The 72,089-nt window shown below is 38.6% G+C and overlaps 2 protein-coding genes and 2 pseudogenes across 2 annotated transcripts; 2 read left to right on the top strand and 2 right to left on the bottom strand.

The window, feature by feature from the left end:
• Positions 1-28,858: 28,858 nt before the first annotated feature.
• On the bottom strand, positions 28,859-29,800 carry LOC119509973 (olfactory receptor 49-like). Its single transcript, XM_037803924.1, has one exon. It carries the CDS (start codon positions 29,798-29,800, stop codon positions 28,859-28,861), a length of 942 nt encoding a protein of 313 aa, XP_037659852.1.
• A 5,549-nt stretch (positions 29,801-35,349) lies between these two features.
• Positions 35,350-36,620, top strand: LOC119510885 (annotated as a pseudogene).
• A 17,516-nt stretch (positions 36,621-54,136) lies between these two features.
• On the bottom strand, positions 54,137-55,078 carry LOC119509972 (olfactory receptor 49-like). The gene has a single exon (XM_037803923.1). It carries the CDS (start codon positions 55,076-55,078, stop codon positions 54,137-54,139), a length of 942 nt encoding a protein of 313 aa, XP_037659851.1.
• Positions 55,079-60,624: 5,546 nt separating this feature from the next.
• On the top strand, positions 60,625-61,579 carry LOC119510900 (annotated as a pseudogene).
• The last annotated feature ends 10,510 nt before the right edge of the window (positions 61,580-72,089 follow it).

Below are 72,089 nucleotides of genomic sequence, written 5' to 3'. Positions count from 1 at the left end.
TTATATGAGATACAGTAGTTGAAACAACTGATTAAAGATATTCAAACAAATATGCTAAATCAATTCAAAAATCAAATCAACAAGTTGAGAGAAGATATGGCAAAAGAGATGAAGGATATTAAGAAGACATTGGGCAAACATAAGGATAAACTTGAAAGTTTGAAAAAACAATTGGCAGAAGTTAAGAGAATGAAAGGCTCAATAGAATAGATAAGAAACACAATGGAGGCATACAACAGCAGATTTGAAGAGGCAGGAACTAGAGGACAGAATATCTGAAATCCTACACAAACAAGAACAGATAAGGAGGGGGAGCCAAGATGGTGGATTAGGAGAGACAGAACAAAATTCTCCATGAATAACACTGGATAAAAGACAGAGAGTGCTCCAGAATAGTGGTTCCACGATTCCACTGGCTGGGCAGGGACTTCTACACCCACAGTGACTGTGTACTTGGAGAATCTGAGAGATTGTATTCGGAGATGTGTGAGTGTTCAGTCTGGAAAGCCTCCATGGTAACAGCAGCTGGAATCACAGTTGAGCATGGTGGGTAGAAACTGAAAGACTGTGTTTAGAGGCAGGTTAGTGAAAGACCGAGAAAGCTGCCAGGGGACCAGCAGCTGAAGCTGCAGTCAGGCATGGTGGAGAGAAACTGAGAGACTGTGTTTGGAGGTGGGTTAGTGTAAGACCTGGAAAGCTGCCAGTTCCCTGGTCCTGCTGTCGAGTGCAGTGGAGAGTACCTTCCATACCCTGGGCACCCACCTCAGTATCTGGTGTGGGTGATAACCTTTCACACACCCACAGCTAAGAGCCCCCATGCCAGAGATGGTCCACTGCAGCAGGTGGATGATTGCTGAAGTGGGTAGTTTCCATGCCTTGAACAGCCATCTTTGCAGCTGACTGGGAGAAACCCCTTCACAGTGCTGCAGCCAAGAGCTTCCCTGAGGGAATTCAGGACTTGGCTGGCTTGTGATGGTGTACATTCCTCCTCATGGAAACCCACAGTGTACACAGAAGTGCCAAGAGCCCTACACCAATCTCAGGGACTTGTGGGCCCATGGCAGAGAGGGATTATAGGGAATCTGAGCTAAAGTATTAGACAGGTTCTGCAGCCCCAGGGTATTCCACCTACAACCCTGGGAATGGCTTGAACTACTGTATCTTAGAGCCCTCTTCCTGCCAAACTGCACAGGGCATTACCCCCCACCCCCCCCCCCAACGGGCTGTCATTCCCCACTGCACAATGGAAAATTGGTGCACTGATTGGATCTCCACATGTTTTGGGACCCACTTGGTGCATAGATGAAGTTGGGGGGAACTGGCTTGACGGTAAGAGATGGCTTGGGAGTGCCATCTGCTGGGAGGACAAGGAAAGTGCACTCCACCAAGCTGTAGCTCTGTCAAATTATAGATAATTTTTTAGATAAGCCTGCATACCCTAAAAGAACCCTATCAAGATAAGCAAATGCCAAGAGGCCAAAAACAACAGAAAGTTATAAAGCATAGGAAGAAACCAGAAGATATGGATAACCCAAATGTCCAAATTAAGAAACCAGAGGAGACACAGAATTTGGAGCAATTAATCAAATAAAGAATCACAAACACCAATATCATGGCTCACTATATAAAGGACATCAAGAAGACCCTAGAAGAGCATAAAGAAGAATTTGCAAGAGTAAATAAAAAAAATAGCAGATCTGATGGAAATAAAAGAAACTGTTGAACAAATTAAAAAGATTCTTGAGACACATAACACCAGATTTGAAGAAGTAGAGGAACAGATAAGTGAACTCAAAGAAACTGTGTTAGAAAGTGAAAGCACAAAAGAATGAATGGTGAAAAAAATAAAAAAAAATTGAAATGGATGCCAGGTAAACGATGCACAACATGAAGCACACAAACATAAGACTGGAGTTCCAGAAGGGGAAGGGAAGTATAAAGGACTACGAAGAGTATTCAAAGACATTATTGGGGAATACTTCCCAACCCTTCTAAATGATGTAAATATGCATATCATAGATGCCCAATGAACTACAAACAGAATAAATTCAATTAAACCCACTCAGAGATATATTCTGATCATATTTTCAAATGCTGAAGAGAAGGAGCAAGTTCTGAAGGCAGCAAGAGAGAAGCAATTCACCACATACATAGCAAATAACAAAAGACAAAGTAATGACTATTCAGCAGCCACCACGGAGGCAAGAAGGCAGTGGTAAGACATTTAAAATTCTGAAAGAGAAAAATTGCCACCCAAGATTTCTTTATCCAGCAAAGCTCTCCTTCAGATTTGAGGGAGAGCTTAAAATTTTCACACACAAACAAATGTTGAGAGAATTTGCTAACAAGAGAACTGCCCTATAAGAAATACTAAAGAGAACCCCACTGGCTGAGAAAAAAAAAGAAAGATGAGAGAGGTCTGGAGAAGGGCACAGAACTAAAGAGTTTTAGTAAGGGTATGTTAAAGGAAATAGAGAGAGGGAAAAATATATCTGACAAATAAAAACCAAAGAATATGATGGCTGATTCAAGAACTGCCTAAACAGTAAAAACATTGAATGTGAATGGATTTAACTCCCCAATTAAAAGATATAGATTGGCAGAATGGTTTAAAAAATTATGAACCATCAAAATCTTGCTTACAAGAGATTCATCTTAGACCCAGAGACATAAAGAAATTGAAAATGAAAGGATGGAAAAAATATTCCATACAAGCTACAGCCAAAATAAAGCAGGGATAGCAATATTAATTTCCGATAAAATAGACTTTAAATACAAGAATGTCATAAGAGACAAAGAAGGACATTATATACTAATAAAAGGGACAATTCAACAAGAAGAAATAACAATCATAAATGTCTATGCAACCAATCAAGATGCCCCAAAGTACATGAGACAAACATTGGCAAAACTGAAGGAATCAATAGATGTTTCCAAAAATTGTGGGAGACTTCAATACTTCATTCTCTCCTATAGATAGATCAAATAGACAGAGGACCAATAAGGAAATTGAAAATCTAAACAATGTGATAAATGAATTTGACTTAGCAGACATATATGGAGCATTACATCCCAAATCACTGGGATATACATTCTTCCATAGTGCTCATGAAACTTTATCCAGGATAGACCATATGCTGGGGCATAAAACAAGCCTCAATAAATTTAAAAATATTTAAATTATTCAAAGCACATTCTCTGATCACAATGGAATACAGCAAGATGTCAATAACCATCATAGATCTAGAACATTCACAAATATCTGGAGGTTAACAACACACTCATGAACAATCAGTGGGTTAAAGAAGAGATTGCAAAAGTAATTGCTAAATATCTAGAGATGAATGAAAGTGAGAGCACAACAAATCAAAACATATGGGATGCTGCAAAAGCGGTATTGAGGGGGAAATTTATAGCTCTAAATGCATACATTAAAAAGGAAGAAAGCTAAAATCAAAGAATTAATGGAACAACTGAAGAAGCTAGAAAATGAACAGCAAACTAATCCTAAACCAAATAGAAGAAAAGAAATAACAAGGATTAATGCAGAAATAAATGATATAGTGAACAAAGAAATAGAATAAATAAAACCAAAAGTTGGTTCTTTGAGAAGATCAACAAGATTGACAATCCCTTAGCTAGACTGACAAAATCACAAAGAGAGAAGACCCTGATAAACAAAATAATAAATGAGAGTGGGGACATTACTGCAGATCCCAAAGAAATTAAAAAAAATAATAAGAGGATACTATGAACAACTGTACACCAACAAACTATATAATGTAGAGGAAATGGACAAGTTCCTGGAAACACGTGAACAACCTAGACTGACCAGAGAAGAAATAGAAGACCTCAACAAACCAATTGCAGGCAAAGAGATCCCATCAGTCATCAAAAACTTCCCCAAAATAAAAGCCCAGGGCCAGATGGCTTCACAGGGGAATTCTACCAAACTTTCCAAAAAGAACTGACACCAATTTTACTTACACTCTTTCAAAAAATTGAAGAAAATGGAACACTACCTAACTCACTTTATGAAGCTAGCATCACTTTAATACCAAAACCAGTTAAAGATGCTACAAGAAAGGAAAACTACAGGCCAATCTCCCTCATAAATATAGACACAAAAATTCTCAATAAAATACTTGCAAATCAAATCCAAAGTTGCATTAGTGCACATGGACCTTGAAGACAGTATATTGAGTAAAAGAAGTCAGAATTGAAAAGACAAACATTATAATACCTCACTAATATGGACTAACCATAATTTGCAACCTCTGAGAATTGAATCTGAGAGAATAGGTTATCAGGGGAAGGCTTACGGTAAAGGTTCCTAGATTGTAAGTTCTTACAGCTGTCACATATATTCATGAGTTGTAACAGTTATTTCTAAATTCTGAGATGAGCTGTTTGTGTAAAACCTGGTTGGTCCCTGGGGCTTCAGGTATCTGTGACACCTGAGACTCAAAGCCAGAGTTTGGCAGCTATGAGTATCAGTATTACCCTATACAGCAAATGTTAAAGAAGCTGAAAAAGAGTTCAGACTTTAATTAGAGATACTAACTAAATGGATTGTTTAGGACTAAGGTAAACTAGACCAAAGTGAAAATGATGATATTGACTGTGTTTTAAAACTTCAACTTCTGTGTAATACCAAAGGAAGAGATGTTTATTTGGTGGAAAATCTTTATTTTCTGTAGCATGCTATGTAATGTAACTTGTACGGTCACGTCACTCAAACACCATAATTACATGGAACCTTGAATAGCAGGTGAGATCTGGTGGTTTGTACAGGTTTGAATGATACCCTGATACATCCCAGAGTAATTTGGGCAGAGAATAAAAAGTATTTGCAAAGCCCCCTTGAGGGACTTGGGAAAAAATTAGAAATATTAAACTTCCCCACCTGGGGAATTCCTGATATTCTCACAACATTGGGGAATACCATTATAGTGGGTCAATCCCTCAATCTTGGGGCTTGCCCTTATGAGTCTTGTTACTGCAAAGGGGAGGATAAGCCTACTTATAATTGTGCCTAAGCATCACCCCTAGAGGTCCTTTTTCATTTCTCAGAAGTGACATCTCCCTGGCAATGTGGAACATGACTCCCAGGGATGGGCTAGGACCTGGCATTGTGGGATTGAGAAAGCCTTCTTGACCAAAAGGGAGAAGAGAAATGAAATAAAGTTTCAGGGGCTGAGAGATCTCAAATGGAGTCAAGAGGTCATTCTGGAGGTTATTCTTATGCATTATATAGGTATCCCTTTTTAGTTTTTAGTGTATCAGCATAGCTAGAAGGAAATACCTGAAACTACTTAACTGCAATCCAGTGTCCTTGATCTTGAAGATGATCATATAACTATATAGCTTATATGGGATGACTGTGTGATTATGAAAACCTTGTGGCCACACTCCTTTTATCCAGTGTATGGACAGATTAGTATTAAAAGGGGGACAAAAAGTAAATGAATAATGGAGGGGGGCAGTATGAGACAGTTTGGTTCTTTTTCATTTTTATTTTTATTTTTATTTCTTGGAGTAATGAAAATGTTCAAAGAATTGTAGTGTTGAGTGCACAACTATATGATGATACTGTGAACAATGGATTTAACACTTTGGGTGATTTTACTGTGTCAATAAAATTGCATAAAACAAAAAAAAGTATAGGGACAAAATAAATAGCATATCAACATTCCCCAAGGAGGAAGAGAGAAGAGAAAGTTTTTCCTGAGGGTAAAACAACTGCAAAAAACAGGGCAATCTCAAAAATCATTCCATATATGCTTTGAAAGGATCAGAAAAATAAGACCTGAAAAATTCTGACCAGCTAAACTGAAGCTATGCTAGAGGTCTAGAATAGGTTGAATCAAATGTCAAAGAACAGTTATAGCACAAAGCCAATCAAGAAGAAAACCATAGGCAAGAGAGAGAAAATGACCTACAGAATAAACTAATCAAGAAAATCAGATGCCTAGACACCAGCAAAAAATCACAAATCACAAGTCACACTAGGAATCACAAAGATATGGCCCAGTCAAAAGAATAAACTAAAACTTCAGACAAGACACAGGAGTTGAAACAATGAATTAAGATTGTTCAGACAAACCTGTATCAGTTCCATAAGTTGAAGGAAAGTGTGGCAAAGGAAATGAAGGATATAAGGAAGATATAGGTGATTGTGCTAGTTTGGATGTATTATGTCCCCCAAAATGCCATTATCTTTGATGCAATCTTGTGTGGGCAGGAAATGTATTGGTGTTGATTGGTATATTAGTTAGGGTTCTCTAGGGAAACAGGATCAATGAGAGATATCTATAAATGTAAGATTTATAAAATTGTCTCATGCAACTGTGGATATACATGAGTCCAAATTCCATAAGGCAGGCAGCAAACTAGCAACTCCAAAGATGTTCAATGAACTCCTCAGGAAACAAACTGGCAACTTCGATGAATGTATTTGATGAACTCCTCAGGAAATGAACTGATAACTTCAATGAACTCCTCAGGAAGTGCTTCACTGGGCAGCTGAAGAAGAAGTGAAGGTCCTCTATCTGTCTTGCTTAAAAGTCTTCAACTGACTGATTGGATTAAATCCAGTCAACTACATTCTCTCATTGTGGAAGACATGCCCTTTGTTGACATCATCAGTCACAGCTGCAGCCAATTGACTGATGATTTAATAAACCAGCCTGTTGGTTAATTAACCAGCCACAAATGTCCTCACAGCAATGGTTAGGGCAGTGCTTGACCAGACAGCTGGGTACCATCTCCTGGCCAGGTTGACACATGAACCTGACCATCACAATAGGGTTGGAGACTTTTGATTGGATGTTTCCATGGAGATATGATCACTAAACCGTGGGTGAGATCTTTCATTGGATAATTTCCATTGAGGTGTGGCCACACCCATTCAGCATGGTCATTGATGAGTTTACTGGAGCACTATCTAAGCTCAGACAGAAGGAGCAAGCTTGCTACAGCCAAGAAGGACACTTTGAAGAATGCACAGAAACTGAGAGTGTAGCTGCAGATGAGAGACAGTTTGAAGATGGCCATTGAAAGCAGGCTCTTTCTATGAAGTAGCTAAGAGAGGATAAACACCCCAAGAGCAACTAAGTGACATTTTTGAGGAACTGCAGCCTAGAGAGGAACATCCTGGGAGAAATCCATTTTGAAACCAGAACTTGGAACAGATGCCAGCTACATGCCTTCCCAGCTAACAGAGGTTTTCCGGACACCATTGGCCATCCTCAGTGAAGGTAGCCAATTGTTGATGACTTATGTTGGACACTTTATGGCATTAAGACTGTAACTGTGTAACCAAATAAACCCCCTTTATAAAAGCCGATCCATTTCTGGTATTTTGCATCCCAGCAGCATTAGCAAACTAGAACTGTGACCATAAAGAAGACCTCAGAAACATGCAAAAATACTGACAGAATTTATGGGAGTGAAAAGCACAATAGAAGAGATGAAAAATACAATGAAGACATACAACAGCAGATTTGAGGAGGCAGAAGAAATCATGAGTGAACTAGAGGATGACACACCTGAAATCTTACACACAAAAGAAAAGATAGGGAAAAGAATGGAAAAATTTGAGGCTGGTTTCAGACAATTGAATGACAATATCATACACATGAATGTACATGTTATGGGTGGTCTAGAAGAAGAAGAAAAGGGAAATGGGGCAGAAAGAATAATTGAAGAAATAATCACTAAAAATTTCCCAACTCTTATGAAACACATCAAATTACAGGTCCAAGAAATGCAAAATACTCCAAACAGAATAGATCCAAATAGACCTACTCCATGAAACTTATTAATCAGATTGTCAAATGCCAAAGAAAAAGAGAGTTCTGAAAGCAGCAAGAGAAAAGTGATGCATCACATAAAAGGGAAGCTGGATAAGACTAAGTGTGGATTTCTCAGCAGAAACCATCTAAGTGAGAAGGCAGTAGCATGATATATTTAAGATATAGAAAAATAAAAGCTGCCAGCCAAGAATTCTATATCTGGCAAAAGTGTCCTTTAAAAATGAGGGAGAGTTTAAAGTATACACAGATAAACAGAAACTGAGAGAGTTCATGAAGAAGAAACCTGCTCTACAAGAAATACTAAAGGGAGCACTACAGGCAGATAGGAAAAGACAGTAGAAAGGCATCTGGAGGAGAGTGTAGAAATGAAGATTATTGTAAGGGGAACTAAAATAGTAAAAAGAGAGGCAAAAATAATATGCAACATATAAAATCCGAAGGACAAAATTGCTGAAGAAAGTGTTGCCTTTACAGTAATGACATTGAATGTTAATGGATTAAACTCTCCAATCTAAAGACAGACTGGCAGAATGGATTAAAAAAACATGATTCATCTATATGCTGTCAACAAGAGATTCATTGTAGACTGAAAGACAAAAATAGGTTGATAATGAAAGGTTAGAAAAAGATATTCCATGCAAACAACAACCAGAAAAGAGCAGAGGTAGCTATACTAATGTTAGACAAATCAGACTTTAAATGTAAAACAGTTAAAAGAAACAAAGAAGGACACTATGTATTAATAAAATGAACAACTCATCAAGAAGAAATAACAATCAAAAATATTTATGAACCTAGCCACAGTGCCCCAAAAATACATGAGGCAAACACTGGTAACACTGAAGGGAGTAATAGACACCTCACAGTAAGAGTTGGAGACTTCAATACACCGCTCTCATCTGGATAGAACATCCAGACAGAGGATGAATAACAAAACAGAGATCTTAAATAACATGATAAATGAACTAGGCTTAATGGACATTTTCAGAACATTTCACCCTGAAACAGCAGGATTTGCATTCTTCTCAAGTGATCATGGATATTTCTCCAGGATAGACTGCAAGTTGGGGCACAAAGCAGGACTCAATGAATTTAAAAAGATTGAAATTACATAAAATGCTTTCTCAGATCACAACGGGATGAAATTGGAAATCAATAACAGGTGGAGGACTGGAAAACTCACAAATATATGTAGGCTAAACAACACATTGTTTAAAAACCAGTAGGTCAAGGAAGAAATTACAAGGCAAATCAGTAAATACCTAGAGGCAAATGAAAATGAGAACAAAACATATCAAAACTTATGGGATGCAGCAAAGGTGGTGCTGAGAGGGAAATTTATTGCCCTAAATGCCTATATTAAAAAAGAAGAGAGAGCAAAAATCAAGGAATTAAATGCACACCTGGGAGACTAGGAAAAGAACAGTAAACTAACTCCATAGCAATCAGAAGGAAAGAAATAACAAATATTAGAGCAGAAATAAGTGAAATTGAGAACATAAAAAACAATAGAGAAAATCAAAACTAGAAGTTGGTTCTTTGAGAAAGTCAATAAAATTGATGGTCCCTTAGAAAAACTGACAAAGAAGTAAAAAGGCAGGATGAAAATCAATAAAATCAGAAATGGGAGGGGGACCTTACTACTGAACCTACAGAAAGAAAAGAGATGAGAGAATACTAGAACAACTGCACACCAACAAACTAGACATCTTAGATGCAATGAACAACTTCCTATAAACACATGAGCAACTTACACTGTCTCAAGAAGAAATAGAAGACCTCAACAAACCAATCAGAAACAAGGAGATTGAATCAGCTATCAGAAACCTCCCAAGAAAGAATATTCCAGGACTTTATTGCTTCACATGTGAATTCTACAAAGCATTCCAAGTTGAATTAGTATCAATCTTGCTCAAACTCTTCAAAAAACTGAAGAGGAGGAAACTCTACCTAACCCCTTCTATGAAGCAAACATCACCCTCCTACCAAAGTCAAACAAAGATACTACAAGAAAATGAAATGACAGACCAATCCCTTAAATGAATATAGATGCAAAAATCCTCAACAAAATACTTGCAAATTGAATCCAACAGTACATTGAAAGAATTATACACCATGACCAAGTGGATTTTATTCCAGGTATGCAAGGGTGGTTTAACACAAGAAAATCAATTAATGTAAAACACCATATTAACAAATCAAAGGGGAAAACTGCATGATCTCAATTGATGCAGAAAAGTCACTTGACAAAATTCAGCATCCTTTCTTTATGAAAACACTTCAAAAGGTAGGAATGGAAGGAAACTTCAACATGATAAAGGACATATATGAAAACCCACAGCTAACATCATACCTAATGGTGAAAGATTGGAGGCATTCCCTCTAAGATCTGGAACAAAAAAAGGATGCCCGCCATCACTGTTGTTATTTAACATTTTTATCTGAATTTCTAGGTAGAGCAACTATGCAAGAAAAAAGATATAAAAGTATTCAAATTGGAAAGGAAGGAGTAAAACTTTCACTGTTTGCAGATGACATGCTTCTGTATGTAGAAGTCCCCAAAAATCTACAGCATAGATACTAGACCTAGTAAACAAGTTCAGCAAAGTGCCAGGTACAAGTGCAACAATAAAAAAGTAGTGTTTCTATACACTAGTAATGAGCAACCTGAGGATGAGATAAAGAAAAAAATTCCATTTACAATAGCAACCAAAAGAATCTAATATCTAGGAATAAATTTAACCAAGGACATAAATAACCTATACAAAAGAAACCTATAAAACATTCCTAAAATAAATCAAAGAAGACCCAATTAAATGGAGGGACATACCATATTCATGGATGGGAAGACTAAATATAGTTAAGATGGCAATTCTACCCCAAATGATTTATAGATTCAATGCAATACCAGTTTATTTTGCAGAAATAGAAGGTACAATAATCAAACTTATTTGTAAGGGCAGGGTATCCCAAATAGCTGAAAACATCTTGAGAAAGAAAAATGAAGTTGAAGGATGGACTCACACTACCTGACTTTAAAGCACATTACAAAGCTACGTTGGTCAAAACATTATGGTACTGGCATAATGATAGATATACTGACAAATGGAAACAAATTGAGAGTTCAGAAACAGACACTCTCATCTATGGCCAATTTATTTTTGACAAGGCAGCCAAGTCCACTCAACTGAGACAGAACAGCCTCTTCAACAAATGGTGCTTGGAGACCTGGATATCCATATCCAAAAGAATGAAAGAGGACCCCATGTCACACCTTATACAAAAATTTACTCAAAATGGATCAAAGACATAAACATTAGAGCTAAGATCATAAAACTCTTAGAAGATGATGCAGGGAAGTATCTTAAAGATCTTGTGACAGGATGTGTTTTCCTAAACCTTACACCCAAACAGCAAGCAATGAAAGAAGAAACAGATAAATGTGACTGCCTCAAAATTGAATACTTTTGCACCTAAAAGGACTTTTTCTGGAAAATAAAAAGGCAGCTTATTCAGAAACTACATATCTGATAAGGATTTAATATCCATAATATATAAAGAGATCCTACAATTCAAAAACAAAGACAACCCAATTTTAAAATGGTCAAAGGCATTGATAGACACTTTTCTAAAGAGGAAATACAAATGACTTAGAAGGGTATGAAAAGATGTTTAAGTTCATTAGTTATCAGGGAAATGCAAATCAAAAAAAAACCATGAGATATCATCTCACACCTACTAGAATGGCTATTATAAAAAAAACCAGAAAACCACAAGTGTTGGAGAGGATGTGGAGAAATAGGTACACTTAAACACTGTCAGTGGGAATGTATAATGGTGCAGCCACTCTGGAAGGCAATTTGATGATTCCTAAGGGAGCTGAGTATAGAACTGCCATATGATCCACCAATCCCATTACTAGGTATATGCTTGGAAGAACTGAAAGCAGGGACATGAACAGACATTTTCACACTGATATTTATAGCAGCATTATTCATGATTGCTGTGCCAGTTTGGATGTTTTATGTCTCCCAAAACCCCATGTTCTTTGATGCAATCTTGTGGGGGCAGATGTATTAGTTGATTAGGTAGGAACTTTTTGATTGTTTCCATGGAGATGTGACTAGTAACACCTTTGATTAGGGTGTGACCTGTTGATGGGATTGTTTTCATGGAGGTGTGGCCCCACCCATTCAAGTTGGATCTTGATTAGTTCACTGGAGTCCTATAAAAAGAGCTCACAAACAGAGGGACTTCAGAGCAACTGAGAATGACATTTTGGAGAAGAGCTGCAGCAGAGGCAGATATTTTGAAGACAGCCGTTGGTAAAGCTGATATTTTGGAGAATGCTATTTTGAAATGCAACCTGGGAGCAAGCAAACACCAGCCCTGTGCCTTCCCAGCTAATAGAGGTTTTCCGGATGCCAATGGCCTTTCTCCAGTGAAGGTACCCTATTGTTGTTGCCTTGCCTTGGACACTTTATGGCCTTAAGACTATAACTTTGTAACCAAATAATCCCCCTGTATAAAAGCCAATCCATTTCTGGTAATTTGCATTCTGGCAGCTTTAGCAAACTGGAACAATTGCCAATAGACTGAAACAACCCAGATGTCCACTATCTGATGAGTGGATAAGCAAATTGTGGTATATACATATGTTCCAGTTTGCTAAAGTTGCCAGAATGCAAAATACTGGGAATGGATTGGATTTTTTTTTTATTAAATTCAGTTTTATTGAAATACATTCACACACCATACAATCATCCATGGTATACAATCCACTGTCCGCAGTATGATAACATAGTTTTACGTTCATCACCACAATCTATCTCTGAACATTGTCCTTACATCCGAAAGAACCAGAACAAGAATAAAAAATAAAAGTGAAAAAAGAACACCCAAATCATCCCCCCATCCCACCCCATTTGTCCTTTAGTTTTTATCCCCATTTTTCTACTCATCCATACACTAGATAAAGGGGGTGTGATCCACAAGGTCTTCACAATCACACCGTCACCCCTTGTAATCTACATTATTATATAATTGTCTTCAGGAGTCCAGACTGCTGGGTTGGAGTTTGGTAGTTTCAGATATTTACTTCTAGCTATACCAATACATTAAAACCTAAGAGGTGTTATGTATATAGTGCATAAGAATGTCCACCAGAGTGACCTCTCGACTCCATTTGAAATCTCTCAGGCACTGAAACTATTTTGTCTCATTTTGCATCCCCCTTTTGGTCAAGAAGATACTCTCAGTCCCACGATGCCAGGTCCACATTCATCCCTGGGAGTCATATTCTGCATTGCCAGGGAGATTTACAACCCTGGGATTCGGGTCCCACATAGGGGGGAGGGCAGCGAGTTCACCTGTCGAGATGGCTCAGTTAGAGAGAGAGAGGGCCACATCCGAGCAACAAAGAGGTACTCAGGGGGAGACTCTTAGGCACAATTATGTGCAAGTTTAGACTCTCCTTTGTGGTAATGAGCTTCATAAGGGCAAGTCCCATGCTCGAGGGCTCAGCACCTCAAACCGCCAGTCCCAATGTTTGTGACAACATCAACACCAGTCCAGGTGAGGATGTCCAACACATCCGCACCTTCCCCCAGATCCTCGGGGCTGGGGAGGGGGAGGCTGTAAATACATTTTTTATTATCTGCCCAAATTACTCTGGGATGTGTCACTATTTCACTCCAGCCTATACTAACCTACCGTATCTCACTTCCTATTCAAAGTTAATGGATTGGATTTTAAAACAGGCATTTATTAGTTTGCAAATTTACAGTTCTAAAGCCATGAAAATGTCATAAAGCATCAAAAGGATGATACCTTTCTGAAGAAAGGCTGATGGCATCTGGGGTTCCTCTGTCATATGAAGGCACATGGCTGGAGTCTTTTGGGCCTCTCTGAGGGTTAGCTCCTAATTTCCATTGCTTTCTCAAACATGTCTCTGAGCTTCTGTCTTGCTTCTCTCTCTCAGCTCCTGTGTGTCCTTGCTTGTTTCTCACAGGGTGTTTCTCTCTGAGCATCTGGGGGTCCTTAGCTGCTCCAGGGCAAACTCTGGATTTCATCTCTTATCTTCTTTCCTGGTTCTGGTTTCAATGGCTGTCTCCAAAATGTCTCTGGGCATTTTCCCTCTAAAATTCTCTGAGCTGTCTTCAAAATGTCTGTGCCTTTTATCCTCTTATGGAAGATGCCATCAAAGATGATTAAGACCCAGCTTGGATGGGTGTGGCCACATCTCCATGAAAACAATCTAATCAACATGTCCCACCCACAATAAACCTGCCCTCACAAGGTTGGATTAAAAGAACATGGCTTTTGTGGGGTACAGAATAGATTCAAACCAGCACAACATATGATGGAATATTATGTAGCTTTAAGACAGTCATGATGCCTGCAACAATGTGAGTGAAACTTGAGGACATTATGTTGAGTGAAATAAGCCAGACACAAAAGGAAAAATACTGTATGTTTTCACTAATATGAACTAACTATAATGAGCAAAATCTGAGAGTTAAATTAGAGAGCACAGGTTATCAGGAAATAGAAAGAGTGCAGAGATTGGGCAATTGATGCTTAAGGAGTACAGAATATTCTATAAGGTTAATTGTAAAGGTTTAGAAATGGGTAGCCCTATACTGTGTGAGGGTAGCACAATACTGTAGGTGTAAATAACAAAGATGAGTGTGAGTTTGATTGGAAAAGGAAGGTTAGAGTCATGTATGTCACCAGCATGAAAGCTAGGGGATAAGAACTGGGACTATACAACTTAGCAAAACCTAGAGTGGACAATGATGGTGTTAACTGTACAAATATGAGTTTTTACATGAAGGAGAACAAATGTAGTCACTATTACAAGGTGTTAAAAATGGGATGGTATATGGAAAAAATACAATTGAAGCAAAATAAGTTCTATGGTTAAAAAAAGAAACTGCTGAAAAAATCAGAGATGTGTTATGATTAACTCCATTATATAGTGCATGGCTATGGAAGTTGTATGAAGAGCAAGAGATTGTAAACATCATGCTTAGAGAAGAAAACAGGCTTTGAGCCTGCTACAACAATTTGGGAGAGAGGTAATGATGGTGTAGGGAAGTGGCAGTCAGAAGGAAACTAATAGTCTCTGAGCCATTTTGCATAGGACAAGCCCTGGGTTCTAAGCCTGGTGCTTGTTTGAGCTAATTATTCAACTTCCCATGATACTTAATCATGCTACCCATAAAATGTGGAGATTGAGTCATATAATATCCAGAGTGACTTTTTAAAAATGCTTCATGGGGGTAACATCAGGATTATTTGGTAATATGGTAACAGTGTTTCACTCTGAGAGTTGAACTACTGAAAACTGCATTGAAGTGGTTGAGGTTCAGCAATTGCAGAAATAAATCAAGGCATCTGGCCCTTAACTAAAGAGTATGAGACTTTGCAAGACTTTTGTGAAGATTTGTTAATAATTTATTATGCTTAAACTAGTCAGATACATTTTATTGTACCTGGAGAAGGACTATAATTGAAAAGGAATGGTGAGCTGACAAATTTTTAAAACGGAGGACCAGAAATACGAAAGTGAAAGCTGTGTCCAGATTGGTCATTACCGGGCAGTGATGGTACCCAGTGGAGGCCAAAAATCTAATATGTAGACAGATTGTCTAGGTTCTGTTGCTCTGATACATTTAATGGGATAATCCCCTTTATTAATTCCATGTCAAAGTAACTAACCATTACTATTTGATCTTACTTATAATTTCATACAGAGGGGGAAATGTGCTTGTGCTGTTGAGAATCCCTTTTCTTATCACAGATTTAAGGAAGTTGGCACACTGGTTTATACTTCATATGAACATCCAATTGTTCCAGTGCCTTTTGTTGCAAATACTCTCCTTTCTCTTTTGGGAATTGCCTTTTCTCCTTTGTCAAAGATCAGACTATATTACATTATATTATAAAAGGAATTTTTCTTGATTTCCTCCTCAGGTTGCTCCTTACTAGTATATAGAAACACCACTGATTTTTGGGTGTTGAAATAGTATCCTGCCACTTCTCTGAGTTCGTTTATTAGCTCAACAGCTTTGTTTTAGATTTTCTGGGCTTGATTTTTTCCTATGATTGTTCATTACTAGTGTGTAGAAACACTACTGATTTTGGGATGTTGATCTTGTACAACTGGCCACTCTGCTGAATTTATTTATTTGTCTTAAGAGTTTTGCTGTGGATTTATCAGCAGCATTGTTACATCAGACTTTCTGTATATAGGATCATGTCATATGCAAATAGTGAAAGTTTTACTTCTTCCTTTCCAATTGGGATAACTTTTCTCTTTCTCTTGCCTAACTGCTATAGCTAGAACTTCTAGCACAATGTTGAATAACAGTGGTGCCACTGGGCATTCTTGTCTTGTTCCAGATATTGGAGGGAAATCTTTCAGTCTTTCAACTTTGGGTACAATGATAGTTGTGGGTTTTTATATATGCCCTTTATTATGCCTCAACATAATATGTTGAACTTTTCTATGTTTTCCTATCTTTTGAAGTGTTTTTATTAAGAGGGGATGCTGGATTTTATCAACTGCCTTTTCTGCATCAATCAAGATGATCATGTGATCTTTCCCCTTCAATTTGTTAATGTGATGTTCGGATGATGTTGGTTTCATGGAATGAGTTACCTTGTTTCTATCCTCTCCACTTTTTTAATAGTTTGTGCAAGAATAGTATTAATTCTTCTTGGAATTGTTGTCATAATTCACCTGGGAGGCCATGTGACCCTGGACTGTTCTTTGTTGGGAGGTTTTTGATGACTGGTCAATCTCTTTACTTGTAATTTGTCTCTTGATGTCTTCCATTTCTTGTGTTAGTATATTTCTAGGAATTTGTCCAGATAAAGAATTTCTGGCTGGCAGTTTTTCTCTTTCAGGACCTTAAATATGTCATACAACTCCCTTTTCACTTCCATGGTTTCTGATTGGGAATTGGAACTTTGTCTTTTTGTGGTTCTCTTTGTATGTGACAAATCACCTTTTTCTTGCTGCTTTCAGGATGCTCTCTTTGTCTTTGGCATTTGACTTTCTGATTAGAATGTGTCTTGGTGTAGTCTCTTAGGATTTTTTTTTTTTAATTTGGAGTATGTTGTACATCTTGGACATGTATATTTACATCTTTCATATGAGTTGGGGATTTTTCAGCCATTATTTTCTCAAATATTCTTTCTGCCCCTTTTCCCTTCTCTTGTCCTTCTGCGATACCCATGGTGTGTTTGTTTTTGCTCTTTGTGCTGTCTTTCAAATCCCTGAGACCCTGCTCAATTTTTTCCTTTCTTTTCTCTATCTATTCTTCTGTCCGTAATATTTCAAATTTTCTGTCTGCTAGTTTGTGATTCTTTCTTCTGTATGTTCAAATATGCTGTTGTATGCCTCTAGTGCATTGTAATCTCTTCTGTTGTGGCCTTTCATTCCCATAATTTCTGTTATGTTTCTTTTTATTCTTTATTCTTTCAATTTCTCCTTTATGCTCACCCAATGTCTTCTTACTATCATTTATCCCTTTAAGTATATTTTCTTTCATCTCCTTGAATCGATTTGGGAAATTTATTTGAATATCCTTGATTATTTTTTCCAAAATCACTGTCTCCTCCAGGGTTTTATTTTGTCCCTTTGACTTTGCTTTGGAGCTTTGATTTGCTTTACCTTAAGGCCAAATGCTATTGAGCATCTTTTCTTGTGCTTTCTGGCTGTTCATGTATTTTTGGAGAGATATCTATCTTTTTGCCCATTTTTTCCATTTTTAAATTGGGTTATTCATTTTCTTTGGTGTTCACTTGTGGTATTTCTTTATAATTCTGGGTATTGTACCCTTACCAGATATGTAGCTTCTGAATATTTTGTACCAATCTTTTGGTTGTCTTTTTTTCCCTCATAGTTAAGTCCTTGGGTGCCCAAAAGTTTTAATTTTGTGGGACCCTATTTATTAGGTTTTTTTCCTTTTGTTGCTCATGCTTCTGGTGTAAAGTCTAAGTGAACATTGCCTAACACAATATCTTGAAGATGCTTCTCTACATGTTCTTCTATGATTTTTATAGACCTGATTCTTATATTTAGGTCTTTGATCCAATTTGAGTTAATTTTTGTACATGGTGTGGTGTAAGGGTCCACCTTCATTCTTTTGCATATTGATACCCAGTTTTCCTAGAAGTATTTTTGGAGATCCTATCCTTTCCAATTGAATAGACTTAACACACTTGTCAAAAGTGAGTTGGCCATAATTGTGACAGTCCATATCTGAACTGTCAGTTCAACTCCATTAGTCTGTAAGTATGTCGTTGGGCCAGCATCATGCTGTTTTAGCTTTATAGTAAGGTTTTTAATGCAATTTTTTTGAAATAAATTCACATACCATATAATCATCCAACATGTACAACAGTTGTTCACAATATCATCATATAATTGTGCATCCATCACCATAATCAATTTCTGAACATTTTCATTACTCCAAAAAAGTAAAAATAAGAATAAAAACAGAAGTAAAAAAGAACACCCAAAACATCCCATACCCTCCTCTCCTGCTGTTATTCATTTATACCCCCCCCCACTTTTCTACTCATCTGTCCATACACTGAATAAAGGAAATGAGCCATAAGGTTTTCACAATCACATTGTCACACTGTATAAGCTATATAGTTGTAAACTCATCTTAAAGAATCAAGGATACTGGATTGCTGTTCAACAGGTTCAGATATTTCCTTCTAGCTATTCTAATGAACTAAAAACTAAGAAGGGATATCCATAAAATGTATAAGAGTAACCTCAGAATGACCTCTCAACTCCACTTGAAATCTCTCAGCCCCTGAAACTTTATTTTGTTTCATTTATCTTACCCTCTTTGGTCCAGAAGTCTTTCTCAATCCTATGCTGCTGGGTTCAGGCTCATCCGCAGGAGTCATATCCCAAGTTGCCAGGGAGACATACACCCCTGGGTGTCATGTGCCATGTAGGGGGAAGGCAGCAATTCCAACTGCTGAATTGGCTTACAGAGAGAGGCCACATCTAAGCAACTAAAGAGGTTCTCTGGGAGTGACTCTTGGGCACAATTATAAGTAGGCTTAGCTCTCCTTTGTGGTAACAAGCTTCATAAGAGCAAGCCCTAAGATTGATGGCACAGCCTAATAAACTGGTAGTCCCCAATGCTTGCAAGAATATCAGGAATTCTCCAAGTGAGAAAGGTTAATACTTCCAAATTTTCCCCAGTTCCTAAAGGGGGCTTTGCAAATACTTTTATTGTCTGCCCATATTACTCTGGGATGTATCAGGGTTTCACACTAACATATACAAAACAACCAGATCTCACTCCTTATTCAAGGTTCCATGTAATTATGGTATATAGAGATATGGAGGTAACAAAACTCTGAATGAAGAAAATTGCATGCTCAGGTCAGCCATCTATCAACTCAGGACAGGATGTGAAAACCAGAAGGCCTCCAGGACAGTATTTGAAGACACTCACAACTCCTACAACAAGAAGATGTAAGCAGTTGTAGGAGTCTAACATCAGGTCAAAGATCTAATTTGGCAAATTGAAGAATAAAAAAAGATACTGAATTAAGAGCCTCAGTATTAAAGTCATAATTCTGTTAAGGAAAATTTGGGATCATGTGATGGCTATTTCATGTGTCAACTTGGTTAGTTTCTGGTGTCCAGTTGATTGGTCAAGGAAGCACAGTGATTATTACTGTGGAGGTATTTTATGGATTTAAATCATTAGTCAGTTGATTGCATCTGTGGCTGATTACAAGTACCATCCACAAAGGAGACTACCTTTAACAGTGAGAGAAGTATCATCCAATCAGGTGAAGTTTATAAAGGGAGAACAGATGATTTCAGCAGTTGAAAGAAGATTTTCTCTCTCTAGTAATCCAGAAAGCTTCTCCCAGAGAATTCATTGAAAACTTCATCAGTGTTCCCAAGTTACAGCCTCCATATGGAATTTGGACATGCCCATACCCATGGTCATGTTGCTCAATTCCTTCAATAAATCTCATGGTATTTGCATACATATAGTTCCTGTTGGTTCTGTTTCTCTGGAGAACATTGATTAATACCATTCAGTCACTTTGGTTGATATACTTAAATGTCTTGTCCAATAAACCACAGTGTTTCTAAAGATGCAGGAAATATACATGAGCAGCTAGTGAGAGTCTTGCTTCACATAATAATTTAAGGGGATCAAGTCCTGTCAGCAGTTGCCACAGGGAATATTTTTCCTAGACCCGTTGCTAGAACTGAGCCAGTGCTCAGACCAGAGTCCATCAATTGAAGAGAAGCCTGGGTCCACTTGAAGAAGGTCCTTCCAATGCTACAGCAAACATATATTGTAGCCATCCCCCCGAATCTTCCCCAAGTGGACCCACTAAGTGACTGTAACCTGGGAAAAGGAAAATACTCAAATGTGTTCAAAAACTGTTGGATAAAGTTTCTGAACTGACACTAATACGATTTGATCCAAATAACCTTGCTGAAAGTGTTTTGTAATTGGAGGGGGGTGTCTTTCCATGACCAGATGAAGGTGGAGGAAAATCCCATACTTGACTCATGTAAGAGTTACTTCAAAATGTTGGTGAGATACAGAATCAACTTCTACCAAATTACTGGGACAAACAGGGGTGGTCATGAGAGAAAACTGGGAGGAAACTTCCTCCCAACTGGCTGAGCTTCAAGTACTTCACCTGGGCATTCACTTAGTTTGGAGAGACATGTGGCAGCTGATCAATTTTTATAAATTTGTACAATGGTCTTATAAGATGGTATGCCGGTAGAAAGTTATGCACAAGCATATGCAATAGTTGACTCCATAGAGATGTAGAGGAAAAGTAATTAGGAGGATTGTGGTGTTGGTTGCTAACTTCAGTTAAAATTCTGTAAGAAAAATTTGTAGGCTCTGATAAACCATATATCAAATCCTGGGTGCACACATCTGGTTTTCCAACAGAGACAAATTGCTTAATGATTTGGTCAAGGATAATGAAGAGGCTAGATTAGAAAACAGAGAAAAAGAAGTCTGGGACAGAGACCTGTGGCTGGTCCTATCTGAGTGGGCACAAAGTGGAGAAATGTCTGTATTTCAAGGCAATTTTTACCAGAGATCATCCACACAGAGGAGGACCTGAATGGCAGAGTGGATAGAGTGACTCAGCCAGGGGATCTGAGCACCCTGTATTCTTGCCACCACAGTACTCATGAATGGAGTAGCCACAGAGGCAGTAATGGAAAATAGATATGGGCCCAATATCATGAGCATCCTCAAAGGTTGATCCAGTTACTATATTGCAAAATGTCCAACCTTAAAACAGCAGATGTTGACTCTGCACAATCAATGGAAGGAAGGAAAAAAGGAAGGAAGGAACAGAGGGAGGGAGGGAGGAAGAAGGAAAGGATAAAGAAAGAACAAGGAAAGGAATCCTGAATATAGAACAGTTAGCCCTTATGACCTTCCCATATTTACCTTCTTGTACAAAACTTAACTGCAATATATCAGGAAAAGAGAAAAGAACAAAGAATGGTCTCTTAGGAAATTTAATGGGCTCCAAGAAAAGGATTTCTGCATTTTGGCTTTTGGGGAGATCTCATTATATTGGCCACCATCTTGGTGACCTTTCAACAAGTCATGGTGAAAGAGCCAGGGATCCATATCCCTTTTTAATGCCTCAGTCTTATTTATGAATCAACAAGAAAGGAGGACCAGACAATTAAGAGAAATAGCCCATGTGAAATAGAGAATACAGAACAAATAAATGAAATAATAATCTAGAAAGAAAGAGAGATAATTCAGAAAAAATAATAAAACACTCAAATAGAATATAACTTGCAAGTTAGACAATAAAGACAAGGTAATTCCCCCCCAAACAAAGCGAAAATACCAGGAAACAGTATGAGGGGATAGGTGAGACATATAGAAGACAAATGCAGGAAGTTCAACTTCAAAATAGTAGGATTTGAAGAAATTAAAAACTAAGTGATTGAAACAGGTGATGTTATTTTAAAAAATCTTTAAATTTCCCATGGGTGAAGAACACTGCCAATGATTTAAGGAGCTCTGTGAGGGTCAGCAAAATAAATAGAAGTTCTTCAAAGATAAAGAAAATACACTAAAAGTGTTTGGAAGGAATATAGTTTATATTCTTAGAAATGAGTGTCAGATTTACATCAAAATTCCTATCATCAATATTGATATTAGCTGATATAAGATAATGCATTGTTACTTTCAAAGTTGTAAGGGAAAATGATTTTCAAGCTACTTATTTGTGAATGATTTTTTTGAGCACTTTCTATGAGCCAGCCTTAGACCTAGATTCTGAGGAGAGAGTGTAAGTCAGACAAGATCCTTTGTCTCAAGGAGCTTAGATTGTACTGAAATAATGACAATCTGCAAACATATGCATTTTCAATATTAAATAAGAGAGCTAACTGATAGTTGGAAATTACAAGGAAGACCTCATTGAGAAGGTGACATTGTGCTGATGATGAGCTAAGAAAAAGGGAGAAGACAGCCCCAAACAGGAAGTAGCATGGGCGAAGACCCTGAGTGGAACTAGCATGTTTGTTTGAGGAACAAAAAGGATTTTTGTGGGGACAGGGGTTGATATGAGATGAAGTCAAAGAGATAACCTTGGGCTAAAAGTCAGTATCTATTTCCAGATGCAAGAGTAATAGTTCTAAGCAAAGATGGTACATGACCTGAATTTTTGTTTGCTGTGTGAAGAATTCATCAGAAGGAGATGAGAGCAGTGACAGTGACTCATTGAAAGCAACTGAATTGGACCAGGTGAGAGGTGTAGTCTTGTTCTAGTGTGTTGCAGCAGAAATAGACAATAATGGATAAAGTTTGGAAGTACAGTCGACAGGACTTGCTGATGAACTGGATACTGGGAAACAGAGAACCCAGGATGCTTCCTAGGGTGGAGATGAAATGCACTGCACTGTGAATAACAGTGGGAGGTGGGGACTAATAAAGAGTAAAGTTTTACAAATGTGAAATTTGAGACATCTGTTAGATTTCTTATGGAAATGTCTTCTAGACCTTTGGAAATATGGATTTGGAGCAGAGGAATGAGGTCAGGCCAGGAGATGCCAACTGGGAGGCATTAGCATAAAGCTATAGGTGGCATTTAAAACTATGGGGCTGAGTCACCAGGATAAAGAATAAAGATAAGGGAAGTCAGCTGCTACTAAACCCTAGGAAAATCATCACCAACACTTAAAAGTCAGGGTGAGAAGGAGAGCAATGAAGGAGCTGGAGCCAGAGCAGCCAGAGTTCCATGGAAAAATATGAAAGGTGATTCTGAAAGCCAAGAGAAGCAGGTCTACAAGGAGGAGGGAGTTGTTATCCTGCCAACAGCTCTGAGAGGTGTAGTAAGGTGAGGACAGACACTGATCATGGGATTTGGTGAAATCGAGTTCCCTGGTGACCAAGACAAGAGCCATGCCAATGGGGAGAGCATGTGAAAGCCTAGAGACTGATGAAGTGATATGGGATTATGGAGTCAAGAATTTCAGGAAGAAGATTTGTTATGATAAAAGGGGGCTGTTTAATAACATGGCTGCTATGGTGGAGTATTTGGGAAAATCAAGTTTTGGAAAAAACCAGGAAATTATTAATGGGAAAATAAAGGAAATTAGAAACTCCAAGAAAATGAAAAAGAAACAAATGGAAATTAGAATAGGTCTGTAGTAATCAAAATTTACATATTCAAAATGTTGTAAACATTAGTTATTGATTCAAACATATGCAATGATATGACCATATTGGAAAGAAAGGAAATAAGAGATAGGTAAGAGATGGAAACAATAGTCATCCCATTTCTAATAGTGATAACTCAATGTAAGCATATTATTAAGAGAGAAGCACATAAGTAACAGACAAAAAATGACTTCTCTGATGTCTGTGAACAAGGGACTGGAAAGGAGTAAATGAGGGATTATTATTTTTCATTAGAAAACCTTCTACAGCATAACACTTTCAGAAAAATATGATTTTTTTTATTCAGGTGAGAATCACATAACATAAAATTAACCATTTAAAAATAAATGATTATAGAGAAAGAAGATGGCAGCATAGAGAAGAGCAGAAGTTAGTTAGTCCCCCTGGAGCAACTAATAAACAACCAGGAACAACTAGAAAATAATCTGGAATAACTGCAGTGGGACAAATGTGACCATCCACTCATCATACACCAACCTGAATTGGGAGGAATACCTGAGATCACAGCATAAAATCTATAAGTAAAAACTGTGGACCCCAGCTGGGAGTCCCCTACCCCCACAGCCTGAACTGCAAAGCCTTGCTGTGCTAGACAGCAGCACTTTCCGAGGAAGCAAATATAGCTCACCTGAGCTCCAACTGGGGTTTTATTTTAGCACACATGGACTGCTCAATACAGGCTATGAATCCCAACAAGCAGACAGAGGCTTTTGGTGATGACTGACCTTGGAGAGCTGGAGGACCTCTTTGGGAGGGTTGGGGAGCCCAGAGGACCGGGTGCTGTCTCTGGCCAACAGGTGAAACAGAGGGGGCCTGCAGACTGATCCTGAAGGGGGTCTTTCTGTCCCTTTTCCAGCACAGTGGAGAAAGCCTCAGCCATTTTCAATTCCCAGTGCTCAGACCCAGACAAGGGTGGAGATAGCAGAGTTAGAGACCATTCAAATGCAAATGACTTCTCCCCAGGGGGTATATCTTCCCTAAGAGAAAAGAGATGGTGGAAGCTCTACTACCTGCCTTCCATTCAGAAACAGACCCCAGAGCCTGGGGGAAAACAGCCATGGGCTGCACCTTCTTACACCAGTCTGGAGTTACAGGCTGACAGGTGCCACCTGCTGGGCAGAAAAGCACAGTGACTCGAGGCCTCACAAGGCCCATCAATCTTCCAAGACACCCTCAGAGAGACCTGAAACTTTTGCCTCCTTCCAAGACCTGAGCCCATTCTGGTCTAGGAAAACCTGATTGGGATAACCAAGGATGCCAGATGCCTAGACAACAGAAAACTACAATCTACACTAGGAGGGGTGAAGTTATGGCCCAGTTAAAGGAACAAACTTACACTTCAACTGAGATACAGGAATTTAAACAAGTAGTGCTGGATCAACTCAGAAAGTTTAGGGAAGATATTGCAAAAGAGAGATGAAGCATATAATGAAAACACTGGGCATACATAAGGTAGAAATCAAAAGTTTGAAAAAACAAATGACAGAATCTATGGAAATGAAAGGCACAACACACAAGATGAAGGACACAATGGAGACATACAACAGCAGATCTCAAGAGGAAGAGGAAAACACTTAGGAACTGAAAAACAAGGCACCTGAAAGCCTACACACAAAAGAACAGATAGAGAAAAGAATGGAAAAATATGAGCAATGTCTCTGGGAACTTAAGGACAAGATGAAAAGCAGGAATGTATGTGTCGTTGTCCTAGAAGGAGAAGAGAAGGGAAAAGGGGGAGAGGCAATAATAGAGGAAATAATCAATGGAAATTTCCCACCTCTTCTGAAAGACATAAAACTATGGATCCAAGAATTGCAGCATACCCCAAACAGAATAGATCCAAATAAGCCTATGTCAAGACACTTAATAATCAGATTATCAAACATCAAAGATAAAAAGAGAATCCTGAAAGCAGCAAGAGAAGAGTGATCCATCACATACAAAAGGAAGCTTGATGAGGCTATATGCGGATTTCTCAACAGAAACTATGGTGGCAAGAAGGAAGTGGGGTGATATATTTAAGACACTGAAAGAGAAAAACCACCAATCAAGAATCCTATATCCAGCAAAACTGTCCTTCAAAAATGAGGGAGAGCTTAAAATATTCTCTGACAGACAATTACAGAGTTTGTGAACAAGATACCTGCTTTACAGGAAACCCTAAAGGGAGCACTACAGACAGAAAGGAAAAGACAGGAGTAAGAGGTTTGGAACACAATTTTGGGAAATAGTAGCACAGCAGCGTAAATACACTGAACAAAGATGACTGTGAGTATGGTTGAAAGAGGAAGGTTAGGAGCATGTTGGACATTAGAAGGAAAGAGGAAAGATAAAGACGGTGACTTTATAACTCAGTGAAACCTAGGGTGCTCAATGATTGTGATAAAAGGTAAAAACATGTTTTTACATGAGGTAGAACAAATGAATGTCAACATTGCAAGGTGCTAAAAATGGGGCGGGATTGGGGAAAAATACAATCAAAGAAAATTAGAGACTACAGTTAATGGAAACATTGTATTATGCTTCCTTTAATATAAAAAAGGCAATATACCAAAGCCAAATGCATATGGGGGGGCATAGGGGAAGGGTATGGGACACTTAGCTTTGGTGATGTTGTCTGACTCTTTATTCCACTTTAGTTTAATGCTATCTTTTTTGTTGCTTCTTAGCTGTCATGTTTTTTTTTAAATTTTTTTTCCTCTTTCTTTTGTTTTCTTTTTCTCCTGTCTCTCTACCTTCTTTGACTCTTCCTCCTCCTTTGTGGAAGAAATGGAGTTGTCCTTATACAGATAGTGGTGATGGTGGTGAGTACATAAATATTTGACTATACGGGAACCATCGATTGTTTACTTAGGACGGAATGTATGGTGTGTGAACAAAACTCTGTTAAAAAAATGGGTTGATGAAGAAACCTTGAGCGTGTATTGAGTGAAATAAGATACATAAGGACAAATATTGCAGGGTATACTGATATGAACTAATTATAATATGTAAACTCATAGACATGAAATGTAAGTTATGAGGATATAGAATGAGGCTAAAGAATGGGGATCGGTAGCTTACTATGAGCAGAATGTTCAACTAGGGTGAACTTAAACATTTGGAAATGGACAGAGGTGATGGTAGCACATTGTGAGAATAACAGTGCTGAATGGTGTGTTAAGGTGGCGGAAAGGGGAAGCTCAGAGTCACGTATGTCACCATAAGAAAAGGTGGAGGTTAAAAGATGGGAATGTATAAAAGAGTGAATCCTGTGGTGGACAATGTCTGTGATTAACTGTACAGATATTAGAAATGTGTCTCATGAACTAGAACAAATGTATGACCCTATAACTAGAAGTTAATAATAGAGCAGCATATAGGAAAAAATATATACCTATTGCAAACTATATACTACAGTTAGTAGTATTTTAACATTTTGTCATCAACAGTAACAAATGTACTATACGAATACTATGAATCAGTTATGCAGGGGGGTGGGTTACGAGTATGGGAGGATTTGAGTTTCCATTTTTTGTGTGTCTATTTCTTTTCTGGAGTAATGAAAATGTTGTAAAAATTGAAAACAAAATTAACTGTGGTGATGGATGCACAGTGGTATGATGGTACCATGGGCAAGTGATTGTACATGTTGGATCTTTGGATAATTGTTTGGTATGTGAATAATCTCAATTAAAAAATGGAAAAAAATGAATAAGTGGCATTGAGAACATTCAGAATATTGTGCAAACGCCACCTCTATCTAACCAAACATTTTTACCACCACAAAAGGAAGCACTTTTGTTCCCCTTTCCCCTTTCCCTGACCCTGACATATAACAGAAATTCCATACCTAGGTGTATATCCCAAAGAACTGAAAACAGGGACTCAAACAAATATATATGCATGCACAATCACAGCAGCATAATGCACAACAGCCGAAGGGTGGAAACAGCCCATATGTCCATCAACAGATGAACAGATAATAAAAATGATGTATACGCATACTATGTGATTATTTTTAAACTGTGTGCTTGTGTATGTACAAGAAAAAATGAAATGAGAACATCATGTACTTTTTACATTTCTTTCAAAGTACATATTCAAAAATGATCTATTTTATTAGGCAACTAATGTTTTTCTAATTTTCAAAATTAAACAAAGGATTGACCACACCATTCATTGGTCATCATGAGATCAATCACTGACAAAGCTATGGGTTGGGCAAAGTGAATATCCCAAATGTGAGAAATGGACACAAGTCTACAGAAAGCTATTTGGAAATCTTTATACACATATGGGGTGTACAAAAGTTGTGTTCAGTTAGTAAAGATAAAGTTTGTTCCTTAAATTCTTACAGAATTGTGTGTCCCAAATCTTCCAACACAGTTTTTTTTTTATTATTATGCAATCACATAACAATGTGGTCAAGGAAAAGCATGATTGTCACCATTAGCCAACCATGCCAAACAACCTCCAGTGACCAGGATTTTTGTACACAGCATTTTGTTCTTAGTTCATTTCCTGTCAAAATCATGAATAACTAAGTTATGTATCTAATGTGAATTATGCCTTGAAAAAATCCTGGAACTCCTCTACCATGTTCAAATTGTGTTTCTATTACAGCATGTCAGAGGTTATTGCCTCCAAACCTCTCATTCTACAAATGAAGACTTGCTCAGAGAGATGCTGCTGCATTTTGGAGAGGCATTTCCAGTCACAGTCAGACTTCTTTCCAGTTCTGATTCAATTTCAGTGAATACCTTTGCATTTTGTATAGCAGAGAAACAATCTTAACAAAGCAATTTCTTGTTCCAATCCTCAAAATATTCCTCTCTCTATGGTCCGTTGTCTTCAGTGCTCTGGTATTGAAATCAACCTGGCAAACCAGGGAGACCTTGAATTTAGGGTAGAGATACTTCTAGTTTTTCATTTTACTGGCAACTATAATTTTAAAGATTTATATACTATTTTATGTATAGAATATACAACATTGAAAACATTTGCTTTAAGTCCTTAAAATCGCTTATTTATATCACAATGGTTATGTATACACAAGTGTCTTTCAAAATTCAACACAAAGTAGTGATCATATCACATCTATTCCTGAATCAATTTGATTTTCTTAATACCCATGAATTTTGCTCTCTACACCCCTGCACTTACAAGTAGATGCATGACATCACAGCTTCAAAGCATTGAGACTTAAAGACCCACAAAAGTACACTTGCAAGTCTCTTTAGGAGAGTCCAGAAAGAGAAGGAAGATTGGAGTAGATAAAGGACAGGGTGCTTTCCTCTCTGAGAGTCTATGATTCTATTTCTGCAGTTTCACCCTGGACAGAACTTCCTTCAGTGCCCGATGGACCTGCTTGTTCCTCAGACTGTAAATGATGGGGTTCAGCACTGGGGTCACCACAGTGTTCATGAGGGCAGCCTCTCTGTTGGAGTCCAGCCTGCCTGTTTGCTTTGGTTTCACATAAATAAAAACACAGCTGCTGTACATGAGAGAGAGGACAATGAGGTGAGAAGAGCAGGTGGAGAAAGCTCTCTGTCGCTCCTTGGCTGTTGGGAGATGCAAAATTGAGACTACTATGTTGCTGTATGCAATGACCGTTGAGATGAGGGATGTCAGAAGGATGAGCAAAGCAAGGCTGAAGGCCAACATTTCAATGCAACTGGTATCAGAGCAGGAGAGATTAGTCAAGGGCCCAAAATCACAGAAGAAGTGAGGGATGACATGGGGGCCACAGAAGGATAACTGAGAGAGCATTCCAACCGGAACCACCATGAGAAGGAACCCCAAAACCAAGCAGGCAGTGACCAAGAGAACACAGATCCTTGGGTTCATGATGTTGGAGTAATGGAGGGGTTTGCAAATGGCCAGATATCGATCCAGAGATAATATAGCCAAAAGGAAGAAACCAGATGCCCCCACAAAAAGAAAGAGAAAGGCTTGTGTGAAGCAAGCAGCAAAGGAAATTTTTTGACTACCTGAAAGAAAGACGGCCAGCAATTTAGGAATAACAGTGGTTATAAAACAGCATTCAAGGAAGGAAAAACTGCTGAGGAAAAAGTACATAGGTGTCTGAAGGCGACGGTCTGCCCAGGTGGCCGTGATGATGAGTGTGTTTCCTGTGATGGACGCCAGGTAGGCCAGCAGGTGCACCAGAAAGAGGACTGTGCCCAGGGACCGGACAGCGGGAAACCCCTCCAGGATGAACTCCTGGACGGTCGTCACATTCACTGCAGACACCATCATCAGCTTTTCCAAATCTTCCACTGGCTCTCCTTGAGCTATTTTGCAGAGGGTGTCATGACTGAAGGGTGAAGAACTCTATTTATTAAACGTATAAAACAGTGTGTGCATGGGGATTGGAATTTTCAATTTTTCAAAACATTATATTTCATATGTAGCCCATCATTAAGTAAAACTGAATGATTTTTGTCTCTGAATATGTTTGTGTTACATGTAGCACAATAACTTTGATCAATAAGAACTGTATATGTGACTACCAATCTTAATAAAGGAAAATGCATTTTGATAATCTTTGTCACTTACCTACATAGCCAATTGCCAAGGAGGAAATATCCCTTATTTCAGTTGTGTATCTGAACATGCAACATATTTCTAATAAGAAACTATTCATATTATTCACCCACAAGGTGTATATTGCAGAAGGAAAATAATTGAAACTTAAAAAACTTATGGTCAAGGAAATCTGTCACCCCACAAAAAACATTGCCTCATGATGTCCTTTAGGGACCCTTGTCAATATTTGAGGTGATAAATTCACTCATAGAAAACTTCTTACAGCTGCAACCATAGGACTCTGAGTTTAGAAGAGTCATGGACCAATTCTAACTGAAATTGTAGAACCAGCCTGGGCTCTTTTCATAAAGAGCCTGAGGTCAGTAGGTAAAGGAGGGTTTTCCCTTCATCCACACTAAGTGGTCAGTCCAGGAGAGAATTTGTATCTTCTGACTTCCAGTATGGGATATCTACCTGAAAATAAATAGGGGGATTGCATGACTTGACTCCACCAATTATTCTGATTTCATTCTCCTTCCCAATGACCATGTTAGTAAAACAAATGTTATGTTTCACCCTTTAGATCCATTAGCCTGTTTTATATGAGCTGTTCCCACTCTGGTCAAGTAGTAATTATCTCAGATCTGTGAACTAGATGTCTGACATAGACTGAATATTCACATTTTCTTTGGTGGATGGGGTCAGCTTGAGGAGGAACAGACTCTGCTTTAGTTTTAACAAATGGACTGCAAGATGATCCAATCACACTGAGGTTAGATACTCTCCCACGTGCAGTTCACGGCAACCTGAGCTCTGCCCTCTGATTCTCACTCTTCCAACAATCCAGATGCTGGTCTAGGGATCTGGAAGTGTAAGACTATAAACACTTGCATTTAAGGGGTTCCTAACTTGTCCCAGAGAAAAGGCCAGGATGTACATTGTGCCTGCTAACTGTCCTTCATCCTGTGAATCCAGAGCTCCCTAAACTGGGGTAAACTAAAGTTATGGCTCCATAGCAGGCTTGCCTGAAAAAACCCTGGGAAAGAAATTAGTGCACATACTGCTCTAATACTCTGCTGGCATTTGGGAGTGAGTTCACATGGAATTCCCAAAAGATTTCATACCTACTTAGCAGACACAGGTCCCCATTGAGCTCCTGCACCAGCCAGCACAAGGAGGAGGCACTGCTTGCTGGGCAAATGTTCCAGGTCAGGGTGGAAGACAGCAGCCTCCTCACCCAAATTGGCCTTTGTGCAAAGATAAGTGTTCTGCAAAATGCATTCAGGTCATCAGGTTTGCTACTTCCCACCTATCCAGACTGGGGAGGATACCACACCGTTGGGAGCAGGTATGAAGCTGAAATGAACTTGCCGTGCCATGTGGTTAATTGAACTATCACTTGACACCAATCAGGATGCAGAGGACCAGTAAGAGGACTGCAGACACACCCAGACCTCATAGGAGAAGATGGAACAAAGCCTCGTAGAGACCCATGTCCCTCTAGGCACCCTGATGGCTGCTAATTGATCACTGTTGGAAATAGAAAATTATAACAGAAACGTCACAGTTACTGTTTCATTATGTACACAAAGATAATAATGTGGACTCCCAAATTCCTGGGTTGTTCTCTATGAAATCTTCAAAGACAGAGCACATATAATTACCCCAGGGTTGTGAAGTCCCAAATTACATCATGTTCCTAAGGCAGGGTTTAACGTCCAGGGACAATATTTCCAAATGAAGCACAAATACCCCTTGATTATTTTCAGTGTTTGCAACTATTCTTGGTGATCAAGTAGAGTAAACAGAACTAGTCTGATTGAGGTGCCAAGGCTTATCTCATAACATAAATCCAGTCTTTATCACACATTTTAAAGACTCCGTCATAATGAACTTATGGACATGCCTTGAGGACGATCCTATCCTCTGACTCTAGTCCCTTTCCTTGTTGATTTCACCCCTATGCTAGGGTCTCTATCAACTCACCATTATCTTTTCTAAAACATGTATATCATCTGTGTTTAAAATCATGACTCCCAAAACATTGCATCCAAAGGAAAAACTAGGACTACAACATGGCTAAATGGAGGAGGAAATGCTAGTCAAGTGGAAAATGGGGGAAGCTCTCTCTTCATTTTGTTACCATATTTACTGTCACTTTTACCTTAAGGTTTTTCAATCTCATCTCTTCTATGTCCAGCCCCCCAGTGCCAGGAAGGCAGCTGGATCCCCCAGGGCATCTATGCAGGATAAGAACACAATGCAAGCTAAAAGTGAGGAATATTCTCCCACGGGAGTCACCCACTGAAGTCTTTAATTTCTCATGTGAAGCTACAAAAACCTTCCTTTCAATATAGAGTCAAGGAAAGATCTGATGAAACGCAACTCCTAGCTAGTGGTTGAAATACACCATTACACAGCTAGTTCCAGAAACTGCTGGGAGCAAAGGAAGATCCAAGCAAAAAAAGTGGTGCTCTAGATTATGGGTCAAAACTGGTACACAGTGATGTTTCTGAGCCCCAGCTGGATCCTCAATGACTGCAAGGGAGGGCAGAACTTTTTTCAGAAATGTCAGTGATCATTCTGATCAGTGACATTTTGTACTCCAGAAAGAACTGGGGCAGATGTGCTTTCATTCAGGCAGAACTTTTTCCTCTATCTGTGGCATCTCTATCCAGTCTGCTTACTTGTTCAAAATTGATAACTACTAGCAATTTTGTATCAATTTTGATGATAGTGATTATAAATTCTAAGGAGAGAATCTCTTAGATGCACATTCACTGTTTGTTATACATAACAAGCTGTTCATCATGCCTTTTAAACAACTTTATTGAGATATAATTCACATACCATCCAATTTGTCCATTTATGGATACAATTCAATGACTTTTAGTATATTTGAAGAGTTGTGTATCCATCACCACAATCAATTTTATGACATTTTCATCACCCCGAAAGGAAACCCAGCACCCATTAGCTATGAGGTATAAGCCCTAAAATTAATGGTCAATATTGTGTGCTGCCTCAACATCTGGGTAAACCAGATGGTCGTTGAATGGCCTAACCACAAGTTCCTCTCACAGATTCAGTCAGACAATGTCTGGGACTGGAGACAGTAAAGGAAAAATTTGAACACCTGTGGCATCTCTCTTTATCTCTTGTGATTTGATTTTGTCATCTCTCAACCGGATGGCTTTAGAGTAGCTAGGTGTCTAAGATGGTGGCTTGATGCTCCAAAGTGAGTATCCCAAGGGAGAGTACCGGCAGAAGCTATGTTGTATTTTTGACCCTGCCTGGCCTATCATGTCTCATTGTCTCTTTCTTTCTTTCTGGCTGTGATTACCTTTCTTTCTCATAGCATTTTTTTCACCCTCCTAAACTCCTCCTTCTACCTTCAAGCAAGCCACCAAGTTCTTATTTTCTTAAAGGAAAATTATCTTTTTTCCACCCAATCATTTTGGATTTCATTAGGGAAAAGGCAGAGGAGAGAGGAGACAAAATTCACTTTTCATAGCCCAAAGAGGGTATTGTGATGGGTCAGAATATGGTTCCCAATTTTCCAGTGCTTCCCTGTAATAATCATATTTCCATTTCCTTTGCCATATGAAGCAGAGTAGATTTCTCCACCTGCTGCTGTTGGGCTTGGCCACATGACTTTCTTTGGCCAGTGATACATTAGTGGACAGGATGCAAACACTGGTTTTAAATGTGTTTGCTTGGTTTGGCTTAGTCTCCTGCACTAAGCCCATCATCCATGAGAACATACCCCAGGTTGCTAAGGTTGCAGAATGAGAGGGCGGGTGGGTGAAGCAGACCTGACCCAAACTTCAACTGGAGCCATGTCCACCCAATCCCAGTTGAGCCAAGCAGAGCCATCTGATCCACACACGTGTCAGTGAGGAAAAGAAATGCATGTTTTTGTGAGTTGCTGAATTAAGGAGTTACCATTGAACATCATCACAGAAAAATTTACCAAAAAGCATGTTAATTGTGGGGCTTTAACTCCCCTAAATGCAAAAGAAGATGTAAGCAGTTTGGATTTAAATCAATGAAATTTCTCCCTCTGCTTGGGCAGAAAGAGTTAATAAAATCTTTTCCCTTTCTGCATGAGGATTTGATGTTTTGTTTACTTACTAGCTCTGAGCCCTTAGAAACCCAATCAAGTCAACTGTTTTACTAAGTAGTGATGCTTAAGTAAAAGTGACCAACATGGGTTGTCAGTTGCATCCAGATGCTTTTGAATGGAAGGAGAAGATACCATTACAAATTGGCTGTATTTGATTCTATTTCAGAAATTGTGTTAGGATATATCCATGCTTATATTTGTTCCTAGGGCAGCCACATGAACTAACACAAATAAGGTGGGCTAAAACAAACAAACAAACAAACAAAAAACAGATACCCACAGAAATTCATTTTCCCAGGGTTCTGGAGACCAGAAATCAGAAATCAAGGTGTCTTGATAGAAATAGAAGGCAAACTATTTCTTTTGCAGGTCCACACACGATCTATATCTCAGTTCTGAATTTCCCAGTGGCTGAATATCTCTAAGCCTCAGTTTCTCCTCATGTAGAAGAAGGGGTGAGTACAACCTAACAGTCATGATTATTGTGGAGTCTAATATCTATAATGAATCTAGGTACCAGTATAGCATCAAGCATTATTGAAGTCCTGAACAAATGATGATGACGTTGTTGATGATGACGACGAAAACAATGACAACATTGGTGATGATAGTGATTTGGACCAAAGTTTTGTTGTATATTTGAAAAATACTGTCTCAGGGAATATTAATAATATAACTGCTATGACTTTTTTTTTTATCAATTTGATTGCATTGTAAAACCCAATATGATGTTTCATGATGATTCATATGTCAATAACCCTCTCTACTTGAAATACTATGCTTAATAACATACTAATTATCATGATAATACTATTTGACCATCCTGAACACATAAGTAACATTGGCATTATATGCCAAGTGATTTATGTGCTGAATCTTATTTAATTATCAAAAGAATAGAAACAGGTAAATCGAATCATTATCTCCATTTTACAGAAAATGAAATCGAAGTTCAGAAAGGTTAATTAATTTTCCAAAGATGATCCAGCAATTATGGTGTAGAACTAGCATTGAAGTCAGGTCCTTCTGATAACAGAACCATTTTACTGGACTGTTTTGCTGAGCTGCTTAGGCTCAGATCTGTTCTCCCCTAAAAACTCGGTGCTCAGATAGATTTCTTATTGAAGGGTAGAACAAGCAGATGGTGCTGCTCTGGAGGGTGATATTTCTGGAAATGGTGAATGGGACAGCTCTCCAAGGATTCATCCTGGAGGGGTTTCCTGCCATCCAGCACCTGGGCCATGTCCTCTTCCTGGTGCTCCTGCTGGCACACCTGGCCTCCACTGCAGGAAACGTGGTCATAGTCACTATAACCTGTGCCAACACCCATCTCCAACTCCTATGTACTTTTTCCTCAGTGTCTTCTCCTTCACTGAGTGTTGCTTCATGGATGCTGCCGTTCCTAAGTTGCTGGCCATCTTTCTTTCAGGAAGGCAAACTATTTCTCTTGCTGCTTCTTCCACACTGACTTTTTTTTTTTTTTTAATCTTCATTTTATTGAGATATATTCACATACCACGCAGTCATACAAAACAAATCGTACTTTCGATTGTTTACAGTACCATTACACAGTTGTACATTCATCACCCAAATCAATCCCTGACACCTTCATTAGCACACACGCAAAAATAACAAGAATAATAATTAGAGTGAAAAAGAGCAATTGAAGTAAAAAAGAACACTGGGTACCTTTGTCTGTTTGTTTCCTTCCCCTATTTTTCTACTCATCCATCCATAAAGTAGACAAAGTGGAGTGTGGTCCTTATGGCTTTCTCACACAGACTTTTGTCTTTGTCTTTTTTTGGGGCAACGAGTTTCTTCTTGATAGCTGTGATATCTGTGGATTGTTATTTGGCCATTTGCAAGCCTCTGCATTACCCCACCATCATGAACCTGAGGATTTGCCTCCTCCTGTTCATGGCCTGCTTTGCTCTGAGCTTCATTCTCATCACTGGTCTGGTGGTGAAGGTTTCCCACTTGTCCTTCTGTGGCCCTCGTGTCATCCCTCACTTCTACTGTGACCTTGGCCCTCTGATGCACCTTTCCTGCTCTGACACCACATCTGCGGAAATGCTGGCCTTCAGCCTTACTTTGTTCATCCCTCTGACTTCCCTCATCTTAATAGTCATTGCATATGGCAACATAGTATTCACAATTTTATATCTCCCAACTGCCAAGGAGCGACAGAGAGCTTTCTCCACCTTCTCCTCTCACCTCATTGTCCTCTGTCTCATGTACGGCAGCTGTGTCTTAATTTATGTGAAACCAGAGCAAAGAAGCAGTGTGGACTCCAAGAGAGAGGATGCCCTCATGAACACTGTGGCAACTCCACTGCTGAACCCCATCATTTACAGTCTGTGGAACAAGCAGGTCCATTGGGCTCTGAAGGAGACCTTGCGCAGAATGAAAATAGCAAGATAAAAGAAAATCATATGAGCTTGGAGTGTTAGGCTTCCAAGCCCCATATGTCGCCAATTCCATACAATGTAGCAACCTACTGTGTGTCCATGGAGAGTCTCTAGCAGAGTTGATTTAATCCCTGTTTGCACATCACAAGGAAAATGGAAATGTCTGTTACTTCAAGGCCACATATTACATAGCTCTACATAACTATCTCTTCCCTAAATCCTCCACACATTGTTAGCAATCAATTTTGATTTCATGATCATTTACTGAATTTTCATTCTTCCCTCTGGTATAAATGACATGCATGGAATTACCAATATTTGGTAATTTGTACTCCACTTTCTCTCTACCCATAAACATGGTTCAAGAATTAATAACTGTTTATCAAAAGGCGCTTAAATAAAATGACAAAAGATTGCATGTGGCTATGAAGGAAATGAGGAAGGATGGAAATAGCACCAGTGTTCAGGTCTGCATTTCCTCCATGCCTAGCCCATCGAAAAATCGTTGTAGTATCCTTCACCTTAGGATGTGTATGGCTTAAATCAGATGTGTTCTTAATTGCTCTTCTGGGACTTTGGCTCAGATACAAATGTTTGCATCCGTCCTATACTAAAGAGAAATAGAACTGTTTTGGGTTTTGGCCCATCATCTAAGAGAGGGAATAGGCACAATATGCCAGAATTGACCAAGACTCCTAATTTTCTAAATTATTTATCCTAGTAACACTCCCTCAAAGTAATGTTTTAACTTTTAATTGTTCCCTATCCTAAAGCTGTTACTATAAAAGGTATGTGTGTGTTTTGGGGACTACGTTAGTTATTCCTTATTTGTATGATTTATTCCTAAAACTCACTCAATGGAATCCAAGTTATTTGTTTGTTTACTTTGTATAAGAATGAAAATAATTTAAACAAATCATACATATTTCCAGGTGGACTTGTGCTGTCGACTACAATGTTATCTTCTGATTGGTAATCTATTTTAAAACCCCACAATTTCTGTTATCTCAAGCCTTTTCTTTTTTGTGGGTTTTGTCTCTTATTCCCTTGAATACGAATGTATCTATTTTATCCTCAGAGGAAATACCTCTATAAAAGCTGACACCTGTTTTCTTCCATATTGTTTATTTTTTAACCCAAACTCCAAGGTTATATAACCAGAAGTAAAATTTTCTAAAATATGTTCTACACTATGACTGGATCATACTTGATTTGAAGGTCATATTATTAAGTGTAGATTTAATCTTCTTGATCCTGAAGAAGTATCAAAAGTGCTCAAAATTCATAGGTGTGCTTGATTAACTCCACTTCCTACTACATAGCTATGGAAAATGTTTGAACAGCAAGAGATTGTACATGGCAATGTTAATGAAGAAAATGGGCTTAGAGACTGTTACAACCATTTGGGATAGAGATGATGGTATAGGGAAGTGGCAGTGACAAAGGAATAAAAAAAAGTCTCTGGGTCATTTTACATAGGACAAACCCCGGGTTCTAAGCCCGGTGGTGAATTAAACTAAGTAGTCAACTTCCCGTAATGCTTAAGTCATACAACCCATAAAACGTGGAGATTAAGCCATATAATATCTAAAGTGCTGTTCCAGTTTCCTAATGCTGTCTTTCTGCAAAATACCAGAAATAGATTGGCTTTTATAAAGGGGTTTTATTTGGTTATATGGTTACAGTCTTTTTTTTTAAATTCAATTTTTTGAGATATATTCACATACCATGCAGTCATACAAAGCGTACATTCAGTTGTTCTCAGTACCATTATATAGTTGTGTGTTCATCACCAAAATTAAGTTTTGAACATTTTCATTACCATGCACACAAAAATAATAAGAATAAAAATTTGAGTGCAAAAAAACAATTAAAGTAAAAAAAGAACGTTGGGTGCTTTATTTTCTTTGTCCCTATTTTTCTACTCATCCATCCACACACTGGACAAAGGGGAATGTGGTCCATATGGCTTTCCCAATCACATTGTCACCCCTCATAAGCTACATTTTTATACAATTGTCTTCAAGATTCAAGTGTTCTGGGTTATAGTTTGATAGTTTCAGGTATTTACTGCTAGCTATTCCAATTCATTGGAACCTAAAAAGGGTTATTTATATTGTGCATAAGAGTGCCCTCCAGAGTGACCCCTTGGCTCCTTTTGGAATCTCTCTGACACTGAAGCATATTTCATTTCCTTTCACATCCCCCTTTCGGTCAAGAAGATGTTCATCCCATGATGCTAGGTCTAGATTCCTCCCTGGGAGTCATAGTCCATGTTGCCAAGGAGATTTACTCCCCTGGGTGTCAGATCCCACGTAGGGGGGAGGGCAGTGATTTCACCTGCCAAGTTGGCTTAGCTACAGATAGAGGGCCACAACTGAGCAACAAAGAGGCATTCAGGAGGAGACTCTTAGGCACAATTATAGGCAGGCCTAGCTTCTCTTTTGCAGCAACAGTCTTGCCAAGGGCAAGTCCTGTGGTAGAGGGCTCAGCCCATCAAACCACCAGTCCCCTATGTCTGTGAGCACATCAGCAACCATTGAGGCAGGGAAGCCCAACACCCCCGCATTCTCCACCAGCTCCCCAAGGGGGATCTGCATATTTTTTTCATTTTTTTTAATTGACTTTTTTTTTGAATTAACTATTAACTGTATCAAAAAATTAAAAAAAAAACATACAATAAAAAGCATTTCAAACAAACCATAGCAAGGGAGTAAGAAAAAGACAACTGAACTATAATAACTACTTTACTTCCAACATGTTCCAACTCTATCCCAAGAAAATAACCTAATATAGCAACATTTCTGTGAACTTGTTCCTACCCAACCCACCAGAAATTAACAAACCGTAGTCATTCCTGGGTATTCCCAGAACGTTAAATTTCCCCACGATAGCCCATCTGTTCTTATTGCGTTATCATTCCCCCTTCCTTAATTGCTCTCTATCGCTAATTCCCCTACATTCTCCATGATAAACCATTTACTTTACGGTTTTCAATGTTCATGTTAGTGGTAGCATATAATATTTCTCTTTGTGCCTGACTTATTTCGCTCAGCATTATGTCTTCAAGGTTCATCCGTGTTGTCATATGTTTCACAACATTGTTCCTTCTTGCTGCCAGATAGTATTCCATTATGTGTATATACCACATTTTATTTATCCACTCATCTGTTGAAGGACATTTGGGTTGTTTCCATCTCTTGGCAATTGTGAATAATGCTGCTATGAACATTGGTGTGCAGATATCTGTTCATGTCACTGCTTTCAGATCTTCTGGGTATATACCGAGAAGTGCAATTGCTGGATCAAAGGGTAACTCTACATCTAGTTTTCTAAGGAAGTGCCAGACTGACTTCCAGAGTGGCTGAACCATTATACAGTCCCACCAACAATGAATAAGAGTTCCAGTTTCTCCACATCTTGTCCAGCATTTATAGCTTCCTATTTGTTTAATGGCAGCCATTCTAATTGGTGTGAGGTGGTATCTCGTTGCGGTCTTAATTTGCATCTCTCTAATAGCTAGTGAAGCTGAACATATTTTCATGTGTTTCTTGGCCATTTGTATTTCCTCTTCAGAGAACTGTCTTTTCATATCTTTTGCCCATTTTATAATTGGGCTGTCTGTACTATTGTCACTGAGTTGCAAGATTCTTTGTATATACAAGATATCAGTCTTTTGTGAGATACATGTGTTCCAAAATTTTTTTTTGCATTGAGTTGGCTGCCTCTTCACCTTTTTGACAAATTCGTTTGAGGTACAGAAACTTCTAAGTTTGAGGCATTCCCATTTATCTATTTTTTCTTTTGTTGCTTGTACTTTGGGTGTGAGGTCTAGGAAGTAGCCACCTAATACAAGGTCTTAAAGATGTTTACCTACATTATCTTCTTGGAGTTTTATGGTACTGTCTTTAATATTGAGATCTTTGATCTAGTTTGAGTTAATTTTTGTGTAGGGGGTGAGGTAGGGGTCCTCTTTCATTCCTTTAGATGTGGATATCCAACTCTCCCAGCCCCATTTGTTGAAAAGACTGTTATGTCCCAGTTCAATGGCTTTGGGGGCCTTATCAAAGATCAGCTGGCTGTAGATTTGGGGGTGTATCTCCAAATTCTCAGTTCATTTCCATTGATCAATATGTCTATCTTTGCGCCAGTACCATGCTGTTTTGACTACTGTGGCTTTATAGTAAGCTTCAAAGTCAGGGAGTGTAAGTCCTCCCACTTCGCTTTTCTTTTTTAGAGTGCTTTTACAGTTTGAGGCATCTTCCCTTTCCAAATAAATTTGATAACTAGCTTTTCCAAGTCTTCAAAGTAGGTTGTTGGAATTTTAATTAGGATTGCATTGAATCTGTAGATGAGTTTGGGTAGAACTGACGTCTTAATGACATTTAGCCTTCCTATCCATGAGCATATAATACTTTTCCGTCTTTTAAGGTCCCCTTCTATTTCTTTTAGTAGAGTTATGTAGTTTTCTTTGTATAGGTCTTTTAGATCTTTGGTTAAGTTTATTCCTAGATACTTGATTTTTTAGTTGCTACTGAAAATGGTATCTTTTTCTTGAGTGTCTCTTCACTTTGTTCATTTCTAGCATACAGAAAGATTACTGACTTATGCGCATTTATCTTGTATCCTGCTACTTTGCTAAATTTGTTTATTGGCTCTAGTATCTGTATTGTCAATTTCTCAGGGTTTTCCAGATATAAGATCATATCATCTGCAAATATTGACAGTTTTACTTCTTCCTTTCCAATTCGGATGCCTTTTATTTCTTTGTCTTGCCGGATTGCCCTGGCTAGCACTTCTAGCATAATGTTGAATAACAGCGGTGACAGCAGGCATCCTTGTCTCATTCCTGATCTTAGAGGGAAGGCTTTCAGTCTCTCACCATTGAGTACTATGCTGACTGTGGGTTTTTCATATATGCTCTTTATCATATTGAGGAAGTTTCCTTCAATTCCTACCTTTTGAAGTGTTTTTATCAAAAACGGATGTTGGATTTTGTCAAATGCTTTTTCAGCATCTATTGAGATGATCATTTAATTTTTCCCTTTTGATTTGTTAATGTGCTGTAATACATTGATTTTCTTATGTTGAACCATGCTTGCATGCCTGGAATGAACCCCACTTGGTCATGGTGTATGATTTTTTTAATGTGTCTTTGGATTCAGTTTGCAAGTATTTTGTTGAGAATTTTTGCATCTATATTCATTAGGGAGATTAGCCTGTAGTTTTCCTTTCTTGTAGCCTCTTTGCCTGGTTGTGGTATTAGATTGATGTTAGCTTCATGAAAAGTGTTAGGTACTGTTCCATTTTCTTTGATGTTTTGAAGGAATTTAAGTAAGACTGGTGTCAGTTCTTTTTGGAAAGTTTAGTAAAATTAGTTGTGGGTTTTTATATATGCCCTTTATTATGTTGAGGAACTTTCTATGTTTCCTATCTTTTGAAGTGTTTTTATTAAGAGGGGATGCTGGATTTTATCAACTGCCTTTTCTGCATCAATCAAGATGATCATGTCATCTTTCCCCTTCAATTTGTTAAGGTGATGTTAGGATGATGTTGGTTTCATGGAATGAATTACCTTGTTTCTATCCTCTCCAGTTTTTTATTAGTTTGCAAGAATGGTATTAATTTTTCTTGGAATTATTGTCATAATTCACCTGGGAAGCTATGTGGCCCTGGACTGTTCTTTGTTGTGAGGTTTTAGATGACTGGTCAATCTCTTTACTTGTAATTTGTCTCTTGATGTCTTCCATTTCTTGGAATTTGTCCAGATAAAGAATTCCTGGCTGAGAGTTTTTCTCTTTCAGGATCTTAAATATGTCACACAACTCCCTTTTCACTTCCATGGTTTCTGATGGGAAATTGGAACTTTGTTTTTTTGTGGTTCTCTTTGTATGTGACAAATCTCTTTTCTCTTACTGCTTTTGGGATGCTCTCTTTATCTTTGGCATTTCACATTCTGATTAGAATATGTCTTGGTGTAGGTCTTTTTAGGATTTTTTTTTTCATTTGGAGTATGTTGCACATGTTGGACATGTATATTTATGTCTTTCATATGAGTTGGGGATTTTTCAGCCATTATTTTCTCAAATATTCTTTCTGCCCCTTTTCCCTTCTCTTGTCCTTCTGCAATACCCATGATGTGTTTGTTTTTGCTCTTTGTGCTGTCTTTCAAATCCCTGAGACCCTGCTCAATTTTTTTCCTTTCTCTTCTCTGTCTATTCTTCTGTTTGTAATATTTCAAATGTTCTGTCTGCTAGTTTCTGATTCTTTCTTCTGCATGTTCAAATATGCTGTTGTATGCCTCTAGTGCATTTTTAATCTCTTCTGTTGTGGCCTTTCATTCCCATAATTTCTGCTGTGTTTCTTTTTATTCTTTATTCTTTCAATTTCTCCTTTATGCTCACCCAATGTCTTCTTACTATCATTTATCCCTTTAACTATATTTTCTTTCATCTCTTTGAATTGATTTGGGAGATTTATTTGAATATCTTTGATTAATTTTTCCAAAATTTGTCTCCTCCAGGGTTTTATGTTGTTCCTTTGACTTTGCTTTGGGGCTTTGATTTGCTTTACCTTAATGCCAAATGCTGTTGAGCATTTTTTTCTTGTGCTTTCTGGCCATTTATGTATCTTTGGAGAGATATCTATCCTTTTGCCCATTTTTCCCATTTTTAAATTGGGTTATTCATTTTCTTTGGTGTTCACTTGTGGGATTTCTTTATAATTCTGGGTATTATACCCTTACCAGATATGTAGCTTCCAAATATTTTGTACCATTCTTTTAGTTGTCTTTTTTCCCTCATGGTTAACTCCCTGGGTGTCCAGAAGTTGTAATTTTGGTGAGACCCTATTTATTAGGTTTTTCTCTTTTGTTGCTCATGCTTCTGGTGTAAAGTCTAAGTGAACATTGCCTAACACAATATCTTGAAGATGCTTCTCTGCATGTTCTTCTAGGAGTTTTATAGACCTGATTCTTATATTTAGGTCTTTGTTCCAATTTGACTTAATTTTTGTACATGGTGTGGTGTAAGGGTCCACCTTCATTCTTTTGCATATTGATATCCAGTTTTCCTAGAAGTATTTTTGAAGATCCTATTCTTTCCAGCTGAATGGACGTAGCACACTTGTCAAAAATGAATTGGCCATAATTGTGACAGTCCGTATCTGAACTCTCAGTTCAATTCCATTGGTCTATAAGTATGTAATTGTGCCAGCATCATGCTGTTTTAGCTTTATAGTAAGGTTTTTAATGCAATTTTACTGAAATATATTCACATACCATATAATCATCCAACATGTACAACAGTTGTTCACAATATCATCATATAATTGTGCATCCACCACCATAATCAATTTCTGAACATTTTCATTACTCCAAAAAAGTAAAAATAAGAATAAAAATAAAAGTAAAAAAGAACACCCAAAACATCCCATACCTTCCTCTCCCGCTGTTATTCATTTATTCCGCCCCCCATTTTTCTACTCATCTGTCCATACACTGAATAAAGAGAGTGAGCCATAAGGTTTTCACAATCACACTGTCACACTGTATAAACTATATAGTTGTACACTCATCTTCAAGAATCAAGGATACCAGATTGCAGTTCAACAGTTTCAGATATTTCTTTCTAGCTATTCTAAAAAACTAAAAACTAAGAAGGGATAGCCATATAATGCATAAAAGTAACCTCCAGAATGACCTCTCAACTCCACTTGAAATCTCTCAGCCCCTGAAACTTTATTTTGTTTCATTTATCATCCCCGTTTTGATCCAGAAGTCTTTCTCAATCCTACAATGCTGGGTCCAGTCTCATCCCCAGGAGTCATATCCCAAGTTGCCAGGGAGACACATGCCCCTGGGAGTCATGTACCATGTGGGGGAGGGGGGGGAAGGCAGCAATTCTAACTGCTGAGTTGGCTTAGAGAGAGAGGCCACATCTAATCAACTAAAGAGGTTCTCTGGGAGTGACCCTTAGGCATAATTATAAGTAGGCTTAACCTCTGCTTTGTAGTAACAGGCTTCATAAGAGAAAGCCCTAAGATCAAGGGCTCAGCCTAATTGGTAGTCCCCAATGCTTGCAAGAATATCAGGAATTCCCCAAGTGGGGAAGATTAATATTTGCAAATTTTCCCCAGTCCCTAAAGGGGGCTTTGCAAATACTTTTATTGTCTGCCCATAGTACTCTGGGATGTATTGGGGCTTTACACTAACATATACAAACCAACCAGATCTCACTCCCTATTCAAGGTTTCATGTAATTATGGTATATAGAGATGTGGAAGTAACAAAACTCTGAATGAAGAAAATTGCATGCTCAGGTCAGCCATCTGTCAACTCAGGACAGGATGTGAAAACCAGAAGACCTCCAGGATAGTATTTAAAGACACTCATATCTCCTCAACAAGAGGATGTAAGCAGTTGTAGGAGTCTAACATCAGGTCAAAGATCTAATTTGGCAAATTGAAGAATAAAAAAGGATACTGAATTAAGAGCCTCAGTATTAAAGTCATAATTCTGTTAGGGAAAATCTGGGATCATGTGATGGCTATTTCGTGTGTCAGCTTGGCTAGGTTGTGGTGTCCAGTTCATTGGTCAAGGAAGCACAGTGATTGTTTCTGTGGGGGTATTTTATGGATTTAAATCATTAGTCAGTTGATTGCATCCATGGCTGATTACAACTGTCATCAACAAAAGATACTGCCTTTAACAATGAGAGAAGTATAATCCAATCAGTTGGAGTTTATAAAGGGAGAACTGATGATTTCAGTGGTTGCAAGATTTTCTATCTCTACTAATCCAGAAAGCTTCTCCCAGGGAATTCATTGAAAACTTCATCAGAGTTCCCAAGTTACAGCCTCCATATGGAATTTGGATATGCCCATACCCATGGTCATGTTGCTCAATTGCTTCAGTAAATCTCATGGTATTTGCCTACATGTAGTTCCTATTGGTTGTGTTTCTCTGGAGAACATTAATTAATACCAGTCCGTCACTTTGGGTGATATGCTTAAATGTCTTGTCCAATAAACCACAGTGTTTCTGAGTATCTAGGAAATATATAAGAACAGCTAATGAGAGTCTTGCTTCACATCTATAACCTAAGGGAATCAAGTCCTGTGAGCAGTTGCCACAGGGAATATTTTTCCTAGACCCATTGCTAGAATTGAGCCAGTACTCAGACCCAGAGTCCATCAATTGAAGAGAAGCCTGGGTTCACTTGAAGAAGGTCCTTCCAATGCTACAGCAAATATATACTGTAGCCATCCCCCCAAATCTTCCCCAAATGGACCCACTAAGTGACTGTAACCTGGGAAAAAGAAAATACTCAAATATGTTCAAAAACTGTTGGATAAAGTTTCTGAATTGACACTGATAGAATTGGATCCAAATAACCTTGCGGAAAGTGTTTTGTAATTGGAGGGTGGTGTCTTTCCATGCGCAACTGAAGTGGAGGAAAACACCCAGATTTGGTTCATGTAAGGGTCACTTCAAAATGTTGGTGAGATACAAAATCAACTTCTACCAAATTACTGGGACAAACGGGGGTGGTTCTGAGAGAATATTGGTAGGAAAATTCCTCTGAGCTGGCTGAGCTTCAAGTACTTCACCTGGGCATTCACTTAGTTTGGAGAGACATGTGGCAGCTGATCAATTTTTATAAATTTGTACAATGGTCTTATAGGATGGTATGCAGGCAGAAAGTTATGCACAAGCGTAAGCAATAGTTGACTCTATAGAGATGTGGAAGAAAAGTAATTAGGAGCATTGTGGTATTTGTTGCTAATTTCAGTTAAAATTCTGAAAGAAAAATTTGTAGGCTCTGATAAACAATATATCAAATCCTGGGTGCACACATCTGGTTTTCCAACAGAGACAAATTGTTCAGTGATTTGGTCAGGGATAACAAAGAGGCAAGATTAGAAAAATAGAGAAAAAGAAGTCTGGGACAGAGACCTGTGGCTGGTCCTATCTGAGTGGGCACATTGGAGAGATGTTTGTATTTCAGAGCAATTTTTACCAGAAAACATCCACACAGAGGAGGACCTACATAGCCAAGTGGATAGAGTGACTCAGCCAGGGGATCTGAGCACCCTGTATTCTTGGCCACCACAGTATTCATGAATGGAGTAGCCACAGAGGCAGTGATGGAAACTAGACATGGGCCCAATATCATGAGCATCCTCAAAGGTTGATCTAGTTACTATATTGCAAAATGTCCAACCTTAAAACAGCAGATGTTGACTCTGCACAATCAATGGAAGGAAGGAAAAAAGGAAGGAAGGAACAGAGGGAGGGAGGGAGGAAGAAGGAAAGGATAAAGAAAGAACAAGGAAAGGAATCCTGAATATAGAACAGTTAACCCTTATGACCTTCCCATATCTACCCTCTTGCACAAAACTTAACTGCCACACATCAGGGAAAGAGAAAGGAAGAAAGAATGTTCTCTTAGGAAATTTAATGGGCTCCAAGAAAAAGATTTCTGCATTTTGGCTTTTGGGGAGATTTCAATATACTGGCCAGCATCTTGGTGACTTTTCAACAAATAATGCTGAAGGATCCGGGGATCCATATCCCTTTTTAATGCCTCAGTCTTATGTATGATTGCACAAGAAAGGAGGACCACACAATTAAGAAAAATAGCCCATGTAAAATAGAGAATACAGAATAAATAAATGAGATAATAATCCAGGAAGAAAGAGAGATAATTCAGAAAAAATAACCAACAGTTCAAAATCTAATATAACTTGCATGTTAGACAATAAAGACAAGGTAATTCCCCCCTAAAACAAAGTGAAAATACAAGGAAACTAAGTATGAGGGGATAGGTGAGATATATAGAAGACAAATTCAGGAAGTTCAACTTGAAAATAATAGGAATTGAAGAAATTGAAAATTAAGTAATTGAAACAGATGGCATTATTTTAAAAATCTTTAAATTTCCCATGGATGAAAACTGCCAATGATTTAAAGAGCTCTCTGAGGGTCAGCAAAATACATAAAAGTTCTTCAAAGGTAAAGAAAATACACTGAAAGTGTTTGGAAAGGAATATAGTTTATAGTCTTAGAAATGAGTGTCAGATTTACATCAAAATTCTATCATCAATATTGATATTAGCTGATATAAGATTAGGAATTGTTACTTTCAAGGTTGTAGGGGAAAATGATTTTCAAGCTGCTTATTCATGAATGATTTTTTTGAGCACTTTCTGTGAGACAGGCTTAGACCTAGATTCTGAGGATAGAGTATGAGTAAGTCAGACAAGATCTTTTGTCTCAAGGAGCTTAGATTCTAGTGAAATAATGGTAATCTGCAAACATATGCATTTTCAATATCAAATAAAAGAGCTAAATGATAGTTGGAAATACCAAGGAAGACCTCAATGAGAAGGTGACATTGTGCTGATGATGAGCTAAGAAAAATGGAGAAGACAGCCCCAAACAGGAAGTAGCATGGGCAAAGACCCTGAGTGGAACCAGCATGGTATGTTTGAGGAACAAAAAGGATTTTTGTGGGGACAGGGGTTGATATGAGATGAAGTCAAAGAGATAACCTTGGGCTAAAAGTCAGTATTTACTCCAGATGCAAGAGTAATAGTTCTAAGCAAAGATGGCACATGACATGACTTTTTTGTTTGCTGTGTGAAGAATTCATCAGAAGGAGATGAGAGCAGGAACAGTGACTCACTGAAAAGCAACTGAATTGGTCCAGATGAGAGGTGTAGTTTCAGATGAGAGTGTGTTGCAGCAGAAATAGAAAATAATGGATAAATTTTGGAAGTACAGTTGATAGGACTTGCTGATGAACTAGATTCTGAAAATCAGAAAATCAAGGATGCTTCCTAGGATGGAGATGAAATACTCTGCACTGTGAATAACAGTGAGCGGTGGGGGGTAATAAAGAGTAATATTTTACAAATGTGAAATTTGAGAAATCTGTTAGATTTCTTATGCAAATGTCTTCTAGACCTTTGGAAATATGGAATTGGAATAGAGAAATGAGGCCAGGCCAGGAGATGCCGATTGGGAGGCATCAGCATAAGGCTACAGATAACATTTAAAACTATGGGACTGAGTCACAAGGATAAAGAATAAAGATAAGAGAAGTCGGCTGCTACTGAGCCCTAGGAATCACCAACGCTTAGAAGTCAGGCAGAAAAGGAAGGCAGTGAAGGCGCTGGAGCCAGAGCAGCCAGAGTTACATGGAGAACTATGAAAGGGTGATTCTGATAGCCAAGAGAAGCAGGTCTACAAGGAGGAGGGGGTTTTCGTCCTGCTGACAGTTCTGAGGTAAGAGATGAAAACAATAGTCATCCCAAGTCTATAATGATGACTCAGTGTAAGCATATCATCGAGATAGAAGCACATAAGTAACAGACAAAGAAATGGCTTCTCTGATGGTTGTGAACAACGGACTGGCAAGGAGTGTATGAAGGATTATTATTTTTCATTAGAAAACTTTCCACAACATAACACTTTCAGAAATACTTGATTTTTTTTATTGAGGGGAGAATCACATAACATAAAATTAACCATTTAAAAATGAAGGATTAGAGAGAAAGAAGGTGGTGGCATAGAGAGGAATGGAAGTTAGTTAGTCCCTTGGAACAACAAATAAACAGCCAGGAACAACTAGAAAATAATCTGGAATAACTACTGGGGCGACAAATGTGACTGTCCACTCATCATCTGCCAACCTGAATTGGCAGGAATACCTGAGATTGCAGCATAAAATCTGTAAGTAAAAACTATGGACCTGAGCCAGGAGTCCCCTACCCCCACAGTCAAAACTGCAAAGCCTCATGGTGCTAGAGAGCAGCACTCTCCAAGCAAGAGAATATAGCTCAGCTGAGCTCCAACTGGGATTTTAATTTAGCACATATGTACTGCTCAATACAAGCTATGAGTCCCCAACAAGCAGAGAGAGGCTTTTGGTGATGACTGACTTTGGAGAGCTGGAGAACCTCTCTGGGAGGGAGGGGGAGCCCAAAGGACTGGGTGCTGTCTCTGGCTGATGGTTGAAAGTGAGAGGGGCTGCAGACTGACCCTGAAGGGGGTCTTTCTGTCCCTTTTTTGGCACAGTGGAGAAAGCCTCAGTCATTTTCAATTCCCAGCACTCAGACCCAGACAAGTGTGGAGATAGCAGAGTCGGAAACAATTCAAATGCAAATGACCTCTCCCCAGGGAGTATATTTCCCTAAGAGGAAAGAGGCGGTGCCAAGTTCTACTACCTGCCTTCCATTCAGAACCAGACCCCAGAGCCTGGGGGAAAACAGCCATGGGCTGCACTGCCTTACACCAGTCTGGAGCTACAGGCTGACAGATGCCATCTACTGGACAGAAAAGCACAGTGACTCAAGGCCTCACAGGGTGCATCAGTCTTCTAAGACAACCTCAGAGAGACCTGAAACTATTGCAACCTTCCAACACCTGAGCCCATTCTGGTCTAGGAAATCATGATTGGGGTAACCTAGGAGGCCAGATGCCTAGACAACAGAAAACTACAACCTACACTAGGAGGGGTGAAATTATGGCCCAATCAAAGGAACAAACTTACACTTCAACTGAGATACAGGAATTTAAACAACTATTGCTGGATCAATTCAGAAAGTGTAGGGAAGATATGGCAAAAGAGATGAAGTATATAATGAAAACACTGGGCGTACATAAGGGAGAAATGGAAAGTTCAAAAAACAAATGACAGAATCTATGGAAATGAAAGGCACAACACATGAGATGAAGGACACAATGGAGACACACAACAGCAGACCTCAAGAGGCAGAGGAAAACACTCAGGAACTGAAACACAAGGCACCTGAAAGCCTACACACAAAAGAACATATAGAGAAAAGAATGGAAAAATATGAGCAACATCTCCAGAAACTTAAGAACAAAACATAATGAAGGAATGTACATGCCATTGATGTCCCAGAAGGAGAAGAGAAGGGAGGCACAGAAGCAATAATAGAGGAAATAATCAATGAAAATCCCCACCTCTTATGAAAGACATAAAATTACGGATCCAAGAAGTGCAGTGTACCCCAAACAGAATGGATCCAAATAGGCATACACCAAGACACTTAGTAATCAGATTATCAAAAATCAAAGATAAAAAGAGAATCCTCAAAGCAGCAAGAGAAGAGTTATCCATCACATACAAAGGAAGCTTGATAAGACTACATGCAGATTTCTCAACAGAAAGCATGGAGGCAAGAATGAAGGGAGTGATACATTGAAGATACTGAAAGAGAAAAACCACCAACCAAGGATCCTATATCTGGAAAAACTGTCCTTCAAAAATGAGGGAGAGCTTAAAATATTCTCTGGCAAACAGACAATGACAGAGTTTGTGAACAAGATACCTGCTTTACAGGAAACACCAAAGGGAGCACTACAGACAGAAAGGAAGAGACAGGAGTGAGAGGTTTGGAACACAATTTTGGGAGATAGTAGCACAGCAATTTAAATACACTGAACAAAGATGACTGTGAATATGGTGGAAAAAGGAAGGTTAGGACCATGTGGGCCACTAGAAGGAAAGAGGAAAGATAAAGACTGTGGCTGTATAACCCAGTGAAACCTAGGGTGCTCAACACTTGTAATAAAAGGTGCAAATATGTTTTTACATGAGGTAGAACAAATGAATGTCAACATTGCAAGGTGTTAAAAATGGGGTGGGATTGGGGGAAAAATACAATCAATGCAAAGTAGAGACTACAGTTAACAGAAACATTGTATTATGCTTCCTTTAATGTAACAAAGGCAATATACCAAAGCTAAATGCTTATGGGCAGGGGGAATAGTGGAAGGGTGTGGGAGTGTTAGCATTGGTAATATTGTCTGGCTCTTTATTCCACTTTAGTTTAATGCTGTCTTTCCTTTTGTTGCTTCCTAGCTGTCATGTTTTTTTTTTTCTTTTCTTGTTTTCCTCTCTTTCTTTTTTTCTTTTTCTCCTGTCTCGCTGCCTTCTTTGACTGTTCCTCCTCCTTTGTGGAAGAAACCGAGATGTCCTTATACACATAGTGGTGATGGTGCTGAATACATAAATATTTGACTATACGGGAACCATCGATTGTTTACTTAGGAAGGAATGTATGGTGTGTCAACAAAACTCTGTTAAAAAAAATGGGTTGATGAAGAAACCTTGAGCGTGCTATATTGAGTGAAATAAGATACATAAGGACAAATATTGCAGGGTATACTGATATGAACTAATTATAATATGTAAACTCATAGACATGAAATGTAAGTTATGAGGATATAGAATGAGGCTAAAGAATGGGGATTGGTTGCTTATTATGAGCAGAATGTTCAACTAGGGTGAACTTAAACATTTGGAAATGGACAGAGGTGGTGGTAGCACATTGTGAGAATAACAGTGCTGAATGGTGTGTTAAGGTGGCAGAAAGGGGAAGCTCAGAGTCACGTATGTCACCATAAGGAAAGGTGGAGGTTAAAAGATGGGAATGTATAAAAGAGTGAATCCTGTGGTGGACAATGTCTGTGATTAACTGTACAGATATTAGAAATGTCTCTCATGAACTAGAACAAATGTATGACCCTATAACTAGAAGTTAATAATAGAGGGGCATATAGGAAAAAATATATACCTATTGCAAACTATATACTACAGTTAGCAGTATTTTAACATTTTGTCATCAACAGTAACAAATGTACTATACCAATACTATGAATCAGTTATGCAGGGGGGTGGGTTACGAGTATGGGAGGATTTGAGTTTCCATTTTTTGTGTGTCTATTTCTTTTCTGGAGTAATGAAAATGTTGTAAAAATTGAAAACAAAATTAACTGTGGTGATGGATGCCCAGTGGTATGATGGTACCATGGGCAAGTGATTGTACACGTTGGATCTTTGGATAATTGTTTGGTATGTGAATAATCTCAATTAAAAAATGGAAAAAAATGAATAAGTGGCATTGAGAACATTCAGAATATTGTGCAAACGCCACCTCTATCTAACCAAACATTTTTACCACCACAAAAGGAAGCACTTTTGTTCTCCTTTCCCCTTTCCCTGACCCTGACATATAACAGAAATTCCATACCTAGGTGTATATCCCAAAGAACTGAAAACAGGGACTCAAACAAATATATATGCATGCACAATCACAGCAGCATAATGCACAACAGCCGAAGGGTGGAAACAACCCATATGTCCATCAACAGATGAACAGATAATAAAAATGATGTATACGCATACTATGTGATTATTTTTAAACTGTGTGCTTGTGTATGTACAAGAAAAATGAAATGAAAACATCATGTACTTTTTACATTTCTTTCAAAGTACATATTCAAAAATGATCTATTTTATTAGGCAACTAATGTTTTTTCTAATTTTCAAAATTAAACAAAGGATTGACCACACCGTTCATTGGTCATCATGAGATGAATCACTGACAAAGCTATGGCTTGGGCAAAGTGAATATCCCAAATAGGAGAAATGGACACAAGTCTACAGAAAGCTATTTGGAAATCTTTATACACATATGGGGTGTACAAAAGTTGTGTTCAGTTAGTAAAGATAAAGTTTGTTCCTTAAATTCTTACAGAATTGTGTGTCCCAAATCTTCCAACACAGTTTTTTTTTTTATTATTATGCAATCACAGAACAATGTGGCCAAGGAAAAGCATGATTGTCACCATTAGCCAACCATGCCAAACAACCTCCAGTGACCAGGATTTTTGTATACAGCATTTTGTTCTTAGTTCATTTCCTGTCAAAATCATGAATAACTAAGTTGTGGTTCTAATGTGAATTATTCCATGAAAAAATCCTGGAACTCCTCTACCATGTTCAAATTGTGTTTCTATTACAGCATGTCAGAGGTTATTGCCTCCAAACCTCTCATTCTACAAATGAAGACTTGCTCAGAGAGATGCTGCTGCATTTTGGAGAGGCATTTCCAGTCACAGTCAGACTTCTTTCCAGTTCTGATTCAATTTCACTGAATACCTTTGCATTTTGTATAGCAGAGAAACAATCTTAACAAAGCAATTTCTTGTTCCAATCCTCAAAATATTCCTCTCTCTATGGTCCGTTGTCTTCAGTGCTCTGGTATTGAAATCAACCTGGCAAACCAGGGAGACCTTGAATTTAGGGTAGAGATACTTCTAGTTTTTCATTATACTGGCAACTATAATTTTAAAGATTTATATTCTATTTTATGTATAGAATGTACAACATTGAAAACATTTGTTTTAAGTCCTTAAAATCGCTTATTCATATCACAATGGTTATGTATACACAAGTGTCTTTCAAAATTCAACACAAAATAGTGAACATGTCACATCTATTCTTGAATCAATTTGATTTTCTTGATACCCATGAATTTTGTTCTCCACACCCCTGCACTTACAAGTAGATGCATGACATCACAGCGTCAAAGCTTTGAGCCTTAAAGACCCGCAAAAGTACATTTGCAAATCTATTTAGGAGATTCCAGAAAGAGAAGGGAGATTGGAGTAGATGAAGGACAGAGTGCTTTCTGCTCTGAGAATCTAGGATTCTATTTCTGCAGATTCACCCTGGACAGAACCTCCTTCAGAGCCTGATAGACCTGCTTGTTCCGCAGACTGTAAATGATGGGGTTAAGCAGTGGGGTCACCACAGTGTTCACGAGGGCAGCCTCTCTGTTGGAGTCCTGCCTGCTCGTTTGCTTTGATTTCACATAAATAAAAACACAGCTGCTGTATGTGAGAGAGAGGACAATGAAGTGAGAGGAGCAGGTAGAGAAAGCTCTCTGTCGCTCCTTGGCTGTTGGGAGATGCAAAATTGTGGCTACTATGTTGCCATAAGCAATGACTGTTGAGATGAGGGAAGTCAGAAGGATGAGCAAAGCAAGGCTGAAGGCCAACATTTCAATGCAACTGGTATCAGAGCAGGAGAGATTAGTCAAGGGCCCAAAATCACAGAAGAAGTGAGGGGTGACATGGGGGCCACAGAAGGATAACTGAGAGAGCATTCCAACTGGAAACACCATGAGAAGGAACCCCAAAACCAAGCAGGCAGTGACCAAGAGGACACACATCCTTGGGTTCATGATGGTGTAGTAATGGAGGGGTTTGCAAATGGCCAGATATCGATCCAGAGATAATACAGCCAAAAGGAAGAAACCAGATGTCCCCACAAAAAGAACTACAAAGGCTTGTGTGAAGCAGGCAGCCAAGGAAATTATTTGACTACCTGAAAGAAAGATAGCCAGCAATTTAGGAATAACAGTGGTTATTAAACAGCATTCAAGGAAGGAAAAACTGCTGAGGAAAAAGTACATAGGTGTCTGCAGGCGACGGTCTGTCCAGGTGGCCGTGATGATGAGTGTGTTTCCTGTGATGGACGCCAGGTAGGCCAGCAGGTGCACCAGAAAGAGGACCGTGCCCAGGGACCGGACAGCAGGAAACCCCTCCAGGATGAACTCCTGGACGGTCGTCACATTCCCTGCAGACACCATCATCGTCTTCTCCAATTCTTCCACTGGCTCTCCTTGAGCTATTTTGCAGAGGGTGTCATGACTGAAGGGTGAAGAACTTCATTTATTAAATGTGTAAAATTGTGTATGCATGGGGATTGGAATTCTCAATATTTCAAAACATTATATTTCATATGTAGCCCATCATTAAGGAAAACTGTGTGATTTTTATCTTTGAATATGTCTGTGTTACATGCAGCACAAAATCTTTGATCAATAAGAACTGTATATGTGACTAACAATCTCAATAAAGGAAAATGCATTTTAATAATCTTCATGATATCCCTGCATAGCCAATTGCCAGGGAGGAAAAACTCCTTATTTCAGTTGTGTATCTGAACATGCAACATATTTCTAAGAAGAAACTATTCATATTATTCACCCACAAGGTGAAAATTGCAGAAGGAAAATAATTGAAACTTTAAAAACTTACGGTCATGGAAATCTGTTACCCCACAAAAAATATTGCCTCATGATGTCCTTTAGGGCCCCTTGTCAATATTTGAGGTCATAAATTCGCTCATAGGAAACTTCTTATGGCCGCAACTCTGTATTAAGTTAGTTTAGAAGAGTCGTGGACCAATTCTAACTGAAATTGTAGAACCAGCCTGGGCTCTTTTCATAAAGAGCCTGAGCTCAGTATGTAAATGAGGGTTTTCCCTTCATCCACACCCAGTGGTCAGCCCCAGAGAGAATTTGTATCTTCTGACTTCCAGTCTGGGATGTCTACCTGAAAATCTAGAGGGGTATTGCATGACTTGACTCCACCAATTATTCTGATTTCATTCTCCCTCCCATTGACCATGTTAGTAAAACAAATGTTATGTTTCACCCTTTAGATCCAGTAGGCTGTTTTATGTGAGCTGTTCCCACTCTGGTCAAGTAGTGCTCATCTCAGATCTGTGAACTAGATGTCTGACATAGACCGAATATTCACATTTTCTTTGGTGGATGGGGTCAGCTTGAGGAGGAACAGACTCTGCTTTAGTTTTAACAAATGGACTGCAAGATGATCCAATCACACTGAGGTTAGATAACCACATGCAGTTCATGGCAACCCGAGCTCTGCCCTCTGATTCTCACTCTTCCAACAATCCAGATGCTGGTCTAGGGATCTGGAAGTGTAAGAATATAAACACTTGCATTTAAGGGGTTCCTAACTTGTCCCAGAGAAAAGGCCAGGATGTACATTGTGCCTGCTAACTGTCCTTCATCCTGTGAATCCAGAGCTCCCTAAACTGGGGTAAACTAAAGTTATAGCTCCATAGCAGGCTTGCCTGAAAAAATCCTGGGAAAGAAATTAGTGCACATACTGCTCTAATACTCTGCTGGCATTTGGGAGTGAATTCACATGGAATTCCCAAAAGATTTCATACCTACTTAGCAGACACAGGTCCCCATTGAGCTCCTGCACCAGCCAGCACAAGGAGGAGGCACTGCTTGCTGGGCAAATGTTCCAGGTCAGGGTGGAAGACAGCAGCCTCCTCACCCAAACTGCCCCTTTGTGCAAAGATGGTGCTTCCCCAAAATGCATTTCGGTCAGAAGGTTCACTACTTCCCACCTCTGCAGATTGGGGATGGTACCCACACCATTAGGAGCAGATATGAAGCTGAAATGAACTTGCCCTGCCATGTGGTTAATTGAACTATCACTTGACACCAATCAGGATGCAGAGGACCAGTGAGAGGACCCCAGACACATCCAGACCTCATAGGAGAAGATGGAACAAAGCCTGGTAGAGACCAATGTCCCTCTAGGCACCCTGATGGCTGCTAATTGATCACTGTTGGAAATAGAAAATTATAACAGAAACATCACAGTTACTGTTTCATTATGTACACAAAGATAATAATGTGGACTCCCAAATTCCTGGGTTGTTCTCTATGAAATCTTCAAAGACAGAGCACATATAATTACCCCAGGGTTGTGAAGTCCCAAATTACATCATGTTCCTAAGGCAGGGTTTAACGTCCAGGGACAATATTTCCAAATGAAGCACAAATACCCCTTGATTGTTTTCAGTGTTTGCAACTATTCTTGGTGATCAAGTAGAGTAAACAGAACTAGTCTGATTGAGGTGCCAAGGCTTATCTCATAACATAAATCCAGTCTTTATCACACATTTTAAAGACTCCGTCATAATGAACTTATGGACATGCCTTGAGGATGATCCTATCCTCTGACTCTAGTCCCTTTCCTTGTTGATTTCACCCCTATGCTAGGGTCTCTATCAACTCACCATTATCTTTTCTAAAACATGTATATCATCTGTGTTTAAAATCCTGACTCCCAAAACATTGCATCCAAAGGAAAAACTAGGACTACAACATGGCTAAATGGAGGAGGAAATGCTAGTCAAGTGGAAAATGGGGGAAGCTCTCTCTTCATTTTGTTACCATATTTACTGTCACTTTTACCTTAAGGTTTTTCAATCTCATCTCTTCTATGTCCAGCCCCCCAGTGCCAGGAAGGCAGCTGGATCCCCCAGGGCATCTATGCAGGATAAGAACACAATGCAAGTTAAAAGTGAGGAATATTCTCCCACGGGAGTCACCCACTGAAGTCTTTAATTTCTCATGTGAAGCTACAAAAACCTTCCTTTCAATATAGAGTCAAGGAAAGATCTGATGAAACGCAACTCCTAGCTAGTGGTTGAAATACACCATTACACAGCTAGTTCCAGAAACTGCTGGGAGCAAAGGAAGATCCAAGCAAAAAAAGTGGTGCTCTAGATTATGGGTCAAAACTGGTACACAGTGATGTTTCTGAGCCCCAGCTGGATCCTCAATGACTGCAAGGGAGGGCAGAACTTTTTTCAGAAATGTCAGTGATCATTCTGATCAGTGACATTTTGTACTCCAGAAAGAACTGGGGCAGATGTGCTTTCATTCAGGCAGAACTTTTTCCTCTATCTGTGGCATCTCTATCCAGTCTGCTTACTTGTTCAAAATTGATAACTACTAGCAATTTTGTATCAATTTTGATGATAGTGATTATAAATTCTAAGGAGAGAATCTCTTAGATGCACATTCACTGTTTGTTATACATAACAAGCTGTTCATCATGCCTTTTAAACAACTTTATTGAGATATAATTCACATACCATCCAATTTGTCCATTTATGGATACAATTCAATGACTTTTAGTATATTTGAAGAGTTGTGTATCCATCACCACAATCAATTTTATGACATTTTCATCACCCCGAAAGGAAACCCAGCACCCATTAGCTATGAGGTATAAGCCCTAAAATTAATGGTCAATATTGTGTGCTGCCTCAACATCTGGGTAAACCAGATGGTCGTTGAATGGCCTAACCACAAGTTCCTCTCACAGATTCAGTCAGACAATGTCTGGGACTGGAGACAGTAAAGGAAAAATTTGAACACCTGTGGCATCTCTCTTTATCTCTTGTGATTTGATTTTGTCATCTCTCAACCGGATGGCTTTAGAGTAGCTAGGTGTCTAAGATGGTGGCTTGATGCTCCAAAGTGAGTATCCCAAGGGAGAGTACCGGCAGAAGCTATGTTGTATTTTTGACCCTGCCTGGCCTATCATGTCTCATTGTCTCTTTCTTTCTTTCTGGCTTTGATTACCTTTCTTTCTCATAGCATTTTTTTCACCCTCCTAAACTCCTCCTTCTACCTTCAAGCAAGCCACCAAGTTCTTATTTTCTTAAAGGAAAATTATCTTTTTTCCACCCATTCATTTTGGATTTCATTAGGGAAAGGGCAGAGGAGAGAGGAGACAAAATTCACTTTTCATAGCCCAAAGAGGGTATTGTGATGGGTCAGAATATGGTTCCCAATTTTCCACTGCTTCCCTGTAATAATCATATTTCCATTTCCTTTGCCATATGAAGCAGAGTAGATTTCTCCACCTGCTGCTGTTGGGCTTGGCCACATGACTTTCTTTGGCCAGTGATACATTAGTGGACAGGATGCAAACACTGGTTTTAAATGTGTTTGCTTGGTTTGGCTTAGTCTCCTGCACTAAGCCCATCATCCATGAGAACATACCCCAGGTTGCTAAGGTTGCAGAATGAGAGGGCGGGTGGGTGAAGCAGACCTGACCCAAACTTCAACTGGAGCCATGTTCACCCAATCCCAGTTGAGCCAAGCAGAGCCATCTGATCCACACACGTGTCAGTGAGGAAAAGAAATGTATGTTTTTGTGAGTTGCTGAATTAAGGAGTTACCATTGAACATCATCACAGAAAAATTTACCAAAAAGCATGTTAATTGTGGGGCTTTAACTCCCCTAAATGCAAAAGAAGATGTAAGCAGTTTGGATTTAAATCAATGAAATTTCTCCCTCTGCTTGGGCAGAAAGAGTTAATAAAATCTTTTCCCTTTCTGCATGAGGATTTGATGTTTTGTTTACTTACTAGCTCTGAGCCCTTAGAAACCCAATCAAGTCAACTGTTTTACTAAGTAGTGATGCTTAAGTAAAAGTGACCAACATGGGTTGTCAGTTGCATCCAGATGCTTTTGAATGGAAGGAGAAGATACCATTACAAATTGGCTGTATTTGATTCTATTTCAGAAATTGTGTTAGGATATATCCATGCTTATATTTGTTCCTAGGGCAGCCACATGAACTAACACAAATAAGGTGGGCTAAAACAAACAAACAAACAAACAAAAAACAGATACCCACAGAAATTCATTTTCCCAGGGTTATGGAGACCAGAAATCAGAAATCAAGGTGTCTTGATAGAAATAGAAGGCAAACTATTTCTTTTGCAGGTCCACACACGATCTATATCTCAGTTCTGAATTTCCCAGTGGCTGAATATCTCTAAGCCTCAGTTTCTCCTCATGTAGAAAAAGGGGTGAGTACAACCTAACAGTCATGATTATTGTGGAGTCTAACATCTATAATGAATCTAGGTACCAGTATAGCATCAAGCATTATTGAAGTCCTGAACAAATGATGATGACGTTGTTGACGATGATGACGAAAACGATGACAACATTGGTGATGATAGTGATTTGGACCAAAGTTTTGTTGCATATTTGAAAAATACTGTCTCAGGGAATATTAATAATATAACTGCTATGACTTTTTTTTATCAAATTGATTGCATTGTAAAACCCGATATGATGTTTCATGATGATTCATATGTCAATAACCCTCTCTACTTGAAATACTATACTTAATAACATACTAATTATCATAATAATACTATTTGACCATCCTGAACACATAAGTAACATTGGCATTATATGCCAAGTGATTTATGTGCTGAATCTTATTTAATTATCAAAAGAATAGAAACAGGTAAATTGAATCATTATCTCCATTTTACAGAAAGTGAAATCGAAGTTCAGAAAGGTTAATTAATTTTCCAAAGATGATCCAGCAATTATGGTGTAGAACTAGCATTGAAGTCAGGTCCTTCTGATAACAGAACCATTTTACTGGACTGTTTTGCTGAGCTGCTTAGGCTCAGATCTGTTCTCCCCTAAAAACTCGGTGCTCAGATAGATTTCTTATTGATGGGTAAAACAAGCAGGTGGTGCTGCTCTGGAGGGTGATATTTCTGGAAATGGTGAATGGGACAGCTCTCCAGGGATTCATCCTGGAGGGGTTTCCTGCCATTCAGCACTTGGGTAAGGTCCTCTTCCTGGTGCTCCTGCTGTCACATGTGGCCTCCACTGCAGGCAACGTGGTCATAATCACTATCACCTGTGCTGAAACCTGTCTCCACACACCTATGTACTTTTTCCTTAGTGTCTTCTCCTTCACTGAGTGTAGCTTCATGGGTGCTGCCATTCCTAGTTGCTGGCCATCGTTCTTTCAGGAAGGCAGACTATTTCTCTTGCTGCTTCTTTCACACAGACTTTTGTCTTTGTCTTTTTGTGGGCAACATGTTTCTTCCAGATAGCTGTGATATCTGTGGATTGTTATTTGGCCATTTGAAGCCTCTTCATTACCCCGCCATCATGAACCTGAGGATTTGCCTCCTCCTGTTCATGGGCTGCTTTGCTCTGAGCTTCATTCTCATCACTGGTCTGGTGGTGAAGGTTTCCCAGTTGACCTTCTGTGGCCCTCGTGTCATCCCTCACTTCTACTGTGACCTTGGCTCTCTGATCCTCCTCTCCTGCTCTGACACCACATCTGCGGAAATGCTGGCCTTCAGCCATACTTTGTTCATCCCTCTGACTTCCCTCATCTTAATAGTCATTGCATATGGCAACATAGTATTCACAATTTTACATCTCCCAACTGCCAAGGAGCGACAGAGAGCTTTCTCCACCTGCTCCTCTCACCTCATTGTCCTCTGTCTCATGTACGGCAGCTGTGTCTTAATTTATGTGAAACCAGAGCAAAGAAGCAGTGTGGACTCCAAGAGAGAGGATGCCCTCATGAACACTGTGGCAACTCCACTGCTGAACCCTGTCATTTACAGTCTGTGGAACAAGCAGGTCCATTGGGCTCTGAAGGAGACCTTGCGCAGAATGAAAATAGCAAGATAAAAGAAAATCATATGAGCTTGGAGTGTTAGGCTTCCAAGCCCCATATGTCGCCAATTCCATACAATGTAGCAACCTACTGTGTGTCCATGGAGAGTCTCTAGCAGAGTTGATTTAATCCCTGTTTGCACATCACAAGGAAAATGGAAATGTCTGTTACTTCAAGGCCACATATTACATAGCTCTACATAACTATCTCTTCCCTAAATCCTCCACACATTGTTAGCAATCAATTTTGATTTCATGATCATTTACTGAATTTTCATTCTTCCCTCTGGTATAAATGACATGCATGGAATTACCAATATTTGGTAATTTGTACTCCACTTTCTCTCTACCCATAAACATGGTTCAAGAATTAATAACTGTTTATCAAAAGGTGCTTAAATAAAATGAAAAAAGATTGCATGTGGCTATGAAGGAAATGAGGAAGGATGGAAATAGCACCAGTGTTCAGGTCTGCATTTCCTCCATGCCTAGCCCATCGAAAAATCGTTGTAGTATCCTTCACCTTAGGATGTGTATGGCTTAAATCAGATGTGTTCTTAATTGCTCTTCTGGGACTTTGGCTCAGATACAAATGTTTGCATCCGTCCTATACTAAAGAGAAATAGAACTGTTTTGGGTTTTGGCCCATCATCTAAGAGAGGGAATAGGCACAATATGCCAGAATTGACCAAGACTCCTAATTTTCTAAATTATTTATCCTAGTAACACTCCCTCAAAGTAATGTTTTAACTTTTAATTGTTCCCTATCCTAAAGCTGTTACTATAAAAGGTATGTGTGTGTTTTGGGGACTATGTTAGTTATTCCTTATTTGTATGATTTATTCCTAAAACTCACTCAATGGAATCCAAGTTATTTGTTTGTTTACTTTGTATAAGAATGAAAATAATTTAAACAAATCATACATAATTCCAGGTGGACTTGTGCTGTCGACTACAATGTTATCTTCTGAGTGGTAATCTATTTTAAAACCCCACAATTTCTGTTATCTCAAGCCTTTTCTTTTTTGTGGGTTTTGTCTCTTATTCCCTTGAATACAAATGTATCTATTTTATCCTCAGAGGAAATACCTCTATAAAAGCTGACACCTGTTTTCTTCCATATTGTTTATTTTTTAACCCAAACTCCAAGGTTATATAACCAGAAGTAAAATTTTCTAAAGTATGTTCTACACTATGACTGGATCATACTTGATTTGAAGGTCATATTATTAAGTGTAGATTTAATCTTCTTGATCCTGAAGAAGTATCAAAAGTGCTCAAAATCCATAGGTGTGCTTGTTTAACTCCACTTCCTACTACATGGCTATGGAAAATGTTTGAACAGCAAGAGATTGTACATGGCAATGTTAATGAAGAAAATGGGCTTAGAGACTGTTACAACCATTTGGGATAGAGATGATGGTATAGGGAAGTGGCAGTGACAAAGGAATAAAAAAAGTCTCTGGGTCATTTTACATAGGACAAACCCTGGGTTCTAAGCCTGGTGGTGAATTAAACTAAGTAGTCAACTTCCAGTAATGCTTAAGTCATACAACCCATAAAACGTGGAGATTAAGCCATATAATATCTAAAGTGCTGTTCCAGTTTCCTAATGCTGTCTTTCTGCAAAATACCAGAAATAGATTGGCTTTTATAAAGGGGTTTTATTTGGTTATATGGTTACAGTCTTTTTTTTTAAATTCAATTTTTTGAGATATATTCACATACCATGCAGTCATACAAAGCGTACATTCAGTTGTTCTCAGTACCATTATATAGTTGTGTGTTCATCACCAAAATTAAGTTTTGAACATTTTCATTACCATGCACACAAAAATAATAAGAATAAAAATTTGAGTGCAAAAAAACAATTAAAGTTAAAAAAGAACGTTGGGTGCTTTATTTTCTTTGTCCCTATTTTTCTACTCATCCATCCACACACTGGACAAAGGGGAATGTGGTCCATATGGCTTTCCCAATCACATTGTCACCCCTCATAAGGTACATTTTTATACAGTTGTCTTCAAGATTCAAGTGTTCTGGGTTATAGTTTGATAGTTTCAGGTATTTACTGCTAGCTATTCCAATTCATTGGAACCTAAAAAGGGTTATTTATATTGTGCATAAGAGTGCCCTCCAGAGTGACCCCTTGGCTCCTTTTGGAATCTCTCTGACACTGAAGCATATTTCATTTCCTTTCACATCACCCTTTCGGTCAAGAAGATGTTCATCCCATGATGCTAGGTCTAGATTCCTCCCTGGGAGTCATATTCCATGTTGCCAAGGAGATTTACTCCCCTGGGTGTCAGATCCCACGTAGGGGGGAGGATAGTGATTTCACCTGCCAAGCTGGCTTAGCTACAGATAGAGGGCCACAACTGAGCAACAAAGAGGCATTCAGGAGGAGACTCTTAGGCACAATTATAGGCAGGCCTAGCTTCTCCTTTGCAGCAACAGTCTTGCCAAGGGCAAGTCCTGTGGTAGAGGGCTCAGCCCATCAAACCACCAGTCCCCTATGTCTGTGAGCACATCAGCAACCATTGAGGCAGGGAAGCCCAACACCCCCGCATTCTCCACCAGCTCCCCAAGGGGGATCTGCATATTTTTTTCATTTTTTTTAATTGACTTTTTTTTTGAATTAACTATTAACTGTATCAAAAAATTAAAAAAAAACATACAATAAAAAGCATTTCAAACAAACCATAGCAAGGGAGTAAGAAAAAGACAACTGAACTATAATAACTACTTTACTTCCAACATGTTCCAACTCTATCCCAAGAAAATAACCTAATATAGCAACATTTCTGTGAACTTGTTCCTACCCAACCCACCAGAAATTAACAAACCATAGTCATTCCTGGGTATTCCCAGAACGTTAAATTTCCCCACGATAGCCTATCTATTCTTATTGCGTTATCATTCCCCCTTCCTTAATTGCTCTCTATCGCTAATTCCCCTACATTCTCCATGATAAACCATTTACTTTACGGTTTTCAATGTTCATGTTAGTGGTAGCATATAATATTTCTCTTTGTGCCTGACTTATTTCGCTCAGCATTATGTCTTCAAGGTTCATCGGTGTTGTGGTATGTTTCACAACATTGTTCCTTCTTGCTGCCGGATAGTATTCCATTGTGTGTATATACCACATTTTATTTATCCACTCATGTGTTGAAGGACATTTGGGTTGTTTCCATCTCTTGGCAATTGTGAATAATGCTGCTATGAACATTGGTGTGCAGATATCTGTTCATGTCACTGCTTTCAGATCTTCTGGGTATATACCGAGAAGTGCAATTGCTGGATCAAAGGGTAACTCTACATCTAGTTTTCTAAGGAAGTGCCAGACTGACTTCCAGAGTGGCTGAACCATTATACAGTCCCACCAACAATGAATAAGAGTCCCAGTTTCTCCACATCTTGTCCAGCATTTATAGCTTCCTATTTGTTTAATGGCAGCCATTCTAATTGGTGTGAGGTGGTATCTCGTTGCGGTCTTAATTTGCATCTCTCTAATAGCTAGTGAAGCTGAACATATTTTCATGTGTTTCTTGGCCATTTGTATTTCCTCTTCAGAGAACTGTCTTTTCATATCTTTTGCCCATTTTATAATTGGGCTGTCTGTACTATTGTCACTGAGTTGCAGGATTCTTTGTATATACAAGATATCAGTCTTTTGTGAGATACATGTATTCCAAAATTTTTTTTTGCATTGAGTTGGCTGCCTCTTCACCTTTTTGACAAATTCGTTTGAGGTACAGAAACTTCTAAGTTTGAGGCATTCCCATTTATCTATTTTTTCTTTTGTTGCTTGTACTTTGGGTGTGAGGTCTAGGAAGTAGCCACCTAATACAAGGTCTTAAAGATGTTTACCTACATTATCTTCTTGGAGTTTTATGGTACTGTCTTTAATATTGAGATCTTTGATCTAGTTTGAGTTAATTTTTGTGTAGGGGGTGAGGTAGGGGTCCTCTTTCATTCCTTTGGATGTGGATATCCAACTCTCCCAGCCCCATTTGTTGAAAAGACTGTTATGTCCCAGTTCAATGGCTTTGGGGGCCTTATGAAAGATCAGCTGGCTGTAGATTTGGGGGTGTATCTCTAAATTCTCAGTTCATTTCAATTGACCAATATGTCTATCTTTGCGCCAGTACCATGCTGTTTTGACTACTGTGGCTTTATAGTAAGCTTCAAAGTCAGGGAGTGTAAGTCCTCCCACTTCGCTTTTCTTTTTTAGAGTGCTTTTACAGTTTGAGGCATCTTCCCTTTCCAAATAAATTTGATAACTAGCTTTTCCAAGTCTTCAAAGTAGGTTGTTGGAATTTTGATTAGGATTGCATTGAATCTGTAGATGAGTTTGGGTAGAATTGACATCTTAACGACATTTAGCCTTCCTATCCATGAGCATGTAATACTTTTCCATCTTTTAAGGTCCCCTTCTATTTCTTTTAGTAGAGTTATGTAGTTTTCTTTGTATAGGTCTTTTAGATCTTTGGTTAAGTTTATTCCTAGGTACTTGATTTTTTTAGTTGCTACTGAAAATGGTATCTTTTTCTTGAGTGTCTCTTCACTTTGTTCATTTCTAGCATATAGAAAGATTACTGACTTATGCGCATTTATCTTGTATCCCGCTACTTTGCTAAATTTGTTTATTGGCTCTAGTATCTGTATTGTCAGTTTCTCAGAGTTTTCCAGATATAAGATCATATCATCTTCAAATATTGACAGTTTTACTTCTTCCTTTCCAATTCAGATGCCTTTTATTTCTTTGTCTTGCCGGATTGCCCTGGCTAGCACTTCTAGCATAATGTTGAATAAGAGTGGTGACAGCGGGCATCCTTGTCTCATTCCTGATCTTAGAGGGAAGGCTTTCAGTCTCTCACCATTGAGTACTATGCTGACTGTGGGTTTTTCATATATGCTCTTTATCATATTGAGGAAGTTTCCTCCAATTCCTACCTTTTGAAGTGTTTTTATCAAAAACGGATGTTGGATTTTGTCAAATGCTTTTTCAGCATCTATTGAGATGATCATTTAATTTTTCCCTTTTGATTTGTTAATGTGCTGTAATACATTGATTTTCTTATGTTGAACCATGCTTGCTTGCCTGGAATGAACCCCACTTGGTCATGGTGTATGATTTTTTTAATGTGTCTTTGGATTCAGTTTGCAAGTATTTTGTTGAGAATTTATGCATCTATATTCATTAGGGAGATTGGCCTGTAGTTTTCCTTTCTTGTAGCCTCTTTGCCTGGTTGTGGTATTAGATTGATGTTAGCTTCATGAAAAGTGTTAGGTACTGTTCCATTTTCTTTGATGTTTTGAAGGAATTTAAGTAAGACTGGTGTCAGTTCTTTTTGGAAAGTTTGGTAAAATTAGTTGTGGGTTTTTATATATGCCCTTTATTATGTTGAGGAACTTTCTATGTTTCCTATCTTTTGAAGTGTTTTTATTAAGAGGGGATGCTGAATTTTATCAACTGCCTTTTCTGCATCAATCAAGATGATCATGTCATCTTTCCCCTTCAATTTGTTAAGGTGATGTTAGGATGATGTTGGTTTCATGGAATGAATTACCTTGTTTCTATACTCTCCAGTTTTTTATTAGTTTGCAAGAATGGTATTAATTTTTCTTGGAATTATTGTCATAATTCACCTGGGAAGCTATGTGGCCCTGGACTGTTCTTTGTTGGGAGGTTTTTGATGACTGGTCAATCTCTTTACTTGTAATTTGTCTCTTGATGTCTTCCATTTCTTGGAATTTGTCCAGATAAAGAATTCCTGGCTGAGAGTTTTTCTCTTTCAGGATCTTAAATATGTCACACAACTCCCTTTTCACTTCCATGGTTTCTGATGGAAAATTGGAACTTTGTTTTTTTGTGGTTCTCTTTGTATGTGACAAATCACTTTTCTCTTACTGCTTTTGGGATGCTCTCTTTATCTTTGGCATTTGACATTCTGATTAGAATATGTCTTGGTGTCGGTCTTTTTAGGATTTTTTTTTTTCATTTGGAGTATGTTGCACATGTTGGACATGTATATTTATGTCTTTCATATGAGTTGGGGATTTTTCAGCCATTATTTTCTCAAATATTCTTTCTGCCCCTTTTCCCTTCTCTTGTCCTTCTGCAATACCCATGATGTGTTTGTTTTTGCTCTTTGTGCTGTCTTTCAAATCCCTGAGACCCTGCTCAATTTTTTTCCTTTCTCTTCTCTGTCTATTCTTCTGTTTGTAATATTTCAAATGTTCTGTCTGCTAGTTTCTGATTCTTTCTTCTGCATGTTCAAATATGCTGTTGTATGCCTCTAGTGCATTTTTAATCTCTTCTGTTGTGGCCTTTCATTCCCATAATTTCTGCTGTGTTTCTTTTTATTCTTTATTCTTTCAATTTCTCCTTTATGCTCACCCAATGTCTTCTTACTATCATTTATCCCTTTAACTATATTTTCTTTCATCTCTTTGAATTGATTTGGGAGATTTATTTGAATATCTTTGATTAATTTTTCCAAAATTTGTCTCCTCCAGGGTTTTATGTTGTTCCTTTGACTTTGCTTTGGGGCTTTGATTTGCTTTACCTTAATGCCAAATGCTGTTGAGCATTTTTTTCTTGTGCTTTCTGGCCATTTATGTATCTTTGGAGAGATATCTATCCTTTTGCCCATTTTTCCCATTTTTAAATTGGGTTATTCATTTTCTTTGGTGTTCACTTGTGGGATTTCTTTATAATTCTGGGTATTATACCCTTACCAGATATGTAGCTTCCAAATATTTTGTACCATTCTTTTAGTTGTCTTTTTTCCCTCATGGTTAACTCCCTGGGTGTCCAGAAGTTGTAATTTTGGTGAGACCCTATTTATTAGGTTTTTCTCTTTTGTTGCTCATGCTTCTGGTGTAAAGTCTAAGTGAACATTGCCTAACACAATATCTTGAAGATGCTTCTCTGCATGTTCTTCTAGGAGTTTTATAGACCTGATTCTTATATTTAGGTCTTTGTTCCAATTTGACTTAATTTTTGTACATGGTGTGGTGTAAGGGTCCACCTTCATTCTTTTGCATATTGATATCCAGTTTTCCTAGAAGTATTTTTGAAGATCCTATTCTTTCCAATTGAATGGACGTAGCACTTGTCAAAAATGAATTGGCCATAATTGTGACAGTCCGTATCTGAACTCTCAGTTCAATTCCATTGGTCTATAAGTATGTAATTGTGCCAGCATCATGCTGTTTTAGCTTTATAGTAAGGTTTTTAATGCAATTTTACTGAAATATATTCACATACCATATAATCATCCAACATGTACAACAGTTGTTCACAATATCATCATATAATTGTGCATCCATCACCATAATCAATTTCTGAACATTTTCATTACTGCAAAAAAGTAAAAATAAGAATAAAAATAAAAGTAAAAAAGAACACCCAAAACATCCCATACCTTCCTCTCCCGCTGTTATTCATTTATTCCGCCCCCCATTTTTCTACTCATCTGTCCATACACTGAATAAAGAGAGTGAGCCATAAGGTTTTCACAATCACACTGTCACACTGTATAAACTATATAGTTGTACACTCATCTTCAAGAATCAAGGATACCAGATTGCAGTTCAACAGTTTCAGATATTTCTTTCTAGCTATTCTAAAAAACTAAAAACTAAGAAGGGATAGCCATATAATGCATAAAAGTAACCTCCAGAATGACCTCTCAACTCCACTTGAAATCTTTCAGCCCCTGAAACTTTATTTTTTTCATTTATCATCCCCCTTTTGATCCAGAAGTCTTTCTCAATCCTACAATACTGGGTCCAGTCTCATCCCCAGGAGTCATATCCCAAGTTGCCAGGGAGACACATGCCCCTGGGAGTCATGTACCATGTGGGGGAGGGGGGGGGAAGGCAGCAATTCTAACTGCTGAGTTGGCTTAGAGAGAGAGGCCACATCTAATCAACAAAAGAGGTTCTCTGGGAGTGACCCTTAGGCATAATTATAAGTAGGCTTAACCTCTGCTTTGTAGTAACAGGCTTCATAAGAGAAAGCCCTAAGATCAAGGGCTCAGCCTAATTGGTAGTCCCCAATGCTTGCAAGAATATCAGGAATTCCCCAAGTGGGGAAGATTAATATTTGCAAATTTTCCCCAGTCCCTAAAGGGGGCTTTGCAAATACTTTTATTGTCTGCCCATAGTACTCTGGGATGTATTGGGGCTTTACACTAACATATACAAACCAACCAGATCTCACTCCCTATTCAAGGTTTCATGTAATTATGGTATATAGAGATGTGGAAGTAACAAAACTCTGAATGAAGAAAATTGCATGCTCAGGTCAGCCATCTGTCAACTCAGGACAGGATGTGAAAACCAGAAGACCTCCAGGATAGTATTTAAAGACACTCATATCTCCTCAACAAGAGGATGTAAGCAGTTGTAGGAGTCTAACATCAGGTCAAAGATCTAATTTGGCAAATTGAAGAATAAAAAAGGATACTGAATTAAGAGCCTCAGTATTAAAGTCATAATTCTGTTAGGGAAAATTTGGGATCATGTGATGGCTATTTCATGTGTCAGCTTGGCTAGGTTGTGGTGTCCAGTTCATTGGTCAAGGAAGCACAGTGATTGTTTCTGTGGGGGTATTTTATGGTTTTAAATCATTAGTCAGTTGATTGCATCCATGGCTGATTACAACTATCATCAACAAAAGATACTGCCTTTAACAATGAGAGAAGTATAATCCAATCAGTTGGAGTTTATAAAGGGAGAACTGATGATTTCAGTGGTTGCAAGATTTTCTATCTCTACTAATCCAGAAAGCTTCTCCCAGGGAATTCATTGAAAACTTCATCAGAGTTCCCAAGTTACAGCCTCCATATGGAATTTGGATATGCCCATACCCATGGTCATGTTGCTCAATTGCTTCAGTAAATCTCATGGTATTTGCCTACATGTAGTTCCTATTGGTTGTGTTTCTCTGGAGAACATTAATTAATACCAGTCCGTCACTTTGGGTGATATGCTTAAATGTCTTGTCCAATAAACCACAGTGTTTCTGAGTATCTAGGAAATATATAAGAACAGCTAATGAGAGTCTTGCTTCACATCTATAACCTAAGGGAATCAAGTCCTGTGAGCAGTTGCCACAGGGAATATTTTTCCTAGACCCATTGCTAGAATTGAGCCAGTACTCAGACCCAGAGTCCATCAATTGAAGAGAAGCCTGGGTTCACTTGAAGAAGGTCCTTCCAATGCTACAGCAAATATGTATTGTAGCCATCCCCCCAAATCTTCCCTAAATGGACCCACTAAGTGACTGTAACCTGGGAAAAGGAAAATACTCAAATATGTTCAAAAACTGTTGGATAAAGTTTCTGAATTGACACTGATAGAATTGGATCCAAATAACCTTGCGGAAAGTGTTTTGTAATTGGAGGGTGGTGTCTTTCCATGCACAACTGAAGTGGAGGAAAATACCCAGATTTGGTTCATGTAAGGGTCACTTCAAAATGTTGGTGAGATACAAAATCAACTTCTACCAAATTACTGGGACAAACAGGGGTGGTTCTGAGAGTATATTGGTAGGAAAATTCCTCTGAGCTGGCTGAGCTTCAAGTACTTCACCTGGGCATTCACTTAGTTTGGAGAGACATGTGGCAGCTGATCAATTTTTATAAATTTGTACAATGGTCTTATAGGATGGTATGCAGGCAGAAAGTTATGCACAAGCGTAAGCAATAGTTGACTCTATAGAGATGTGGAAGAAAAGTAATTAGGAGCATTGTGGTATTTGTTGCTAATTTCAGTTAAAATTCTGAAAGAAAAATTTGTAGGCTCTGATAAACAATATATCAAATCCTGGGTGCACACATCTGGTTTTCCAACAGAGACAAATTGTTCAGTGATTTGGTCAGGGATAACAAAGAGGCAAGATTAGAAAAATAGAGAAAAAGAAGTCTGGGACAAGGACCTGTGGCTGGTCCTATCTGAGTGGGCACATTGGAGAGATGTTTGTATTTCAGAGCAATTTTTACCAGAAAACATCCACACAGAGGAGGACCTACATAGCCAAGTGGATAGAGGGACTCAGCCAGGGGATCTGAGCACCCCGTATTCTTGGCCACCACAGTATTCATGAATGGAGTAGCCACAGAGGCAGTGATGGAAACTAGCCATGGGCCTAATATCATGACCATCCTCAAAGATTGATCTAGTTACTATATTGCAAAATGTCCAACCTTAAAACAGCAGATGTTGACTCTGCACAATCAATGGAAGGAAGGAAAAAAGGAAGGAAGGAACAGAGGGAGGGAGGGAGGAAGAAGGAAAGGATAAAGAAAGAACAAGGAAAGGAATCCTGAATATAGAACAGTTAACCCTTATGACCTTCCCATATCTACCCTCTTGCACAAAACTTAACTGCCACACATCAGGGAAAGAGAAAGGAAGAAAGAATGTTCTCTTAGGAAATTTAATGGGCTCCAAGAAAAAGATTTCTGCATTTTGGCTTTTGGGGAGATTTCAATATACTGGCCAGCAT

This window comes from Choloepus didactylus, chromosome 15, assembly GCF_015220235.1.
Source record: "Choloepus didactylus isolate mChoDid1 chromosome 15, mChoDid1.pri, whole genome shotgun sequence".
Lineage (NCBI taxonomy): Eukaryota > Metazoa > Chordata > Mammalia > Pilosa > Megalonychidae > Choloepus > Choloepus didactylus.
This window is presented reverse-complemented; position numbering and strand designations above follow the sequence as displayed.

Coding starts and splice junctions, on each gene's coding strand:
- LOC119509973 (XM_037803924.1), bottom strand. CDS start 29,800: ATGGTGTCTGCAGTGAATGTGACGACCGTCCAGGAGTTCATCCTGGAG.
- LOC119509972 (XM_037803923.1), bottom strand. CDS start 55,078: ATGGTGTCTGCAGGGAATGTGACGACCGTCCAGGAGTTCATCCTGGAG.